General features: G+C 37.5%; 1 protein-coding gene and 1 long non-coding RNA gene across 4 annotated transcripts; both read right to left on the bottom strand.

Annotated features, from left to right (window-relative positions):
* Positions 1–15,643: 15,643 nt before the first annotated feature.
* Positions 15,644–21,244, bottom strand: LOC142181143 (uncharacterized). Of its 2 annotated transcripts, none has more exons than XR_012709487.1 (3): positions 16,969–21,244; positions 16,582–16,873; positions 15,644–16,450 (listed from the first exon to the last, which is right to left on the bottom strand). It is a non-coding gene; the product is annotated as an uncharacterized LOC142181143 (long non-coding RNA). The 2 variants fall into 2 exon arrangements; XR_012709488.1 differs by having other exon boundaries at positions 16,582–16,858.
* An 871-nt stretch (positions 21,245–22,115) lies between these two features.
* Positions 22,116–32,779, bottom strand: LOC107782916 (uncharacterized). Of its 2 annotated transcripts, none has more exons than XM_016603863.2 (13): positions 32,603–32,779; positions 30,681–31,076; positions 30,404–30,590; positions 29,513–29,747; positions 29,355–29,423; positions 28,348–28,449; positions 28,175–28,215; positions 25,528–25,661; positions 24,851–24,914; positions 24,677–24,773; positions 24,470–24,588; positions 22,711–22,733; positions 22,116–22,604 (listed from the first exon to the last, which is right to left on the bottom strand). In XM_016603863.2, exons 2-13 carry the CDS (start codon positions 31,073–31,075, stop codon positions 22,508–22,510), a joined length of 1,563 nt encoding a protein of 520 aa, XP_016459349.2. In that variant the 5' UTR covers position 31,076; positions 32,603–32,779; the 3' UTR covers positions 22,116–22,507. The 2 variants fall into 2 exon arrangements, with proteins under 2 accessions (XP_016459349.2, XP_016459350.2); XM_016603864.2 differs by having other exon boundaries at positions 32,590–32,606.
* Between the last annotated feature and the right edge of the window lie 39,310 nt (positions 32,780–72,089).

The following is a 72,089-nucleotide window of genomic DNA, read 5'->3' as shown; positions in this document are numbered from 1 at the left end:
AAGTGTCAGACATAGTGTCGGTAGAGAAAATTCCAGAAGGAAAATACCTTGCGAATCCAAAGGTATCCTCTACATCAGTCATGGTAGCTTATGAAATGCTGAAGAATGGCTTTATACCCGGCAAAGGTCTGGGCTTATCTTTGCAAGGAATTGTACAACCAGTATCTCTCCCCGAGAACTGGGGAACATTCGGTTTAGGGTTCACACCTACCGCCAATGACGTGATAAGAGCCAGGAGGTTGAAACACCAAGCATGGGTTCTTCCAAAACCAGTACCACAGCTGTTGAAGTCTTTTGTCAAGACCGGTGCTAAAAATCGCCCGATAACAACAATTCCTAAATCCCAGGTCAATCCTGAGGAGGAATTAATTGAAAGGTTCGAGAAATTGTTTAGTGATGTAAATATGCTGGAAGACGGAGAAGGGTGTAGCAACGCAGAAGTTCAATTCGTTAGACCAGAAACAAAGCTCAATAATTGGAAAGCCACTCCTCTCCCAATTCGAAAGGAGTCTTGGTAGTTTATTTTGATTTTCTTTTAGTTTGTTTGGGATGTTTCAAGGTTGTAATCCCAAAATTTATCTTACAGTTGGTTTGAAGCGTGCAAAACCTTGTTATCTTTCATTATCCAATAAAAAGCAGTTTCCTTTTTATTATCATTCCTAATAGCTTTCTTTTTTTTTCTTCTTTTCTGTACAGTTCTTTTTACGCTGGCTCTAGTGATATGGCATGCATGAGGAATCTTCAGCCCAGTCTTAAAAATCAATCTGGTTCCGAAATATTAATTCAAGAAACATATTGTGATTATGGATCAGAATATGATGAAGATGAGGTTTTTGAAGAGATTAGTAAAGAGTTAATTCACTTTGAGGAAAAAATCAAACCTAACTTGAATGATACCGAGGATGTCAATATAGGGGACACAAGTAATGTCCGGGAAACTAAAGTAAGTGTCCATCTCGAGCCAAAAATCCGAGAGGATTTAATTAAAGCACTCATAGAATTCAAAGATGTTTTTGCATGGTCGTATGACGATATGCCGGGCTTGAGCACTGATTTAGTGGTCCACAAATTGCCCACCGATCCAATGGTGCCTCCTGTCAAGCAGAGGCTGAGAAAATTCAAGCCTGATATGAGTGTGAGAATTAAAGAAGAAATCACCAAACAATTGGAAGCAAAGGTCATTCGAGTCACTCGATATCCTGTTTGGTTAGCTAATATCGTTCCTGTGCCAAAGAAAGACGACAAAATTAGAGTATGCGTCGACTATCGCAATCTCAACAAAGCAAGTCCAATGGATAATTTCCCATTACCCAATATCCATATTTTGATCGACAATTGTGCCAAGCATGATATAGGATCTTTCGTGGATTGTTATGCCGGATATCATCAAATTCTAATGGATGAAGAAGATGCAGAAAAGACGGCATTCATCACACCATGGGGAACTTATTGCTATAGGGTAATGCCATTCGGTTTGAAGAACGCCGGAGCAACCTATATGAGAGCAATGACCACAGTGTTTCATGATATGATACACAAGGAAATTGAGGTATACGTGGATGATGTAATCATAAAATCAAAGCATCAGACCAACCACGTTGAGGATTTGAGGAAGTTCTTCTTAAGACTTCGCAGGTACAACCTCAAGCTTAACCCTGCCAAGTGCGCATTCGGAGTTCCATCTGGAAAATTGCTGGGATTCATAGTCAGTCGACGAGGCATCGAGCTAGACCCATCAAAGATCAAAGCCATCCAAGAACTGCCACCCCCAAGAAACAAAACTGAAGTAATGAGTTTGTTGGGAAGGTTAAATTATATCGGCAGGTTTATTGCTCAGCTCACAACAACCTGTGAGCCAATTTTCAAATTGTTGAAAAAGGATGCTGCGGTCAAATGGACTGATGAGTGTCAAGAAGCGTTTGATAAGATAAAAGGGTACTTGTCGAAACCACCCGTGTTGGTCCCGCCAGAGCCAGGAAGACTTTTGATTCTTTACTTAACGGTTTTGGAGAATTCATTTGGTTGTGTATTGGGACAACATGATCTCACTGGCAGAAAAGAACAGGCCATCTACTACCTTAGCAAGAAGTTCACAGCTTATGAGGTTAAGTATACTCATCTGGAAAAGACATGTTGCGCCCTAACATGGGTAGCTCAAAAATTGAAACACTATTTGTCATCCTACACCACTTACCTCATTTCTCGGTTGGATCCATTGAAATACATTTTTCAAAAGCCTATGCCAACAGGAAGACTTGCAAAGTGGCAGATATTGCTCACAGAATTCGACATCGTCTATGTGACTCGAACTGCAATGAAGGCTCAAGCACTGGCCGATCATTTAGCCGAAAACCCGATCGATGAGGAATATGAGCCGCTGAAGACTTATTTTCCTGATGAGGAAACAATGCATATCGACGAGGTGGAGCAAATTGAAAAACCTGGCTGGAAACTTTTCTTTGATGGAGCTGCTAACATGAAAGGAGTCGGAATAGGAGCTGTAATCATTTCTGAAACAGGGCATCACTATCCTGTTACAGCTCAACTACGATTTTATTGCACCAATAATATGGCTGAATATGAAGCTTGCATTTTGGGGTTACGGCTAGCTGCAGACATGGGTATCCGAGAAGTCTTAGTCATGGGAGATTCAGATCTTTTGGTACATCAAATTCAAGGAGAATGGGAAACCCGAGATTTGAAGCTCATACCATACCGACAATGTCTACATGATCTTTGTCAGCGGTTTCAATCAGTGGAATTCCAACATATTCCAAGAATCCATAATGAAGTTGCCGATGCATTGGCTACCCTAGCATCAATGTTGCACCATCCAGACAAAGCTTATGTGGATCCAATACATATTCAAGTCCACAATCAGCACGCTTATTGCAATATGGTTGAAGAAGAATTTGATGGAGAACCATGGTTCCACGACATCAAGGAATATATCAGGATGGGTATATATCCCGCACAAGCCACAGGAGATCAAAAGAGGACCATTAGGCGATTAGCAAATGGATTCTTCTTAAGCGGAGGAGTTTTGTATAAAAGAACACCAGATCTCGGATTATTAAGATGCATAGATGCCAGACAAGCTACAACTGTCATGTCTGAAGTACATTCAGGAGTTTGCGGACCCCACATGAGTGGATATGTGTTGGCAAAGAAAATCCTCCGAGCTGGTTACTATTGGCTTACCATGGAGAGAGATTGTATCAATTTTGTGCGCAAGTGTCATCAATGCCAAATACACGGAGATTTGATTCATTCTCCACCATCCGAGTTGCACACAATGTCGGCACCATGGCCTTTCGTTGCTTGGGGCATGGATGTGATTGGACCAATTGAACCGGCAGCATCCAATGGGCACAGATTCATTCTGGTAGCTATTGATTATTTTACCAAATGGGTTGAGGCCAAGACATTCAAATCAGTGACCAAGAAAGTTGTGGTCGATTTTGTCCACTCAAATATCATATGTCGATTCGGAATCCCGAAGGTGATCATCACAGATAATGGTGCTAATCTTAACATCAACTTAATGAAAGAAGTATGCCAACAGTTTAAGATTACACATCGTAACTCTACCCCATATCGGCCCAAGGCGAATGGAGCAGTAGAAGCAGCCAACAAAAACATAAAGAAGATACTGCGGAAAATGGTAGAAGGTTCAAAACAATGGCATGAAAAATTACCATTTGCATTATTGGGATACCGCACTACTGTTCGCACTTCAGTAGGAGCAACTCCTTATTTGTTGGTATACGGCACTGAAGCGGTAATTCCTGCAGAAATTGAGATTCCTTCCCTTCGAATCATCGCCGAAGCAAAGATTGATGATGATGAATGGGTCAAAACCCGTTTAGAACAGTTGAACTTGATTGACGAAAAACGATTGACCGCTGTATGTCATGGTCAATTATATCAAAGAAGAATAGAAAGAGCATACAATAAAAAGGTGCGTCCCCGGAAGTTTGAAGTAGGTCAGCATGTGCTGAAACGCATTCTTCCACATCAGGCTGAAGCAAAAGGCAAATTTGCTCCGAATTGGCAAGGACCATTCATTGTGACCAGAGTATTATCGAATGGTGCACTATGTTTAACAGATATTGAAGGCAAATGCATAGATATGGCGATCAATTCTGACGCGGTAAAGAGATATTATGCATAACTTTTTGAATGTTTGTATTTAGCACTATTTCAAAGATTGAAATGACAAAGGCAATTTATTCTGCTGTCCAAACACTATACCATTTGCTTCCCCTTTGAGCCATACTTGTTTCTTTCCTAACCTCTCTTGGAATCAATAAAAAAAAAATCAAAATCTTCACTATTATGTAGTGAACTACGTTTGACCTGATTCCTCAAAGAAGGATACGTAGGCGCCTCACGGCTCGGTCATAGGGTGCACCACATGCACAATGTGCACGGAAAAGAAACATTAAGAGACCCCAATCAAGAAGCTGGGGCAGGAATTGTATTGGAAATAAGAAAAGATTCCAAGAGTTGTAATTTTTAAACCCATACCAAAGCTATTTAGCTTTTAATACCTTTTCCATTTCTAACCCCATACCAAAAAGACCTTTCGATCAATCTTAGAAAAATGCTGAGGCAAGCAAATGAAGATGGTTCATAACACTCTGGTACAAACAAGAAAAGAAAGTAAAAATGAGAGAGTCTTATAGGTGAAAACCCACACGGGCACCATAAGGCGACGGAAGTTGAGAGAAAAGTAAAATGAGAGAGTCTTATTGGTGAAAACCTTCGCAGGCACCATAAGGCGAAAAAGACGTGAAGAAGTGAAAAACGAGACAAATTTATCGGTGAAAACTCCTTAAAACAATTGAAAGGAGATTGATTAAAAGACTGGGTTGATTAATCCGAAATGCATACCCTGATCATTGGTACCAGTAATTCCAATCAGATAAGTCCTTTATTCTTTTTCCAACAGTCATCCAAAAATTGGATATTTCTTTTCATTCTATAATTGTCGAAATCAGCGTATTTCGTTACTAATAATCTTACTTTTTCCAAGCTTTGAGATAAGTTTTATTCCAAACAAATAAGAAAGAATGTCAAGGTATACTACCAAGATTCAAGGTTACAAAATACAGCCACGAAAGGTGGGAGATAAAAGTACGGGTGCAAGAAAGATGAAATCAAAAGAGGATCAGCAAAGTCAAAAGAGGCACATGATTACAGTTGAAAGATTTTGAAGGAAAACACACAGAAGGGAATCCTATAGTCAAGGATCAATTACAAAGACAAAACAGTCTTTTCAATCATTCCAAGGCAATAAAGAGAGACGAAGAGAAACATCACCATCGGCAAAAATACCACAGCCAGCCACCCTGCTTTAAACTAACGAAGTTTTCTTTGATTTAAAACAGGGGCAAATACAATATTTGTGTCAGGAAATACCTGGTAAAGAATTAAAGAAGTCAGGCGTCCACCTGGAGAATGAGGACAAAGAATTGAAGAAATCAGGCGTCCACCTAGAGAACGAGGATAAAGAAAAAGAAGAAATCAGGCGTCCACCTGGAGAATGAGGACAAAGAATTGAAGAAGTCAGGCGTCCACCTGGAGAATGAGGATGAGAAAAGAAGAAGTCAGGCGTCCACCTGGAGAATAAGGACAAAGAATTGAAGAAATCAGGCGTCCACCTGGAGAACGAGGACAAAGAAAAAGAAGAAGTCAGGCGTCCACCTGGAGAATGAGGACAAATAATTGAAGAAGTCAGGCATCCACCTGGAAAATGAGGATGAGAAAAGAAGAAGTCAGGCGTCCACCTGGAGAATGAGGACAAAGAAAAGAAGAAATCAGGCGTCCACCTGGAGAATGAGGATAAAGAAAAAGAAGAAGTCAGGCGTCCACCTGGAGAATGAGGACAAAGAAAAGAAGAAATCAGGCGTCCACCTGGAGAATGAGGATAAAGAAAAAGAAGAAATCAGGCGTCCACCTAGAGAATGAGGATGAAAATTAAAAGAAGTCAGGCGTCCACCTGGAGAATGAGGATGAGAAAAGAAAAAGTCAGGCGTGCACCTGGAAAATGAGGATGAAGAAAGAAAAGAAGCAGTCAAGGCACCCACCTGAAGAACGATGGAATGCAATTGAAGTGTTGAAACCAAAAGCCCACTCATGTGAGAAAGGAGCACACTTAGAATCGATAAAGCAGAGGAGTCCAACAGAATCCCCAGCAAGAAACAACAAAGAGTTCCAAGAGGAATACGGAATAAGCCAAATGCCCAAGATTCACCAAGATATCAAGACAACAAGAAACGCAAGGGCATGATCTAGATAAGATTTTTATAATTCTTGTACCATAATCTAGCTTAATTTTGTATTTCCTTTAAAGTAAGGTGTAATAAGGAGGTCAGTAAGCAGTAAAAACAGCACGAAACAGCAGTAACATCACAGTCCCACGGTAGTCCCAGCTACCAAAAATTCCCGAACTACATTGACCTGATTCCTTTATAGCCAAGGATATGTAGGAAACCTTTGAAGCAGAGGTTCGGTCAAATCTTTCTAAAAATGCTTCCCACGGAGTATTCGAACGGGCAAAAATCGCTCGTATCCGCTCACTTTATCTTTGCACGAAAACTCTTCGAGTTTCCGCACAAAGAGGGGCAGCTGTGAGCACGTGATTTTTGCATTACGAAAAATTGCTCCAAAATAAATCAAAATAAATTTCTTTTACTGTGTAATTTGTGAATTTGCGTGGTGTTAAATATTTGTATTATGTCCGTAAATGTTTATATTTGTCATAATAAAATAAAAATAAAATAAAATACATATTGCATGCATATAGGATTTAATTATGCATTTAAGAGATAATTTAAATAAAATCATAAAAATATGCATTTTGTTCTATTTTTAATGTTCCACTGTGTGATTAATGTTGTCTATGTGTTAATAGTTGTTAAAAAGGTAATTAATATCTTTGTAATGGTAATTTTGTTTTTATAATTTTTAATTAAGCTTTTTGTTAATTAATAATGAAATTAGAAAATAATGATAAAAAAATAAAATAGCACAAGTTATACAAAATTGGACCTGGATTAAAATCCAGGCCCAAAACGTTAAATCCCCCCCACAGCCCAATCCAAACAGCCAAGTCTGACCCAGTCCCAAGCTAATACCAAACGACGTCGTTTGGTCATCTCTAATCAAGGGCCGTTGGATTAAATACAACCAACGGCCAAGATCTCATCACCCTTACCCGCAACCCATAACCCGATCCATTAACCCGATTCAATCCGACCCCAACTTCAAATCAAACGACGTCGTTTGGTTTAATGAATTAATCCTGGCCTTTCATCTTGCTTGATCGAACGGACGATATCGATCCATCCCACCCCTATATAAATCCCAAACCCTTACCCCGGCCCCTAACTAAACACCCCCCATCCTCTCCTGTTCATCATCTTCTCAAACAGACCCCTAACCCTAGCCGCCCCTATTCCCCTTCGCCTGAAACCCGGCGGCATAAACGCCGCCGGTCACCAAAGTAACACCCCAGAACCCCCTGAGCCTCCTCTATCCGAATATGTTACCTGCTTGGTTCGAATCTCCCTGGAGGTTCTCGAATCTTCATTTGAAGATTCGAGCCAAGTTCAGACTTAAACCAATCAACCCCAAATTAACACCATGGCTTCCCCTAACAACCCTTGTTATGGATCTGAAGATAGTTTGGCTCGAATCACTTCAGAGCTTCTCGAATCTTCTTTTGAAGATTCGAGTCAAACAAAAAATTACCCAGATCTATTCCAAAGTGACACCAATCAACCCCTAGGCTTCCCTCACCCTTGTGTCGTACTCGGTTTCTCTCGAATCTAACCAGAAATGATTAGATCCCAAATCGAGCCTTCAGGAAACCTAGAAATACCAAATTTCTGGATTTTTTTGTCCAAGTTGATTAAAGGATTGAGGTTTAATCGACCTTAGTCGAAGTATTTTCAGTGGAAAATACTTCGACTAAGGTCTGTTTGATTTCAAATAAAAATCCGAAGCTGAGTTGGGATCGAGTCTGATTAAAGTTCAGAGGTATTTTTCTATTTATTTTTGTGTATTCTACGTGTATTGTTGTCCGTATTAATAGTTTGTTAATTTTTCATATTTGTTTTGATCAATTCTGTCATTTCTGTCTATTTAATCCGAATGTGAATTGTTTCTGTTGGTTGTGGTTATTTACAATGTGTGTAATCGACTCGATTAAGTTCGTCGATTAATTATATTACGAATTTTTTCATTTCTGAAAATGTTGACTAAAACAGTCTGCTTCTATTATTTTAGACTAATTATTGACAAATGTTGTAAATAGTCAATTGATTAATGCTCGTCAATTAAATCATGATTGTCTGTGAATCAGTGAATTCAAATGTATGTTGTATATGTTATGGTCTGAACATCAAAGTTTCAGGACATTGTCAGTATTGACAATGATCCTGTGTGTGTTTGATTCTAGTTCAGTGTTAAGTCCAGTCTGAATTGTTTTGATAATTTCATTAATATGTTGTTAGTTCTGAATTCAGTATAATATTGCTGTAATGTCCAGTTTGAATTCAAGTTTGCAAAAGTTGGTCAAATGCAATTGTGTTAGGAGGTTAATAGGATTGGTTATAGCTGTAAATCAGGAGATAATTAAGTTTGTACAGATTTTAGAATCTGTTTTGCTATAGGTTCTGATTTTTCAGTAATAACATCAAGATTTCAGGGGCATTTCTGGGAATGAGCAGTAAAAAACAGGGTGTTAGTACTAGTATATTATAATGTAATGTTAGTTGCTATTAGTTAATAATACTAATGGGGAACAAGGGATAATGGGCTGCTGAAAATCAGGGAAAAGGTTTTACATAATGGGATTTTCTGTTTTTAAAAAAGAAGAAGGGGGTCCAAGAAGCACTTAAATTGCCTAGGACCAGCCCTGTATAAATACAGGAGCTGGACAGACAGAATGGAGAGGAGAATTTTGAGTGAGAAAGACAGAATTTTAAGGGAGAGAAACAGAATTTTCAGAGAGCTTTTTAACAGATAGAGAAACATTTTAAGAGAGAATTTTTAAGAGATTTTGAGGGCTGAGATTTTAAAGGAAGGAAACAGAAAATAGAACATTCACATACACACTCACATACAGATACAGCAGCAAAAACAGAAAATCAGAAACAAACTGAATTTGAAACTGAAGAAAAAACTGAAATCTGAAATGTTGTTCTTTTGTTGAATCTGTTCAACTTTATGTGATTCCACTGTTCAGTTAAAATCCGAAGTGTTTCTTAAAAGTACTTTACTGTGCATCTGGGCTCTTCGAATCCTATTCCTGTTCAGATTTACTGTGTTATCAGTATATTCTACTGAATTTGTTACTGCTGTAACTGCTGAAACTTACTTCTTCTACCTCCATTTTCAGGTATATGTCTTTTAAATTTTAAGTTGGAAAGAGATTTCAGCATGACCCATCAATGAAGTTTGAATTGAAATGCTATTGCCAATTGTCCAAGTTCATTATTTTCATTTTTTTATGATTAATTAATAGTAAACTCAATTTGATAGCCATAGGTTAAATTGTCTTATTTTGAAGTTCATATAAAACTTTGTAATAATGTTATCCATGTCAAACTTCATTAGTTAAGTTATCTATGAGTTATGTAAATAAGAAGCATGGTAGAAGGTTGGTTTTATTTACACTTCATGGTGTTGTTAGATAGGTATAGCATAATATAGCATTATCAAAGAAAATATGCTATAAGTTTATCTTGTTAGTTAATTAGTTGTTGTTTAAAGCTATATGATGATTAGCTGCAATTTGCCATCTTTTGGCATAATATTGGCGGTGTTCATAATTTATAGTTGAAAGATGTATTAGTATAATCCGTATGTTCAAAAGTGTCAAATATAGTAAATAATATTGTATGCAATATCATTTTATTAAGTCAACAAGACTTATTCTCTTTCTTAGTAATAAAAGGCTTAGGAACTTATACAATGCAAAAATTAATATAGTTAGTAATAATTCACATAGATTGAGAATCAAATTGGTTTGATTATATCTATATCTATCCTAACTCAGTCATAGGCATAACTAAGTAAGTTAATTTCATCTATTAAGATTAAAACGAGTATGTGAAAATAAGTTGAGTTGTATATACACAAATGGCAACATTTTAAATCAATGGTAATTAAAAATAGAATTTGCATTAAATAATCATGAAAATTCCCGGAAAATATTTCCTTCCTTTATGAATCATTTATTTTCGGTTTCAAATGCAATTTATTCTTTGGCATATATATATGTCACATTTGTTTTAAAGTTAGTATTAATCATATTTTTATTCTGTCCTTTGACTTTGAATAATTGGAATGAATATGATTTATATTCGGAAATTATAGTCAATGGTCAATATTTAATAAATTGTGGTTTACTTTCCAAAGTTTAAAGAATATCTTAAAACAAGATTTTTCGTGATATAACAAACATTTTTTTAAAATTCCATAATATCATTACAAATATGTTGCGCAATTAGGGATACGTTCGCGTACCCTGATTATACTTTTAAAAACAAAACTTCGGATTATGCGTACGCGCAATTTCGAGCGAATATTTAATAAAAGGATTTTTCTAAAGGCGTTAAATCAATTTCATAAAAATCCGATATGTACGGTTCATTATTAAAAAAAATAATTATTCTTGATTCAACGCAATCTCGAAAAAAAATGTGCTTAATAAATATATTGTCAAAAGTAATTGTGTACACGTGCGCGTAACACAATTCCGCATTTACAACACGAATATACGTACGCGTAATTCGATTCAAAGAAGGTTTATTATTCATAATAAGTATAAGCAGTAGTAAAATCAGATAACATCAATATTTAATAAAATCAAGTTGATTAAAGCCAATAATAAAAACAGTTAAGCGACCGTGCTAGAACCACGGAATTCGGAAATGCCTAACACCTTCTTCCGGATTAACAGAATTCCTTACTCAGGATTTCTGGTTCGCAGAAAAAATAAACAGAGTCATATTCTCCTCGATTCAGGGATTATAATTGGTGACTTGGGACGCATCAAAATTCCCAGGTGGCGACTCTGAAACAAATAAACAAATCCCGTTTCGACTGTCCTTTAATTGGAGAAAACTCCCCACGCGCCCAGCGGGCGCGGGAAAAAGGAGGTGCGACAATATCTTTGGTACAATTCTAAATATAGTAAGAAATCCCATGATTAGCTAATTAATTGGCATCTTCTTAATACATGCCGAGATTTCCGCCGCGATCCTCGCCGATCACAAATATTTTGGCTTTCCGTTATTTGGCTCGGTAGGTTTCCCTCGATCTTGCTCGATCTCTATCCCGCTCGGTCTCGATCTTGGCTAATCTCGATCTCGATCAGTTCCTGAGTCACGAACTTGGCAATCAAACTACACTTTATATAGACACGACCTTTTTTTTAACAATTCTCCTAACTCATCATACCAAGAATATTTAAAATAGACTAAGCACAAAAGCGTAACAACTTAACCTCAAGATTTGACTCACAAGTTCCATGCATTATTCACAACTCACTCACTTACTCTAACATAGAGGTCAATGACATTATCTTTCCTTCATGAATCAAGTGCCCTCATACAACAAAAGAGAGTAGTTCCACACACAATACAATTTAAGAACAATTAGGAACTCAAGATGGAAAGAATTCACTCACGCTCAGAAATAACATTAATATACCACAAAAGATGAACCATAGGCTTGCCCGTAGTGTACTACTCTATTAATCGAGCTTCTTCAGTCTAGGATCAAGTAGGACTTTATTTGGTTGTAATGTAGGCTGCGGGACAGGTAAGATACATTTAGATATAAGAGTGACTACACCTCCCTAAGCACTTTAATACATACACTTCAACATTCAAGCCCATGCTTATGTCAAACCATGACTCCACCTTCACATCAATATACATCAACTCCCAAATTATTAAGCACAATTACATCAAGAGCTACCACTTGCCAATGAATATCTGCATACAATACAACTATTTTTTTCTTTTCTTTTTCAATTCAAGTGGCTTTTATTTATTTTCAATACCGTGTACCTTTCTCCTTATTTCATTAGTTCCACTCAAAAGCCAAACAAACCACCCCACACTTTAACTTTTACACAATTCGTAACAATTCAAGTGCTCATGAGAGGTGAACAGGTTCAAATAGATGGTTAATTCAAACAATTGGGTAAGACTTGTAATGTGGTTGCCAAAGAAACAAGATTACAGGCTCAAAGGGGTTAACTATGATACATAACAATTAAGCGGATAAAATATACATATCTGGCTCAACAAAGAAATACCTATATCACTTCCAAGACTGAACAAAACTACTATTTCGCTTTGCAAACACACGGGGCAAGTTTTAGGAATCATATGCAATGCACAGACTATAACAAACCTCACACGCACATGGCACATGACTCACTCAAGATTGGATCATCAAGACACTCTAGTCAAAGCATTTAAGCAAAGTTAAGAACATACAATTTAAGGTACTTATACGAGAGTCAAAAACTGAGCCTAAGCGTCACAACTAGGGGTGTTCATGGTTCGATTTGGATCGGTTTTTCCCTAAAAAGAAATCAAACCAAGTAAGTCGATTTTTCAAATATTAGATCCAAACCAAACTAATTAAGTCGGTTTTTTCTTGATTCGGTTTATGTCGGGTTTTCGGTTTTTTTCGGTTATTTGTCAGTTTTTTCTTAAATATAAGACATACACTACCAAACACATATTTCGACGACCATATTTTCAACATAACACTATCAAATCAATTACCCTTTGAGAAATTTATTATTTACCAAGATATATTGATGATAATTGAATCAAATAGTGATGAATAATTTAAGGACTCAATTAAAAATATATTATTTTTAACATGAAATAGATTCTTACACTTAACAAAAGAAAACTACCAATCAAACTAGAATGTAAAGGTAAAGACCTGTACTAAAAGTGCAAACGATTAACATTTACTATAAAAATATTAAAACTTTGTATAAAAGTAGACATATATATAGGTGTAATAATAAATTTAAAATAACTACTCCTATATTCGGTTTTTTTTAAAACCAAAATCAAACCAAATTTGATCGGTTTTTAAATTTCAAAACCAAACCAAAAAGTATCAGTTTTTTTGGTCGGTTCGGTTTGGTTTTCGGTTTGGTTCGGGTTTTTTGATTTTTACAAACACCCCTAGTAACAACCAAAGTACTCACTATTCTCAAGGCATAACAAAGTCAAGAGATATTGCTTCATTTCAAAACACAACACAATGACTCATATTCCTAAGAAAAAAAGACTAACTACACCCGGTTCAAATAAAACCCTTGGAAAAGAACCACGACACAAAGAAAAACCAAAGGGGAATTGCTACACTACCTAACAAAAAAAATCTTTTTGTTTTTTTTCTTTAGATTTAAATTCCTCAAGAAAATTGTTTAATAGATCCATCGTCGGGAAAAGTCCAATCTTTTCTATTTAAAAAAATATTCAATTAAACTAACATAACTAAAATAGCATAGAAAGTCACCTAGACAATCTCCTCACCCCACACTTTAAATTGTGCATTGTCCCCAATGCACATCCATACATACAAAAGGGTAAAAGGAACTCCCTGATAGGCCAAAGGCCGAAGCACTAGCATCTCATGAGGGCTCAGACTTCTCCCAGACCTGGTCCTTCATGCGGGTACCTCACACTTAGTTCCAACCATCTGGTTTGCTGTTGCATCCTTCCAATGGCTTTGCATTCCATGCTATTAAAAATTAAAAATCGACACAACAAGAATAATACAATAATAATAAAAAATATAAAAAATAAAAACTAAATTAAAAATAAAAAAATAAAATAAAACTGGGTTGCCTCCCAACAAGCGCTCGATTTAACGTCGCGGCATGACGTGAATCACTTTTTGCCTCCACCAATCGAACCCCAAGTTTTGATTCAAGCTTATGATTATGGTCATGGGGCGGTGGAACGAATCTAACTGGCCTAAGGAATAATGTAGTATTCTTCACTCCTTGGCCTTTGTATGAGGTATGTAATCCTGACTTTCTAGCACGAAGAATTCCAGAATATATGCACCTTTCCCCATTCCGTGACTCTTCAAGTGGCTCGGATGACTCTATTTCTATATCATCATCCAAACACAATGTGAAAAAATGCTTGGAGTGTGGACCAATGTGCTCAACTACATGAACATTGGGACTGTCTACATTCTCAATACTAATGACAATAGAGTCAACTAAATATGAATCTTCAATATACTTGGTTGACTCTAGTATCTCTTCTACAACATCGGCATCCTCAAAATCTAGTTCGATTGATTGTTGGTGTTCTACTCTGGTCTTCTCCACTAGCACCTCAATTTCTGTATCTAATTCACACTCTTCTTGGATACTATTCACAATATTGGCTTGTTGAGCATTAAAATCTTCAACCAATTGACTCACATGAACTTTCAAGTTGTGAATAGTTTCCTCTTGCCTTTCTATTTGCAGTTGTAATTTACTATGTTGTTCTAAAAGGCACTTTAACATATCTTCGATCTTCTTTAGGTTAACTTCCCTGGGTTCTTTGTTCCTATTAACTTTACTAGAAAAAAGAACCATCAAAGTAATGGGTTGGGGGAAGGTAAGAAATATAAGCACAACCGTGAAAGTGACCATCTTGAACATCACACATATCACACACATTCCACACATAAGATTGAGTTGGTGCACAAAACTCGCTCTCGAAAATATTTTGATAATTTTTCCATGGGTGGTTTCCTTCACAATATGCATAAGGAGGATTAAAAGTAGAGTTACCAACATTAAAATCCTCATAATTCCATGATGCCATGTTTCTCAAATCAAAAATAATAAAAAAATAAACAAAAAAATTAATTAAATACAAGAAAAAAAAAAGTTCAAACTTGCAACCTATAAATATGTACACCTACAGCTACACCGTTAGTTCCCCGGCAACGGCGGCAAAATTTGATCACGCCTAACTATGCCTTATAAAAAGGACTAAGCGGTTGTTGCAAATATAATCTGGTTTACAAGTCCGAAGTCGAATCCCATAGAGAACTAATGTGTAGCTACAACAGTTCACTATCACCAAGAAGACAAGCTTAAACAATTCCTAACTTATAGATATTCAGATTTTTGTGTTTAACTAATTAACTAATAAATTAAAATAGTAAATTAACAACTAAATATGCTAAGGGTTGAAGAAAAGATTAAGGAGATCTAGAGTTATGATTTCCCCTATTGTCGGAATCCTTCCCGCTATGTTTGCTATAAATTTGCCTAAGTCTTCTCTATCGATCATGAGCACTCTAACTCTCGTAACTCTCTCTCGAGTAATTACAACAATATACTAGACATATTCTCCCGAATTACGCTAGCTAGCTTTTGAGTACAACTCACTTAGATCGCACCCAAATTTTCGTTATCCCTAATTCCACTTTTAAACCCTTCGTATTGATCCCTCATATACGTTAGGAGTGATGATGTTCAACAACTACCTCAATATACACTCTCTCCCGAGTAATGTACACTAAATAGGAACAGCTAATTGATGGCCCTTCAATCAACAACAATAAGCATATAATTGAACAAATAGAGATAATACTACGGCAAATCTATATTAAAAACATAACGAGAAAATCATCCTTCAACAGGTTCCATCAAAACCCTAGACAACAAATTAGCGATTCATAATAGTATGCATAACTACAATACTAGAATGCATAACCAATAATGAAAATAGGAAGAAGGAAGTGAAAAACTCGTAGAAGAATTCTCCGCCTTGCTCCTAGTGCGTTCTTGCCTCCTTAGGTCGAATCTCCTGTCTCCACAACGGCTCTGTGCTCTTCCTAGGTCTAAAGTGTGTCCAAAGTATGTCCAACTCTTCAAAATAGCGTTTTTACATGTATTTATACCAAATAGGGTCGGGCCTAGACGAAACACCTTTTCCTGCACGAAATAGGGCTCTGGCTCTGTAAAATTTGCACTACCGTGCCACATGGGGCGGCGCACCATGCGGAGCGGCAGTGAGAAAGTTCAGATTGCTAATTCTGACAGGCTGCATGAAATTTCCACAGGCGCACCGCACTGCGCGCCACTCCACGCACCGCGGTAGTGGGAATTTGCAAAAATTCAAAACATGAAAGTTGTAGCCCTTTCAAATATCTTTCCAACGATATATAATGGAGCCCAAACGGATTTCTGCAAAAAAGGTTATGTGCATTTTACTAGACAGTGCGTCGTATACCCGCTCGATTCTCCGTTTCGTTCTTAACTATCATCCATTGATCCCCGAACACGATCCCGGCTTGATTCCTTGGGCTTTTACTCAGACTTCAAAGCTCCAAATCACTTGAATTCATTCCATAATATCTACATAGCTCGGAATCACTCCTACAAGGCATAAAATACACAATTAGTGCAAAACACTAGCTATTAAAACTCAAACTCAATTAAAATGCAGTATATTATAGTGTAATAAGCGACTAAAATACGTAATTATAGCCTATCATCAGGAGTCATACCCTTGGTACAATTCTAAATACAGTAAGAAATCCCATGATTAGCTAATTAATCGGCCTCTTCTTAATATGTGCCGAGATTTCTACCGTGATCATCGCCGATCGCAGATATCTTGGCTTTCCGTTATTTGGCTCGGTAGGCTTCCCTCGATCTTGCTCGATCTCTATCCCACTCAGTCTCGATCTTGGCTAATCTTGATCTCGATCAGTTCTTGAGTCACGAGCTTGACAATCTAACTTTGTGTCACGGTCCGGTATGACATGGGGTCGAAACCTTGGCCTGCCACACCCTGATCTTGATTAATCATACAAAAAGGGAAGCTCAATTTTGACCGTATACTATAAGCTTGTAAAATATGGATGCAGTATGGAATCCTCTAACTCACCTACCTGTTTTTTGTCACAAATGCACTTGAAGCTGAACGATCGGGAAACTTTACGACTTGTAGTTTTGTTAGCCACCAAAGTGCTGCACCTGCGCACTCTACTACTTCTTGTACGCATATTTTATTTAACGTAATATAAGTACTGTTTCTTTTGGACCCACAAAAAAAAACTTAGAAAATATACACAGTCCGTACTGGCTAAGTTTTTCCTCCATCACTTGTGTTTGGTTTCAAAATGTACTCTAAAATATAGATTTAGAAAAGTAATTCAAGTTTTGAAATGAAATTGGTATGACAGAGAAAGGCATGAACCAAATCTATCTAAGGCCATTTCCAACCCTCCCCCATTTTTTCATAATTTTGACAACTTTTGCCATGATGGAGCTCCAACTCTCCCCTATTTTTGCCCCAAAATGGGGGATGAATAGTGTTCCTCCAAATATAGAGGGACACTATTCATCTTCCCCATTACTATTCATGCATATTTTATTATTTAACTCTTTTAATTTATCTCTTTATATATACCTAATTATGTTTATGTAATATCTTTATAATATTAATTTTACATCTTAACTTTGGCGTATAATTTTGATAAATTAATTTTTGTTCATTTATTATTTTTATGTAAAATTGTAAGTTAATTTTATTATAAGTTATACTTATACAAAAAAATATATAATCATCTCAAAAAATGAATGGTGCAAATATAAAATATTAGATGTTGCTAAAATTGAAAGGTGCGAATATAAAATATTAGATATTGCTAAAATCGAAATGTGAAAATTAAAAATACATTAAAATAGGACATACATGAAAATTGAAAAAAAATTAAATTAAAATACATAAAAATTAAAACTACGGTAACTAGCATAATAATTTAGTAGGGAGGTATGTCGTTTCCACATACACCAAAATCATTATAGTATTGAGTGAATGGGGCCGAGGATTGTTGTGGTTGTGACTGTGAATATTGTTAACTTCTTTTATACATTATTCGTTGTTGTTGTCGCATAAACAATAGAATCCACATCCATCATTAAAACTTTATTTTTTTCTTTCATTTCTTTTACTTTTAGAAGAGAGAGAAGAATATAAAAAACAACATTCTCTTTTCGGGGAAAAATGGGGAAATGGTTGGAGAAAGTTATCTCTAAAATAGAAAAATCCCCATTTTGGGAACCAAAATAGGGGTAAAGGTTGAAGATGCCCTAAAGCAGATCAAATTCAAAAATGTATTCTGAAAGGAAAAGAAAATCTACACGAAATCCAAAAGTAATTCGAGACACAACACTTATCTTCAATAAACATTTTCCAAACACATCCCAAAACCAAATCAAACAACAATAATAACAAAAATTCTAGTGTAATCGTACAAGTGGAGTTTGGGGAGGGTAATGTATACGCAAACCTTATTCCTACCTTGAAAAAGGTAGAGAGGTTTCCATTAGACTCTCGACTCAGGAAAGATAAAATGGAAGAGCAACAAACCAGCAATACCAACAAACTAATCAGAAAACCGAAGCGAAAGAAACAAGTAATAACGGAAATTCAAGAATAAGAAAATACAAGACTAACACTAAGTAATGCACTAAAACAAACTGGTACGAGCAAGGACGACGCTCGACTATCTAATCTTCTATCTTAATTCTCAACCTCCACACCTTCCTATTTAGGGTCATGTCCTCGGTAAGCTGGAGAGTCACTATGTCTTGCCTAATTACCTCTCTCCAATACTTCTTCAGTCAACCTCTACCTCTCCTTGGACCCTCCAAGACCAACCTCTTACACCTCCTTGCTGGGGCATATGTACCTCTCCTCTTCATATGCCCGAACCATCTAAGTCTCGCTTCCCGCATCTTGTTCTTCATAGGAGACACGCTCACCTTGTCTGGAATATCTTCATTCCTAATTTTATTTATCCTGTTATACCTGCACATCCATCTCAACATCCTCATTTCTGCTACCTTCATCTTCTGGACATGGGAGTTCTTGACTGACCAACACTCAGCCCCGTACAACATAGTCAGTCTAACCAGCGCTCTATAGAACATACTTTTATGTTTTGCTGGCACATTCTTATTACACAAAATACAGGAAGCAAGCCTCCATTTCATCCACCCCGCTCCAATACGATGTGTGACATCCTCGTCAATCTCCCCATTCCCTTGTATAACTAACGCAAGGTACTAGAAACTTTCTCTCCTAGAGATGACTTGTGAATCAAGTTTCACGTCTTCATCCACTTCATGAGTCGCACCACTAAACTTGCACTCCAAGTATTCTTTCTTGGTCTTGCTCAACTTGAAACCTTTAGACTCTAGAGTCTGCCTCCAAACCTCTAACCTCACGTTAACACCGCCTCGCGTATCGTCAATCAGTATAATGTCATCTGTAAATAACATGCACCACAACACCTCCCCTTGAATGTGGTGCATCAGTGCGTCAGCCGCCAGGGCAAATAAAAAAGGGTTGAGGGTCAATGCGTCAGCCCCATCACAACTAGAAAGTTTCGAGTCCCCTTCGATTGTCCTCACCCGAGTCTTAGCTCCATCATAGATGTCCTTAATTGCCCTAGTGTATGCAACAGGAACACCTCTAGTCTCCAATCATCTCCGCAGAACCTCCCTCGAAACTTTATCGTAAGCCTACTCTAAGTAGATGAACACCATATGTAAATCCCTCCTCCTCTAGTTATACTGCTCTATCAATCTCCTAACAAGGTGAATAGCTTTCGTAGTCGAACGTTCCGGTATAAATCTGAACTGGTTCTCAAAAATAGACACTCTTCCTCACTCTCAACTCCACCACCCTCTCCAGACTTCCATAGTATGTCTTAGTAGCTTGATACCCCGATAGTTGCAACTTTGGATATCATCCTTGTTCTTGAACAAATGAATTGTACTCCACCTCTATTCTTCGGGCAATTTTTTCGTCCTAAAAATGACAATAAATAGCTCAGTGAGCCACTCCAAGCCCGCCCTGTCGCACCCTTCCAAAACAGAATTTTGATTAGCCCCGTCGCTCTTCCCTTACTCATCTTATGCATAACCCCCTCTACCTCCTCAACTTTTATACGCCTACAATACCCAAAGTCTCGACGACTCTCGGAGTATTCCAAGTCACCCTATTCAATGTTCCTATCCCCATCTTCGTACAAGAGTGCATGGAAGTAAGTCTGTCATCTCTGTCGAATATGTGTCTCATCCAGCAAAACTCTATCTTCCTCGTCTTTGATGCACTTCATTTGGTCCAGGTCACGGGCCTTACTTTCTCTCGCCTTGGCTGGCCTATACAACTTTTTATCCCTGCATTTGCCCTAAAGTTCTTCATACAGTTCAAACGCTACAGTCTTCGTCGTCGTCGTAACCGCTAATTTTGCTTCCTTTTTAGCCATCTTATACCGCTCCATATTCATTCTCTTCTCCTCCTCGTCCACGCTCTCCAAAAGCTTCAAATACATCGCTTTCTCGGCTTCCTCTTTACCTTCGACCTCTCCATTCCACCACCAATCCCCCTTGTGACCAATAGAGTAGCCCTTTAAGACCGCTAATACCTCTCTAGCAACCTCCAATGCAATTCGCTTTCGTGGTTCACATACCTCTCGCGTCCCCACTACTCCTCCATGCCCTATAGCCAGCGACTTATCCCCCAACTCCTGGGGTTCATCTTTAGTCAAAGCTCCCCCACTTGATAACTTAAATTAGTTATCACCAAATCAAAAGCTTTAGCAAAATCCAATAGTGAATCCAATAGCAAAGTTCCTCCTCTATTTCTAATTCCAAAAGCAAAGCCGCCATGCACATTATCATAACCCCCAGAATCGCCCCAATGTGGCCATTGAAATCTCCTCCTATGAAAAGTTTCTCAGTGTGCGGAACACCAAGCACAACCTCATCCAAATTCTCCCAAAATGCCTTTTGATTTCCTCGTCCAAGCCCACTTAGGAAGCGTACGCACTAATCACGTTTAAAGTAAATTCCCCGACAACTAGTTTAATAATCATCAATCTATTGTTCACCGTCCTAACCTCCACCACTAGCTCTTGTGATCCCTATCAACCAAAATACCTACCCCATTCTTGCCCCCCACGCGTCTAGAGTACCATAGTCTAAACCCATCTATATCTCGTGCCTTAACTCCCACCTATCTAGTCTCCTTGAGACAAGTTATATTGATCTTCCTCTTATGGAGAATCTTTGCTAACTCTATAGATTTTCCCGTCAAAGTCCTTATGTTCCAAGACCCAACTCTCAGCTTGGGGACTCCTTTACCACCCTTACTCCCCCTTGCCATCGACCCCCACCCCCCTCCCCCTCCCCGAGGACCCCCCTGAGGACATGACCTTACCCTACCATCATTCACTACAACCACTATAATCTAAGTCACACTAAGCAAGCACTATCACAAAACTAATGTACTAGAAATGGTAGTTGCAGGTAGATAAGCGAGACAAAATTCACTAATCTAAAGACGCAAGCAAATATAGTAACCACAATTAGAACACAATGACAAATAAAGAACACATTAGGAACAGAAGAAACAGATTGTAACAGAGCATATCGAAAACAGAATACAACAAAACAAGAATAGAAGAGTCTGGTTTTTTAAACAGAGGAATAATAGTTGACGAAGACAATGGAGCTCGCTGGAAATCTAACCGGAGTTGTTTGATCACGTCGGGACTTGAGATCAAATGGGACATGTCCAGTTGAGGGGGTGACCACTAGTGATGCAAAATCTAGCCGGAAACCTAACTGTATTAATGCTCACGCGCCGGTGCATGACTGAATCTCGCCGGAACTCAGTCAGCCCTGTTCACTGTACACAGGCTCGAAAACACGCACTCATACACACGCAAAGAGAGGGAGAACGAAGGGGAGAAAGAGAGGCAGAAAGAGGAGAAAGAAAGCGTCGCCGCTGATGAGGTTGGTGGCGGTGGGAGAAGTGTAAAGAGAAGACGTAAAAAGAAGGGGAAGAAAAAGAAAAGAGAGGAAAGGAGAGAGATGGGGAAAAAGGGAAGAGATGAGAGAGAGGGGACCTACCTTGCGATGTGAGAGCAGTCGGCGACGGCTTTGTTGGTCGCTGATTGTTTAGTGACCGTTAGAAAATGGTAGTTACCCTACAAATAAATTTTGCCCCTATTTCAAGAAATTTCGTACAAATATGCACAGATATAAACCATACGTTTTTTGTCGCAGTCATATTTCATAACCAGAAGGTAGTAACACAACAACAACAAAAAAAGAAAAAAGAAACATTTCCCTTCTGTCACTACCTCTCTAACTGGCAGCTCCACCATCCCACTCATCCAACACAAGTAAATTTACTTGAGAAAAGGGCAATTTTATTTTAAATCTAGCACATGGGCTGAAAACTAAATTTGAAAAGAAGATATGAAACAAAATTTGATTTATATTTTCTACAAATATTAGGCCAAATCAAATAAATCTCCGGTATGTATGAGGGTCCATGAAAACCTTATCTTGCTTTAGGCCCCTCATGACCTGCATGTCAAAGACAGCATTCTGTAAAGTTGCATCTGATCATGAACCACCAGTTCCAGAAGCACCCTCGGTTTGTTTTTTCTCCCGTTGTTTCTCCCGCTTTTTCTTGTTTTTCAATGCATTCTTGCTCAGCTCCCTATATTCATGTGAAATAGGGAATGATGTATAGCAACTTAATAGTTTGAACATCTGAAATATTAAAAAGAAAAACAAAAAAAGAGGAATAGTGCATTGAAGCTTACCCTGAAGAACTTCCTCCAAATAACTGTCAAAATGAAACAGATGCTTACTATTAGCATACTAGTGGCGCAAACTAAAGGAGAAAAATATAACTGGAAATAACGCATGGATGAACTTTCATATGACATGTATATACAAATTATGACGTTTTGAAAGTAGCTAATAAACCATCACGTTGTTACCACATTGCAAGTTTATCATCAGAATGTGTCCCGTAAAGGTAACTATATCCTAGTGCAGTAAACATATTTTTTCGAAAAGTTCTGCGTTGAGATTAACTTCTGAAGAAATGTTTCAGAGAATATCTATATTATTCTTTGTGAAATCCTATCTCTAAGTATTTTTTATCCATATCCTGAAAATAATTATGTTTGTTTTCCAGAACAAAGTCTATTCAGAAAAGCAGTATCTTTTCAGTTCAGGAAACCTTCCAAAGCTTTTTTATATTCAAATGCGGTAGAGATCAGTGAGTGAGAGAACATATTTGCAAAGTTCAGGATCCTCTTGCCCGGGCAAAAAGAAGAGGAATGATCAAGCAAGAAGTGCCAAATGTGTAATTTATTATCAGTTCTATCGCGTTCAGCCCCACCTAAGAGTGGTATCTTTTTTAGTTACATAGAGAAAATGAATTATAATAAAATTCACAACTTGTGTATTTGCTCCCTCCAAATGGTAGACTGTCTAACCTCACCTTTTTCTTCTCATTTTCTAAGGAAGAGAGTTCTAAAGGAAAATGAGTTGCCAATAAAGATTGGACAGTAATAACTGAAATATCAGATTTGGCTTTAAAATTTCAGGAAATGTTTTACAGAAAAGAAGGAAAGATAAAGATCCATGTAATTACTTATAGTATAATTAAGCTCAACACATCTAATGCATTATTACACACCTAAGTTCCTTTTATTCTCTACAGGTTGATTGCTATCGAACTAAACCATATGAAATTTATAGAGAACAAGAGCTATTCATATTCGATAAAGGACCTTAATATTCTTTTGGGATTCAGTCACCTACATGTCTTAAGGAGTCAGAAATAGAGTTCATCACAGAAAGGTAGAGAAGGGACGCTTCATTCAAGAAAATTAAACATGCATTTTGGGCTAGCCTTTTTATTTTTTCTAATTATTTACCATCATTAAATCCAATTCACAATTGACATTGCATTAACCATTATGAGGATAATGTTAAGTCCAAAGATTGGGTATATGGAGTAACCATTCTAGCCAAATTGTGGGAAGAGAATATCTTAACAATAGCAAGAGTATGAAAATCGAACACCTTTACTTTCTTGAAACTTTGTTACAATATAATATTACTGAAGAAGTTTTTTACAAGGGAACCAACTTAATAAATATTCTAGTTGCTGTATACAAGGTCAGTTAACTTCACAAAGGTAATGGCCGTGCAGAAAACCCACTAGTGAGTAATCATCATATTAAAACATACCATATCATTTATGTAATGTAGTTTATACATTGTAATATAGAAGGAAATAACATAGCATATTCATAATGTCAGTGTTCTCCATTGGGAAATTAAAAGTATTAACTCCCCAGGCATGACATTCAAAATGCTCAACAAAGTTATTTTGCTCTAAGAATGTAGTTAAATGCCAAAAAATTCATTGAAATTATTAGATTGAATACCAATTATGGTAAGGTATAAGCACTTTATACACCAGCTTGGTGTGCTATCAATGAATACCTCTGACTTATCAGAAGAAAAAAGTTATAAGTAATCAATAAAGTATCCCTTCCATACCTCTGCTTGAACCGCAGCAGCAACCTTCGCATGAGGTGGACGATAAGCAGCAGGTTTTGCTGCAGGAGGATTGGCAGGTGTAGCCTTCGGAACGGCCTGGGTAGCTTTGGATCCTTTCCCTGGAAAGACATTTTGGTTTCAGCTCCCATTATAGCAATTACATGGGCATTACATCAAACTTTGTTACAAGATTTAAACAGGAGGAACCTGGCGCTTTAGCTTCATCTATTTCCACCGAGCCAACTGCCTTCACAAGGTCTTCAATGTCACCAAATTTTTCTACTGACTCTGGCTTCCAATCAACCTGTCAGAGGAGTGAACAAAGCAGTAAGCAGGCAGAGCAAGTTGGTTCGCAGAAAAAAAATTAGCAAGGCTATTAACCTGATACAATCTGTCAAACATCTTCTTGAAGTACAATGATCCATTGTGGTGAAAAATTTTAACCCTTCAAAAACATGAAAGAATGAGCATTAGCTATCATGTATTTAATAACAAAATTGCCAAATATATCTGCTTGCATAAACCTGGCACTCCACTTTCTCTCATTCCAAACAAAGGCAACAATTTTTTGATGGTAAGACAAAATCTGGTCTTTTAGCCAATGAACCCATTGCCTCACTCTTCCCACAAAGGCAGCATTAGGCATGCTCACTAGCTTCTCATTCTTTAGAATCACCGAAGGCTTCTCAACATATTTATAAGTTCATGCAGTTGCATTAGGGCCATAATTCAACAGGTCCATTTTTAGCAAGGAAGATATATAATAATTGCTATAACAAACCTACAGGTGGATTAACATCAGCATCTGAAAAGTTGACCACTAGATTAAAGATTTAAGACATTATAAAATCAATAGATTGAAAGAAGTCAAGTGGTCCAGACAGCTATCAAGATATTCTGATATGGTATAAAATGGGGCAAAATGCACTAACTGTGATGCATTAAATTGTTTTATCATTGCAAGCTACAAATTGAAAAATTTGTACACTAGGTTCTCAAGTTACCGTTTAGCCAAAGCACATTCTTTTAAAAACAAAATCAGCAAAACATATGCATACCCATTATCAACTTGAAGGCGTGGAGCTGTTGTGGCAGTCATAAAGTACCGACCATCAGGAGACCATTCACTTGTCACTGACAATTCAGCCCTTGTAGTTCCAAGCTGCTTCTTTTCCTTGTAGTCCCAGAATGCCTGAAGTAATGACTAATCGCTTAAAAGCTAAGCTAAATAAGCAGAAGAAACTTGTAATTCAAGATCACAGGCAAGCATCACTCTATGAATCAACTAAGATTTAGTAGGAACTTTCTCAACCTCCAGGTAGACATGGCCAAATACAGTCTGTCTAAATTGTTCAGACAACTACCATAAATGAAGGTCAAGGTGCAGGCAGGCTGCACTTGCCAGAGTGGTTTATTAGCACAAATATGAGTAGAAGCTGCTGAACCAGCAACCCAAATAACAAGAATGGAGGACTAAGAGATATAGGCAATAGTTTGCCAATTTGAACAACTAAAACTACAAGCCTAAGACGATTATTTAAGTGCCATATACTAAAGGAGCTCATTTTAATGAGATAAAAGAAACCATCTGACTACACAAATTCACCATATCTTCCCTTTCTTTTATAGCAATGATGTCTAGGCCAGCTTGCGTGCACGTAAACTATTTCATCGGGTACCTATTACCTCCCACTAGCATAGGTACTGGCTAACTCTGTCTATCAAGCTTAGGTAGATGGGAAGAAATTACCTAATGCTTCTTGTCTGAGCTAGAATTTGAACCCTGATCTCTAAGGTTGCACCCACTTAAGGCCACACCCTTGGGTGCTACATAAATCACTATATCTTATTTTCTTGTGACCAAAATTATCCAATCCCTATGACATAATTGAAGGAGGCCAAAATGTCCGAGGAAATGGTTGGAAATTGATGAACAGACCAGGGGAAGGAATTGAGCTTGCTGGAAAATTAACCCGAAAAAGCTGTCAGAATGAGATCTTTGAACATCTGTTAGTCATAAAAATCACGGGATATTCTATTCATCGAGAAAATTCACCCAAAAAAAACTAGAGAACAATTGAAAATCACTGGAGATTGTCGCAGGTTATAATTGAGGCTTATGGTGCAGGATAATCCTATTGAAAGTGGGTGTACAGTAAGATCTTTGTCAGCAAAGACACAACCGTCATAAGCTAGGCAAAACCACTGGAAAAATATGAAAGATGGATGGGATGATTCGCAGGTAGTCGACCCCAGTGAGTCGGAATATTAATTAATCTTACAGGAAAAAAAGAGGAAGTAGGAACTTTTTGAGCCATGCTGAATTAGGGTTCAGGTGATCGAAATTAGTTAGGCTGGGGATGGAAATCAACTGCCATGAAAGCAAGAAATTCACTGAATTGTCTGAATAGAGTTCACGCGCTGAGCAGATGGAGTGGATCTCCTAATAAAAATCTGCAACCTAGTCAGTGCGTGACCTCCACTTAAGACATGGCTTCTCAAATTTTGTTTGCTTAAATATTCTTGGTTTCATGGTATTGTTGGTTGATGCATAACACTCGCAAGAAGCAAAGAAGACTCAAATAAACAAGACGGTTTTAGGAATAATATGCAGTGAATGACATTATCTTATCTCGAATATTACTGGTAAATGCATAGTAATTCTAATAAAAGCTTAGATGTCATATGAAATATAAGAGAAACAAGGATAAAAGGCCGAGAGAATGAGCGAAGAATAATGACTTACGCATTAATCCCTTTATAGGGACATTTTACCATGTACATGGTTGTTTTACCCACCTGATACAACATTTTTTTAAGAGTAGATGATACTACATTAATAAATATATATTTTAGATGAGTATATTATATCACTCCCTCTGTCTCAATTTATGTGATACACTTTCCTTTTTAGTCTTTCCCAAAAAGAATGATACATATTTAGAAACAATTTAACTTTAAACTTCTTATCTTACCCTTAATGAGATGATTTATAGCCACACGAATATACGACTTGTTTCAGATCACAAGTTCAAGTCTTTCTTTCTTTCTTACGCTCCACAAGCAATCAAACAACATCACATAAAATGGGACGGAGAGTGTAAATATTATTGTTTGCACTTAACTATCTAACACTAACTATACTAACTATCTGATAATTCCATTGGGTTTTGTTTTGCACAGGGAGAATCAAATGGTCATATACACCAATTATGTTGATCGCTATATGTTCTAAAGAATCTTCTCGAGCATGATTTGCTAAGCAGCAAGCTTAGAATAGTTAAAAGTTTGGCATGCCTCCAATGAAGCTGATCATTTTGTGTTCTATTTAGCACTTAAATCTAGTATTCTACTTCCTTGATCTTATTTTATATGAGATTCTTTTCTTTTTGTTCTATCTCGAAAAGATTGACTCCTTTAACATCCCTATTTTACTCTTAATCACATGAATTAGGATGCCACTTGATATCAAAGCTGATTTTAAATGAGAAAAACTACATATCAAGGGATATGTCGAACTCTTTCCATCTCTCGTTTAATTGTTGGTAATAAGGGAAATGTTGGTACTTTGATTATGTTTAGCCTATGTGTCAAAAGTTTTTATTTTTATTTTATAGGTAGTAGCAATCCATGATATTTGAAACAGATATAAGAGTTGTGGACATTTCCCACTTCTGAATATAGTAATCATCTAGATATACATACCATGTCTCCTGGTAAGTTACCAAAGCCTGCCAAGCATATAACTGTAGAACAAGGATTAAGGCAAGCAAAAGCAGTAACTGCAGATGGAAATAAACTAGCCCTTTTTTCCAATGACCAACTAGAAACAATGATGACAAATTAGAAAAAGAATGTCTTTTTGAAGACAAGGATACAGTTCCCCAGCGGATTCCATCTGATAGTGTTGTATGGGCCTGTTCCAAGCTCAAGCAGAGGATTGCACTTCTTGTCGAACACCGTGGCCATAGAAGACATAACTAAGTGATTTAAGGAATAGCAGCAGCATCCAGAAAATATATGAAACAATGGATTCAAGAAAAAATATAGGAATTCTAGCTGCATATATTTTTAATAACAGAGGTGTCGAGGCTATTTTGCACCTTCAACTAATCCACCGAGAACCTACTGCTTACGACAAGCATAGGTATCAAGTAACTCTACCAGTTAATGCTTAGGCATGGGATAAATTTACCTAGTGTCATTTCTCCTATATTTGAGCCTTGGTTCCCAAGGTTGTTGCTCTAACTCCTTGATTGCTATGGCATTGCTTTGAAGGCGGATACTAGTTGCAAATTAATCTTTGAACAAATCCACTCGAGGGAGGAAATAAAAGCTTCTTTATTAGGACTACATTAGACCCTATTAATGAACAGAGCGCATGTTCAGTGAGTATATAAAAGCAATGATCTAACGCACTTCACCTTGGACCTCCTCTGTAAGTTGAAGAGCAAAAAGAATATGTGTGCCAGATGTCCTCCACCATTTAACACTTGTCTCACATTTTTTATTGTGTATTCCTCCTCTTAAGCGAGAGAGAGAAGATTTTAAACGGAATAATTAAAGAAAAACAGTAACACCCAGAACCACGAATGAGAGAATAATGGAAGAACCAAGCTCTAAGCTTTAGCAACTAGTTATAAGTGTGCATATATTCAAACTTCTACGGAGTCTAGAAAAAAGTTGCATCCAACTTCAAACTTTGTAACATTTCTTCAAAATATTCTTGTCTTCAACTTGTATGGTTTTTCACAACAAGTGTGTAACATTTCCATAGACTCTTTTCAGTCTTCTTTTTTTCCCTTTTCTCTAAGGCTTTCTTTTCATTTTTTATAACAATTTCAGAAGCCTTGAGGGTGGGTTTTGGGGTGTTGGTAAAGGATACAACCATAAACAACTGCAAATTCTTTACCCGAATAGGACCATTGAACATCATGAATAGGGCCGTCTTTACCTGCAACATGCCCAAGGATCAGTAAGTCGCAAATTCACTCATTCAACACATAACTTTGGCTGAAGATTAAGAAGATGAAAACAACATACGGAGAGGAACAAGCCCTTCATGGGTCCCATCAGTAGTCAAGTAGTTCAACTTTGATTCTCCGTAGTAGCTTTGGTTTGTTTTATCAACATCTGATTGGACCACCACTAGAAGCCCTGTAGATCCAGAGTTCCAGCTCAGTTGCACAGTTGAGCAGCGGAAGAAGCTGCGTCGTGCAACAGCTTGACTTTGTAAGTCCTTTCCACATGCATATATCTGAACACTGGCTGGCATTCCCTGCATAAATTAATTTTCCAAAAGGTTAAATGGGAACCCTGAGAACTGGCAGCCTTAAGCACACGACACTTGAAGAATTTTATGTTGTGTTGTAATCTGGTTGCACGAAACTAAGGAAGTATTTTACTCTTCTATTACGCCTATTGGTTTTTGGATATTACTGTGCCGAAAAGAATTCCAAAATATTCGGGCAACTTTTCAGATTCACTTTGTTGACTACTCTCGAGTAGCTTCCCCTCAGCTTTCACTACAACAAACACATTGTACTGTGCTGTGCAGAAATACAACTCTTTAAAACCAACAAGACAGCTCGTGGATATCTGGATTACTATGCACCTCCCGTATAGAATACGTTATGAAAGCCTGCCATATATTCCCAAAGCCTCGAGTGTATTTTTTATTACATTAAGGAGCAGCTTGAACAACTACTGGAAAAAGCTTTTGAATTTATAGAGAAACTTTTAGGATGGAGTGCACTTCAATGAGACTTGACTGAATGTGCTCGGCATTAGTTTGTGTCAAGTTCTCTAACAACAAGCATACTATGGATTAGTTAAAAAGTCATGAGGCATATCAAAATGCACATTCATCGTCAAGAGTATAATGCATGGATGTTTCAAATTGATAATTTAATGAGTATCCAATAATTTTTAGACCTTGGATTCTGGAACAAATGCAGCCACGTAGGATCCAGGGACTTTAGAAAGCTCCAATGCAGCAATTGCAGGAACTCGCAGCCGATTAACAAATCCCTTAGAGAAATCCCTAGGATCAAAAAATTGGATCTCATTTGTTGCCAATCGACATGCAACAGTTTCGTCAGAACTGAAACGTACGGAAGGCCTGAAAAAATCAGAGTGCAAGTGAATAAAATACTCTGAAATTCTAAGCATCAATTTCCCACATAGACAGCCAAAACACAAGAAAATTTACCATGTAACTTTTGTCATATTTTTCTGGAAGAGTTGGTAAACATATTCACCATTTTCTATCTTCCACAAGACCACGTTCTTATCCTGAGGAGATGAACATTTCTGGAAGGTCTGAAGATAAGTTCCACGAGGAGAGATGACAGCTGCAAGAACGTTTGGGACATTAAAAGACCTAATCTCTTTCAATGTTTTGCAATCAAAGATGCTAATTATGGAGTCTGATTTTGTAACCATGAGTTTGGACCCATCTTCACTGAACTTTGCACTGGTACAAGGAACCCTATCAAGCTTGATACCAGGTTGACCACTTGGGAAAGGTGGTCCATTCCATATAGCAAAACCCTCTGGTTCTCTTACTAAAATATCCAACAAGGGGGAAGGCTCTACAACCGCCATCCTATAGTGTCAAATATAAAAGCAACGTTAGCCCATACCAGAATTAACATCAGTCAGATTCACGGATGTTGAAACAATTCAGAGTTTGTACTTGCTACATACAATGTCAGTTTACTATCCTCCAAAAGTTTTGGGAGTTCATCTAAATGGAAGAAAGTATTTTCCATAAAAAAAGTTTTTTCGTGAAAATATTTCACTATGAGACATCATTTTCTGAATAATTTTACAGTGTTTAGTTGGGCGTAAAAGTATGTGACATAGTAATGCAACGAGGCCTAATACTGAACTTTTTTGGTGGATTGTGTCTGCTCCTTAGTTATTCAGTAAGACATTCTTCTGTTGCATATTTTTGCCATGCATCTTCTATATGCCATTTAAAGAACTTCTCTTACTTAATCAAAAAAAAGATACGAAGATCATCTTGTAGTGACAGTATTAAATGTTCGAATAATGTCTTAAGTATTGACTGAAATAAGTGACACGTAGTAAAAGCTGGGATATCTGCAAAAGAAGATGACTTCCACCCAATAAGTAAAAGGTAATCAATTCCACCTTTCAGCTAAAAATATATTCCGTGGAAGAGAACATTTTTCACAACTCAGGTAAAGCTGTAGGAAACACAGATCTGCCCAACAACCAAATGCCAGGAAAAGCATGGGTTCTCAACTCAAGGTAATATTGAAACTAAACACGCAATAAACTACTCCCTCTGTCACAATTTATATGCCGCAATTTTCTTTTTAGTGTAAACCATAAATAATGACACCTTTCTATATTTAGAAAAAAAAAATTAACTTTAAACTTCCTCATTTTACCCTTAATGAGATGATCTATAGCCACACAAATATCTATGCCTTGTTTTAGACCACAAGTTTCAAAAGCTTATCTTACTTTCTTAAACTCTGTACCCAGTAAACCAATGCCACAAAAAATAGGGCGGATTGAGTACTAATTAAATGTCCAACCTTTTATTTATCTCAAGCACTCCTGAAACTAATAATGACATTGATGGAGAAAGTATCAACCACAATATCAAAACCTAAACTTTTAATAAGGGTGACTACCCTTGTTAAATATCAAATCCACCAGAGCAGACTTCTCTAGTGGATTAATTTAGGTATCTACGCAAGCATGATTCGGCTCTCTACCCTCCTAGATTAGGGGTAAGGTCCGCGTGCACACTACCCTCCACAAACTCCACTTGTGGGAACTCACTGGTTTTGTTGTTGTTGTTGTTTTTGCGCAAGCGTGATTCTTTGACCTACTAATAAAAAACTATACACAAAAGAAAATCTCTGAAACATATTACCTACAGGAAACAAATAGAAGCCAATTCTTTGCTGTGTATACTGAAGGAAAAATGATTTCACTTTCTTCACTTGATTTTAAAGGACCAATGAGCTCTAAAATAACTAGGTAATTAAGTGAAAATATCAACACAAATCAAATATTAGGGATGCTTTAAATGTGCATTGGGGCTTGCATAACAAAAACAAAAGATGAAATCAATTTACAGTGAAATTATACTTGAGATGATGCAGTAAAAGTTGGAGCGAGTGTATTTCGCAACACAGTATTCACTGTTGTCTGCTCACTTGAGCTATTTTCCGATTTTGTGTAGGCTAATAATGGGAGGCGACGAGACGGAGAACTGGAGTCTGCAGCCTAAGCGGGTTACTTTTGTCCTATAGAGCAATTTTAGTCATTTGTTTTCTCTTTCTTTGGAATTTTAATGAAATGTTGAGAGAGGAAGAACTCCTCTAAAAAGGGAATAGACGACAACAACAACAATAACCCAGTATAATCCCACTTAATGGGGGTCTGGGGAGGGTAGTGTGTACGCAGACCTTACCCCTACCCTGAGGTAGAGAGGCTGTTTCCAAATAGACCCCTGACATCCTTCCCTCCAAGAACTTCTCACCTTGCTCTTGGGGAGACTCGAACTCACAACCTCTTAGTTGGAAGTAGAGGTTGCTTACCATCAGAGCAACCCCTCTTGTCATAGGTTAGTAATTGGGGATTCCAAGTTTCTAATCGAAAAAGACATTGCATAGGTGCAGTAACTAATATAAAGGGAAAAGGAAAATTTGAATCATAGAAAGAGAAGTTTTTGGCCAATATTGTCCCTTATCTTTGATGGTAGGTCTATTTTGGTCACTCAAATATAATCTGAGTATTTTAGTCCCTTAAGTATGCTAAAGTGGAGCACATTTAGTCTCACTGACAGAGTCGAGGGGCTCAACTAGAGTATTAGATTCAGCATAGATCGGGAGTTAGGTATTGACATCCCATACCAGCATCGCTAGGAGATTGGAAGGTATATGGGTCTGGGAGAGAGAGAGGAGAGGGAGGCCAAGAGGCCTCAAGATTCTGGCACATATATTGGTGCCCGTGCCCCAGTTGCAGCCCGTCATGGTAGAAGCTATATGAGTCTTCCTGTTCATTCAGCACTTCCAGCTTCCGGTGGTATTCCAGCTAATCCCAAGCCTCAGGTTTTCTATTATGCATTACCATTATCTAGTACACCTCTTACACGAGGTGCTTTCAACAGTTAGTCCAGCCGACTATACCCGAGCCAATTCCATCAATCGCATCCTCCAAGAGCTTGTTTTGAATTTGGTGACACTCGCCATATAGTGAGGTATTGCCCCAGACTCAGGAGGGGTGCACCTCCACAGACTACTCAGGCCCCACGTATTCCACAGGGCCCTCAGGCTTCACAAGTCGTAGTTACCACACCAGTTGCCACTCGACCTGCACAACTAGCTAGAGGTGGCGGCCGAGCAGTTAGAGGTCGCCCTAGAGGGGGAGGCCAGGCCGGATGTTATGCTCTTCCTACTAGGACGGAGGCGATTGTATTCAACTCAGTTATCATAGGTATTGTTCCGGTTTGTCATAGAGATGCATCAGTCTTATTTGATCCATGCTCCACTTATTCCTATGTATCATCACTTTGCTCCATATTTGGGTATATCCCGTGATTCCTTATGTTCTCCTGTTTATGTGTCCATGCCAGTCGGAGACCATGTGCATCGGTCATGTTTAGTTATTCTTGGTGGTTTTGAGACCAGAGCCGATATATTATTGCTTAATATGGTAGATTTTGATGTTATTTTGAGTATGGACTGGTTGTCACTCTATCATGCTATTCTTGATTGTCACGCCAAGACGGTGATATTGGTTATGCCAGGTTTGTCGCGGTTGGAGTGGAGGGGTACTTTAGATTATGTTCCTAGCAGAGTTGTGTCCTTCCTTAAAGCACAGTGGATGGTTGGGAAGGGATGTGATGTATATCTAGACTATGTGGGGGATGTTAGTGTCAATACTCCTAGCGTTGAGTCAGTTCCGGTAGTGAGGGATTATCCAGATGTATTTCTAGCGGATCTTCTAGGCATGCCGCCCGACAGGGATATCGATTTTGGTATTGATTTGTTACCGGGCACTCTGCCCATTTATTTCCACCATATCGTATAACCTCATCGGAGCTGAAAGAGCAGTTGCAAGAGTTTCTTAATAAGGGCTTCATTTGGCCCAGTGTGTCACCTTGGGTTGCTCCGGTCTTGTTTGTAAAGAAGAAAGACGGTTCTATGCGTATGTGTATTGATTATCGTCTGTTGAACAAGGTTACAGTGAAGAACATGTATCCATTGCCACGCATTGATGACCTATTTGATCAGTTGCAGGGTGCGAAAGTGTTCTCAAAGGTTTATTTGCGGTCAAGCAATCATCAGTTGAAGATTCTGGAGCCGGATATTCTGAAGACTTCCTTCAAGACTCGGTATGGTCATTACGAGTTCCTTGTAATGTCATTTGAGCTGACAAACACCCCAACAACATTCATGTACTTGATGAATAGTGATTCCAGCCCTATCTTGACTCATTCATCATTGTGTATATTGATGACATCTTAGTGTACTCCCGAAGCTGGGAGGATCATGAGCTGCACCTGAGGACCATGCTCCAGACCTTGAGAGAAAAGAAGTTGTATGCAAAATTTTCAAAATGTGAATTCTAGATTGAGTCGATGGCATTTTTGGGTCATGCAGTATCGAGTGAGGGGATCAAGGTAGATCCGAAGAATATTGAAGCAGTGTAGAGTTAGCCCATGCCGTCTTTAGCTACTGAGATCTAGAGTTTTCTTGTTTGGCAGGGTATTACCGTTTATTCATAGAGGGTTTCTTATCTATTGCTACACTTAGGACCAGATTGACTCAAAAGGGTGATCCATTCAGGTGGACCGAGGAGTCTAAGGAGATCTTTCAAAAGCTCAAGACTACTTTGACTATAGCCCCAATATTGGTGTTTCCTATGGGTTCAGAGTCTTACATTTTGTACTATGATGTATCACATTTTATCCTCGGTACGGTGTTGATGCAAGATGGTACGGTGATTGCCGGCGTCTAGACAACTAAAGGTACATAAGAAGAATTATCATGTCCACGACCTTGAGTTAGCAACTATTGTTTATGCCTTGAAGATTTGGCGGCACTATTTTTACGGTGTCCTTTGTGAAGTCTATACCGACCACCGGAGTCTACAACATCTATTCAAATAGAAGGATCTTAACTTGCGGCAGCGGAGATGGTTAGATTTACTTAAGGACTATGATATCACCATTTTATATCATCCCGAAAAGGCCAATATGCTGGCTGATGACTTGAGTCGAAAGGCAGAAAGTTTGGGCAGTTTAGCATATCTACCGGTAGCGGAGAGGCCATTAGCATTAGATGTTCTGGACTTGGCCAACTAGTTTGTTAGATTGGATATTTCGGAGCCGAGTCGAGTTTTGGCATGTGTGGTTTCTTGGTCTTCTCTATATGATCGTATCAGAGAGCATCAGTATGACAACCGCCCTTTGCTTGTCCTCAAGGACATGGTTCAACATACCGATGCTACAAATGTCACTATTGGGTATGACAGAGTATTACAGATGTAGTGCAGGCTATGTGTGCCCAATATAGATGGTTTGAGTTAGTTGATTCTTCAAGAGGCCCATAGTTCGCGGTACTCCATTCATCCGGGTGTCGCTAAGATGTATCAGGACTTGAGGCAGCACTATTCTTGGAGGAGTCTGAAGAAGAATATAGTGGAGTATGTAACTCGGTGCCTAAATTGTCAGCAGGTGAAGTATGAGCATCAACATCCAGGTAGATTGCTTTAGAGGCTAGAGATTCCAAAGTGGAAATGAGAGCAGGTTACTATGGATTTTGTTGTTGGGTTCCCATGGACTCAGAGGAAGTTCTATGCAGTATGGGCGATTGTGGATAGGTTGACCAAGTCGGCTCATTTCATTCCAGTGGTGACTACTTATTCTTCATAGCAGATGGCTTAGGTCTATATTTGTGAGATTGTCAAACTGCTTGGCATGCCGGTATCCATCATCTCTAACTGGGATACACAATTTATATTGCGATTTTGGAGGGTCGTATACTGAGAGTTAGGCACGAGGGTTAAGAATCTTGAAACATTTTAGTAATTCTAAGAAAAATCTCAAACAAGGTATGCTGGCTAAACTCATTTCATAGAATCGAATTCCATGAATTTCTAATAAACTTCAATTATGATTTGATCAAGTTCCCATTTTCATCATTACAATCTGCTTCTATGGTTAGCTTGCCCAAGGGCTTATGATTTGATTCAAATTTCAATTTTCCTATCATGTTACTCTCTTTCGGGAAAATATTTGAAATATGGTTAATGTATCTAATGCTTACGACTTAAATTCATGTTTCAATTGTAAATCATTATGCTCTCTTTTGGGAAGAAAATTTAATTTATTTAAGACTCTTATTACTCATGTATTTAAGTCATGGTTTCCAAATGTTCTTTATGTTGATGACCTCTGATGATCCTTGAAAGTGAAAGAATGAGAGTATGAAATAATTGAAATGCGGCCATCATGCCAAGAACGATGTTTTATGTGTATGGCCAAGAGTGCCAATGAGGGATAGAAGTGATTGAGGGATAAATTAAGGGTAGGTTGAATGATCTAAACCCAAAACTACACGTACCAGTGTAGAAGTGATTGAGGGAAAAATTTCCGTGGTGATATATTGAGAGTATTCCCCTTAATTGGGATGAAATTATAGCTAGCAAAGGACCATGTCGACCCACATGACATTGTGGTAAGATGGCTTAGCCGATTGGCGGTGATCAGACACCATGCCGCGCACATGGTGGTGGTGTTGTGTTTCTATATCCACCGTACACACACTAGGGTGAGACAACTTAGCCGATTGGGCGGAGATCGATCCCATGCCATAAGCATGGTGGTGTGTCGGTACCAGAGATCTCCCAACTTAAAACATTAATATTTACTAAAAGATTTACCTTTCTCTTAACTTGGCATTTTGATATTATTTGAGTTTCTTATTGATTCCTTGCTTCTCTCCTTTCATGTTGTTACTCTATTTCATGAGAAAGTGTTTAGCTTTACATACTAGTACTATTCCATATGTACTAACATCCCTTTTATCGAGGATGCTACATCTTTAATAGATGTAGGTGGTTCCCCTACAGGTGGCATCGATCATTAATAGTAGTGCACCCTCTTCTCAGCTGACTTGGTGAGCCCCACTTCCTATCAGGGCCTTGTGTCTTTTGATCATTATACATTGTATTTTGATGTATAGCCAGTGATCTTGTCACCAACACTCGACTCTTTTGTTTCATTTAGAGGCTCCGTAGATATGATATGGATTGTATTTTGATTTGAGAGAAACAAACTAGAAATGTTGTAGCTATTAAACATGTCTCCCTTTGTAAACTATGAACGTGTAATATGTGGGAATCGTAAATGAAGTTTCAAAAAGTAATGAAACTGATGTTGTACATGTTATTTTCTCGTGTGTCTAATTCTTGATATTCATCTTCACATTATTCATGGGTAAGGTTGGGTAGAAGGCATCTAGTAGGCTTGCTTGATAAGGATATCTCGGTTGAGCGCCAGTCACGCTCCCCAAGGTCGGGGCGTGATAGATTGGCTAAATGAGTGATTGAAATTAGTGAGTTTAATATTGGATATAAACCACGGATTGCAATCAAGTCACAAATTTTGGCCGAGTTTAGTCCGGTATGAAGCCTTTAGCTGCAAAAAAGTAGTTTTGGTGTCGGGAACTGTGTCCAGAGTTTGGATCCCTTTTACGCATGGCTCATCCAATGTGAAAGGGTTTGATCTTCGAATAATATTGATTACTCATTCAGGAGAAATCTGAAGGTAGGCTATATGAGTTGTTCCTTTAACTAACAATGAAGCCGAGTATGAGGCTACGATCATAGGACACGAATTAACTAGTGGACTAGGCTCCGAGGTGATTGAAGTAAAGTGTGATTCCAACTGGCGGTCAATCAGATATATAGAACTTTTTAAGCTAAAGAAGAGCATATATAGCAATACTGAAATAAAGTCCAAGTTTTACACTCTCTAAACAAGCAACACTAAAACAAAGTCCAATTTTTACACTCCCAGTTCAGGGAGTGGGAGGTGATCTATATTCCAACGTGAAGGCTGATGCACTAGCTAACTTGGGTTCTTCAACGGAGTTGAAGGGCATTGATTCTGGTTCAGTTGTACAGTTGCTACACTTAGTCCTAGATGTGGATGGTTATTGTGAAGTTAACTCAACAAACTTAGTCTGGGATTGGTTAACTCAACAAACTTAGTCTGGAATTAGAGAAATAAATTTATTAGTTATTTAAGTCATAAAAAATTGCCTAAGGATTCTAAAGCCTCCCAGGTACCCAGAACAAAAGTTGCCTAGTATTGTCTTGTTGATGGACAACTATATTGAATATCTTTTTAGGGTCCGTTGACTCGATTCTTAGGATCAACAGAAGCTGATTATGTAATTAGGAAAGTTCATGAAGGAGTTTGTGGCAATCATTCTGGAGCATATTCATTGGTGCTAAAGTTAACGAGAGCCGGTTATTACTGGCCCCGAATGGAACAAGATTCTAAATCATTCGTGCAAAAGCTTAATAAATTTCAATGTTATGCTTAGTTAGTACACCAGTCGACTGAAATTTTGCATCTAGTTTGGTCGTCGTGGTCATTTATGAAATATGGGATGAATATAGTTGGAACTTTGCCTAAGAGGCCCTAATATGTAAATTTCTTTTGATTATCACTAATTATTTTTCTAAATGGGTTGAAGCAAGTGCTTTCAAGAAGGTTGGAGAATGAGAGGTGATAGATTTTATTTGGGATCACATTATTTATTGATTTGGAATACCACTGCCCGTGACAGTGAGCCATTATTCACAGGCTCCAAAGTTACAAAATTCTTAGAGGGATTGAATATTAAGGATTACGTCGTCTCTGTATCATCCGAAAGCTAATGTTGAACTAAAGTAAACAAATAAGATGATAATGAAAAAGCTTAAAAAGAAGTTAGAGAATGCAAAAGGCAAGTGTCCTAAGGAGTTACCAGGAGTACTATGGGTGTACCGAACGATGACAAAATCAAGCACTAAAAAAACACCATTTTCCTTGTCTATAAAGCATAAGCTCTGACTTTGGTGGAGATTGGTGAACTAACTATGAGGTCTTCCCAGATAAACGGGCAGGAAAATATTGAAGCTGTGTTGGTTAAGCTGAATTTGCTTAATGAACATCGGGATTTGGCTTATGTGAGGATGATGGCCCAGAAGGAAAGAATGGAAATATATTATAATCGTAGAGCAAATCTACGTTATTTTAAAGTTGGAGACTTGGTTCTAAGGAAAGTGATGCATAATACCCGGGAATTCAACGCCGAAAAGTTGGGATCAAATTAAGAAGGACCTTACTGTATTTCAGCTGTAACCAGAAAAGGCACGTATCAACTGAAAAATCAAGATGGAGTTAAATTACCAAGAAACTAAAACGTCATCATCTCAAAAGGTACTACTTTTGAACATTAATGATTATACTAAAAATACACGCTCCACTCTTTTTTCTTTCGACTAGTGTTTGTCCTAAACGGATTTTTTTGCAAGGTTTTTAATGAGGCAACAACGTAAAGTGTACAATGAATGTGAATTGCTAATGGTAACTAGTAATCCAGTGTTCAAACCTTCATACTTTGCATTCGAACACTGGAGGAGGAGGGGGGGAGATTGATAACTACGGATTCTAGCCTATTTTATGCTCTCTTTTGCTTAGGTTTTGGATAAAAAATGTGTAAAAGTATTCCCGAAAACTAACTTATTGTGCTTGTTTTGAAGGGTGTGGTCAAAATAAAGCAAGAAAGTCATAACCAACTCATAAAAGAGTTAAACTTGCACAAGTTCAAAGCTGAACTAAAACCGTTGACAGCGATGAAATAGTGCAACCGCGGAAGGCTCACCGCTGAGGCGACCACAATTACCCTATCACCGAAATTGAGATTCAGAGAAAGGACTTTTGGGTACAACAGATACTGCTGACCGCAATGAAATAGAGCGGCAACGGAATACTTGACGCGACTGCGGTCCAAATTCTGCTGAGGGCGAAATTGAGAATCAGAGGACTGAAAATTTGAGCTCAAATGAAGAGCACAGTCTGCGAACATATTACACGGCCGCGGTTGAAAACAATGCTGAGGCGGTTGCTTTTACACTCCCAGTGAAATCAAGTCCAGTCCCAGTCCAAAAGAGAAGAATTGCGGTTCGCGCTTGCTTTTGCACGGCCGCGAAAGTTCAAGCACTAAAGCGTCCATTATTACGTTGTAAGCGGAACCTCCGTAAGGGCATTTTTGTCCAGTAATTTTAGCTGTGTATAAATAGATCTTTTTCATATTTTTAGGGTATCTTTTGTACTGAGGAGCTCGTGAACAACCGTATTTTACTAATTAGAATAATTGTAGACCAACTTTAGCTATTAATCTTAGATTTTCTTCTTGTAATTAACTTTTATGGCTTATATTTCATCCCCATCTTTGATTTCTATCTTTATTATGAGTAGCTAAACCCATTAGCTTGGGTTGTGACCCAACCCTAGTGTAAGTATTTAATGGGTCTTCTTTTTTAGTGCTTAATTATTTATGAGTTAGTGATATTTAGCTTGTTTCATGCTTTAATTGTAGAATTGGTGACTGCAAATACTGATTCATGCCTTTATGACTTAGACTCTTCTTGAGAAAGAGGGACTAAGTCTAGAAAAATTAGGCTAACAAGGAATTGGGGTGCATTCAAGAGATTTGATAGCCCCAATTAAAGGGTTAAACCTAGAGATAGTAATACCCGACTTCAGCCAATTTTACTTGTATTGTTTGAACACCCAATTAGGCTTGAGAAAGCCAATTAGGGCAAAGTCACTCAAACTACCGAGAGGTATAGAGTGAGTAATTATGTGTAATGGTTATATCACGATCCCAATTATAACAAGCTTGTCCTAAATTTTAGATCCCATTAGATACTCGCCTAGGTGTAAGTCACTTCCCTAGTGCTTTTTATCACTTGAGAAAAGTCTTACAAAAATATTATACTTAGCTTATTTTCAGTAATCCTTAGCATTAAAATTAGAATAGAAACAACTCCAAACATGGTTAGAAGTGAAATTAAAATCAACACACATAACTAGATTAGATAGAAACCCAATTTCCAACCAATATTAACTCCCTGTGAAAATCGATCCCGACCCTTCGGGTAAAAGCTGCATCGACCACTCTTGACATTCTATAGTGGTATAAGGTTGGAGCCGATAAAGGATCCTACTGGTATCAGATCGTGATAAAAAATACTAAAAGTGTCAATGAAAGATTCAAAGAAAAAACAAGTGTAATATTTGGTAACGCAGTAATACCGGACTTCTGAAATAGGGGAACATATTTTGAACTTAGCAGTTCAGTTGTTAACTTGTTATGGATCACCTTAAGTCAAGACCGGGGACTGTACATCCAGCCCCATAAAAATAACAAGTACAAATTATCTACATATTTTGGCAGTTCATTTATTTGGCAAATATAATTTTCTTGATTGTCTAAATGTATTTTTAAAAATAGAAGGAATAAATGGAAAGTCTTTTGATTTCTATTTCTTATTTTTTGTCCAAAAGAAGTGGTGTTTCCTTTATTTAAATGTTACTAAAAATTCAAATATAAGTACCGGAATGAACATGAGACGTCCTCTTCAAGAGCACCTTAAATATAAGGTCCCTCTATTATGAAACCTATTCTAGTTAAAGGTTAAAAACTAAAAGCATAAATACCTTGTAATAAAGTCAATCGGATGCAAAAATTTCCTGAATTTATCAATTCAAATGTTACACCCCACCTTTTCATACGTGAAAGTACACCATAAGTAAATTAATGAAAGCTTGGAAATGAGATGTTACATTTCGCATTATTGTACATTAAAGTTTCGTCGTAAGTTAATCAACGTTAGTTCGAGAATGAGATGATTTTGGGATTACAAGTATTATTCTATTCCAAACAAGTGATGAGTAAATTAGTAAAGGTGAAAGGGAAGGCAAATCAAAGAAAAGTAATTTCATCGAAATTTGACATTTTGGGATAGAATACGGCCCGAGCTAAAATACCCGATATTTATGGACTAGTGTCATACAAGGTACCACATGACCATGATAACAAGGTGTATAAAGTGTGTTAAAAGTGAGTAACATTTTAAGTAATTTGAGATAATTCTTAATTACGTGGGTAATTGGTTAATTATTGAATTTGTGGATAAATATTTAAGGGATATTTGTTGGATAATTATAAGGGGGTGACAATCCATGTGGGTTTTAGAAAGTTTGCAGCAAGTTGACATCTAGACATATGCTTAAGGAGGTGGTGTCTTGTGTAGAGGATTTTGTTGCTTAATCACCACATAAGTGGGGCCCACACCCCCTAAGATTAAAAGAACCCCTCTAAATCATTTAAGGGATATACATCTATCTCTAATGTAAATAACAATGTTTCAGCAAACTCACATATGTGATAGCAACGTGATTTGCTACAAAATCCATAGAAGGCTACTCAATAACGTGAGAATTTTGATTCTAACGTAGCATGATACAATCTTTCTCAAGAATATCATGCGGATTTTCCCTACTTCGATCGGCCATTACGTGTTTTGTCACAATTGATGTGTGTCATATAAATTGTCAAGAGAATCAGCTCAGTTATTTTAAGGTTATCTCTTCTTTCTTTTAGCATGATCTATACGACAAACGAAACGAGAAAATGCACAAGTTCCATACATAACTCTATTCATAGAAATACTAAAACGCTTATGTTCTTGATTTCCCCATGTGTCATAATATTATATTATCTGTTCATGGTTCTCAGAAAAATACGTAAGTTGAAAAAAGTTTACTTTATGATATTACTCAAAGGCATAATGGTCTTATACATTCCAAGAGATTTTATTGACGTACTTTTCATGCATTGCATACATGTACATTGACCCATGACCAGATGACATTATATACGCGTATATATGTATATTATATGTATATGGGATATTGGAAAAGGTTACGGCGTTATATACGTACCACTACTTGATCAGCTGGTATACGTTGATGATTTGTCTACAGTGGCCGAGATGATATGATGGGATGCCCTTAGAGGCTTGATAGTGTTATGAACGCATATACCCATGCATGGTATGACATTTATACGCATATGCATGACATTTTAAATATTAACGAATTCATAGAGCTATTCAGACTTACATGTCGAGTCTTTTACTTCATGTTTCTCTCATGTCTATTGTTTATGTCGTGCCTCCTTTTCTCGCGAAATAGGGTTTATGACATTCAGAAGGACAACTCGTTCCCTTTCGGGAATTGAGTTTGAATTGAAGAGTCGCCACCTAATAATTTAAGTGCATTAGGACACTAAGAAAGGTTTGGTTTGAACAACCAGAGATTGGGTAAGGGCTTGAAATTATCCCAAAGGGAAGGTGTTAGACACCCCTCAAGATCCACTAGTGTGGTTCCCAGCCAAGCTATTATTGTGACTTTAAGTACGAACAACACATAGGCAAATAAAAGCTTCAAATAAGAGGGGGTCTTTCACGTAATAAACAAAACTAAGAAAACGGAACTAAAAGAGTTGATTTCCTTAAAAGAAATGGTTTAAAAAGATTTAAAAGAAACAAAGAAAACAAAGGGAAGGGGGGGGGGTAGGTTTATTGATAATATGGATCACCCCACATAACATCCGGTAATCACTCCTCAGTGAGGGGCTACACGTGATGTTATCGCGTGGTCATCATATCCATATCTACCCTTTCCCACTCCACTAAGGTATTAAAGCGCAGAATGGTCTCGTTTACTTATTGCATGCTATTACCAACCCCAATCCTATCAGCCCCGGAGGCACTTGGGACTACTAATCCTAAAGGGAGGATGTATTGCGCTCATCTGTGGTTTTAAAAGGTAAAATACTAAGGCGAAAAACAAAATACATATAGCAAGTTTGGGGAAGCATATAAACAAATAAAAAGGGCTTAAACAGACCTCCTTTAAACCAAAGAAAACACATAATGTAGCATGACTCGCACATACTATTTAGGGTCTGATTAAACTTAAAAGATCGAGGCAGTCTGTTTTATTACATAGTTCAGATAAGAAACCCGAATCAGGCCTGCCTGCTGGTTGTAGCATATAAAATCTGATTCAGTTTATAAACTTTCAACCTATGGCTTACCTAAGTGTTAGACGAAGACCCCTATAGGCATGATATCTACTAATTCCAGAAATAATGAAGTAAACATGAATACATACTGGTTTAAGAAAAAAAATCATTTGTTATTAAAGAAAGGCAAGTTTTAGCAAAAGAGCACAAGTCATTTGTGACTGGTTTTAAACTTATAAGCAAATGAAGCGGTTCAGATTCGATTAAAGCTGCTATAGGCATGCTTTCTATGTGTTGTCGATTTTGGACACTTTTACAGATATAGCAAGAGTGCAGAAATCCTATAGGCATGGCATCTAAATGTTGTACTTCGTTTAAGCCTATGAACATGATATCTAGATGCAGTTAGTTGTTTAAGACCTACGAACATGCTTGCCTGATGAGGAATGCATATGCAAGATTCAGAAAGAACCTATAGGCAGGATATCTACATGATGTGCAGAAATTCAGAAATTCTATAGGCATGGTACCTATATGAGAATGCAAGATTCTTATAGACATGGTATCTATGCATGAGAATGCATAAATTCTTATAGACATAGTACCTATATGAGAATGCAAGATTCCTATAAACATGGTATCTATGCAGAAATTCATAAACTCCTATAGGTAGATTATCTAGACACGAATGCAAGATTCCTATAGACATGGTATCTATATGAGAATGCAAAAATTCATAAACTCCTATAGGCAGGTTATCTAGACGCGAATACAAGATAGTTACCCTCCCTCTTCACTAACCATCACCGAGAGTTTTATTACAAAATTATTACAACCCAGAAAAAGTAAAGTAAAGAAAAATACATTATAAATTAAAAAGTACAACCAAGGAGAGCCTGATTTAGACTTCCTGTCTGAAGTATGAAGTAAACCAACTCCAAAGATAATGTTTCAAAGCCTTTCTCCTATTTGGGGTGTATCAGAGTTCCCTAAGAGTCTCATATGAACTCCGGGCAGTGCTTACACCCAAATGTATTACGGACTAAGCCATAGTGCAGTGCGGAAGGGCCAGCCCTCAGGTGTCCAAGTTCAGAGGGAGCTCGAGGTCCCAAGGCAAGGCTCACAAGAGGGGGGCAAAACTTAGGGACTAAGAGAGAGTGCAAGTGCAGAAGTAGGATTCTGAAAGGGAAAAAGGGAAAAGGGAAGCAGCTCAAATCATTACACATAAGGGTATAGGGGAATGGGAAGTTACAAGAGGCAACAGAAAAGCGGGCTGAAGGGCATACCCAACAATGAGAGATGCTGGCACACCCTATGGCCTGTTTGCTTAGAGGTCAAGACCCCAGTGGTTCAAACTTAATTCATGGACAACAACTCACATTGCCATGCCTTAAGTCACCACTTAAAACACATAGGGGTGATAGAGGAATGAGGGTTCATAACAAAACACACATAAGGAAATCAACATGCTAATTTAAGTGCTGAGATATACAGAAATAGCAAATGAACATGGATACAAAAGCAGTAACTACACATTGTTGTGGTGCTAAGAATTAAATCAGGACATACCAGTTTTCAGGGAAACAAGTAAATGAAAGCAGTAAGTCTTGTAAAACAGGCCACAGTGCATTCAAGAAGAGAATATTATTATGAGAGAGTATAAGTTCAGAAGGATTCTGATGTTGTAGTGTGTGAAGAGGGTCGTGCCTTTTATAGTGTAAAAATCAGGCAGAAATAAGGCAAGAAAAATAGTTAAGGAACTGATTGTCAATCAATTACATAAAGCTTCCCTTAATTAAGGGATTCAAATTCAAACGGGTGAAAACCATTTAAGGAAAGAAGTTGAGTAAGCACTTTGTGCGTAGCATGCAATTAGGGGCAAATACATAAAAAGTTATTTAAGGACAAGTTTTTGAAATACACGGTTTGTGCAAATAAGGTAAGAAAATCAATTAACAAATAGTAAATCAAAAGAGTCTGAGATTTTGCATGAATGAACCGAGTCAGAAAAGATGAAGAAGGGTTTTAACTTAGGCCGAGTAACAGGGAGAATTAGCAAACAATGGAAAGAAATCAATCAAGCCATATTCAGAAGGAAGTTTGCACTAATTGCAAATTTGAAAACCATTTTGAGAAAAATTCATCATATATAAGGAGCATGTGAGCATGAAAGAAGACTGTCGTGTAAATCAGTAGAAAAAATCAAGTGTAGAAGAGTTTTGCAAAAAGTTCAGCATTGTATGAAAACAAAGATGTCCAAACTCAGTTCAGAGACTCAAAGTCAGTCTGAAAGAGTTAAGGGTTCTAAAATAAAACCCTAGTTCAATCAAACCTCAGCAGAACCCCCAAATTCTAGAGTTTCCACCTTGAATCAAGTACAGAGATGAGAAGGCAAGTAGTCGAATCGAAACATGTTTAGAGGTTTCAGAAAAGAACTGAAACTTCTAACATGCTTCTTCTAGCAACAGAACTCATGAATAGTATGTAAATACAGTAGAGTGGTTCAAGGCAAACAGATTAAAGAAACTAATTCAAAACATGATGAGAAAAGACTGATAAGAACAGTAGAAGAAAGCACGCTTAAGAAGATCCTTTTAAAAGAAACTTAAACAAAGTTCAATAGAAGAAAAATAGTAAGAACACTTAAGAACACGGTAGAAGAATACAGTAGTCAAACATACCAGAACATAGTAGAAGAAAATAGCAGGACATAGTAGAAAAGCAAACAAGAACATAGTATAGAAAGCACAGTAGAAGAACATACAAGAACGGAACATAGAAAGCACAACAGAAGAACATACATGGTAGAACGAAAACATAGAACATAGTAGAGGCAAATACACACAAAAGAAAAGGAAAAGAAAGTCAGAGAAACACTTAAGCATTTTCAGAAAACCCTAAATCGTAAAAGAAAGACTTTGAAAAGTAATTTTTGAAAGAAAAGTTAGGGAGATCATTTGAAAACTCAAAGAGAGCACATATACACAACGGATCTAAAGAGATCGGAGAAAACATCAAAGGGTTAGGCTTTCAGAAGAACCCTAGAAATGAGAAAGGCTTTGAAAAGGTCACTGATGTGAGTCGGAGAGGTCAGAACCAGGCTCAAAACACCATGGTACACCGGAGCAAGGCCGGCGATGACTCTGGAGCCTTGAATCGGCAGAGGTCTGGGTACAAACCTTCAAGGCCAGGCCTTGAATCTTCAAAGATCAGGTGTGTAAGAGCAACATGAGGTAGGTATAAGACTCCCATAGCCCTGGAAGCTATGGATTCCGGTGGCTTTCAGGGTGGAAGCAGTGAGTGGCGGCTAGGGTTCTGAGAAGACTCGAGAGAGTTTGAGAGAGTGAAGGGTTTCGGAGGCGGCTGGGGTTGTGAAATGGTTAGGGTTAGGGGTAGGTCGGGATTAAAAAAGGAAAGGGTATTTGGTGGCCGTTGATCATAATGATCAATGACCTGGATTAATTGAGTAGGTGGGGTGGTTTAATAGGGTTGGGTTTGGGTCGGTTCAAATAGGGATTGGGTCAGGGTAATTGGGTTTAACATTGGGTTCAATTGGAAGTTCAAATAAGGCTAAAATTGAAATAAACGGGGCTAACATTTAAATAACCATTTTCCCTTATTTATTTTATAAAAAATAGTAAAATAATTTCTAGAAATAAATTAAAGGTACTAATATGATTAATAATATGTAATTATCAAATTAAAAATACTGGAGTCAATTTTATAAATATGAAAATAATTAAATCTTAAAATAGGCTAATATCGCAATTATACGCAATTTAGCTTTAAAAATACTAAACAAATTTGTAAAAATATGCAAAAATTATGCCAGCTATATTTTAATATAAATATGAGAATCCAATAAGTGAATCACCCAAAATGATAATTTTGGGGATAAGTATTGAGTTTTTCTTGATACAATAGGGCAATGAATAGATTTAAAAAACTATAAAAATTAAGAGAAAAAATAGTAAAACCTTGGGACATACTTATATATGCATATACCTGCTATTTTACTGATTTTCATTCCTTATATACTATGTACATTATTTGTACTGATGTCCCTTTTGCCTAGGGACGTTGCGTTTCATGCCCATAGGTTCCGATAGACAGGTCGAGAGTCCTCCAAGTAGGCTATCAGCTTAGCGGAAGATGTTGGTGCACTCCATTTGCTCCGGAGTTGCTTATTTGGTCAGTATGATTAGTACATACATTGATTGGTATGTCGGGGCTCTATCCCGACTTTTATGATATTATGTATTCTTAGAGGCTTGTAGACAGATGTTATGTATACGAATTCTTGTATGGCCTTGTCCGTCCATGTTTTGAGTATATAAAGGATCATGCCGGCCTTATAGGCCCGTACGTCATATGTATAAGTTTGGGTTACATGTTGGTCTATCCAATGCCGAGTATTTCCCCATGTTTTATTCTACTTATCTTATGATAGCCTCTCTGGCTCATTTACCTATGATAGTGTCACACTTCCTTTTTTTACCCATCCATAAAATATATGTGTATGTTATGTTATGGATTGTGGGTTAAAGAGTTTTTCCAATTGAAGTAACAAATTTGAGTAGGGATTATTTTATTTACAGAGTCGCCACTTAGAATTGGTTTTCGGTGTTCCAAGTCACCTTTTATTTGAATCCCTAGTCAAAGGAAGGTTTGACTCTATTTTTATCGGTTTGCGAAAACAAAGTTCGGGTAAGAAATTTTGTTGACCGGGGAGAAGGTATAAGGCATTCCCCGAGTCCCGTGGTTCTAGCACGGTCGCTTTATCGACTTAAAACTTGGCTTGAACTAATTTTGGACAAACTGAGATTTATACTATTTTCATGTTTTATCTATCCGCTTTTATCTCTTGATTATTAGAAAAATTAAAGAATACTTTGAATAATATGATACATAACCACACTACGGAAGCGTATGCATGATCGAAGAAATTTATTATTTAGTCATAACAACGCTACGCAAGCGAATCCGCGGTCATGACAAACGATTATTAGCACGTTATTTACTTTTGAAAAATTACTACAATTGTGCTTTGAGGAAAAATTAACTTTTTGGAAATTTATTAAAAGTTACTATCGCGCTACGCGAGCGAATCCGCGATTATGGGAATTAAATAAATTAAAAATTAACTAAAACTAATGAATATGATATTAGATTATTTAGTTAATTTATTCAATATTAAACATCACGCTACGCAAGCGAGTCCGTGAATAAAAAAAATCGAAGCGCGCCTATTAATTGCCTAGCGGTTAGATTAATTATTTGGATTACTTGTTCTGATTTATTATTGTAGGAACATGACACTTTAAAGTTTGGGCTAACTTGGACAAGTAGTAGATGCTAAAACTATTGGGCCTGGCCAAATTCTTTTGGTCCAATTTCTCTTTTTGAAATGTCATCCTACTGCCTAATGAAATTAACATGAAGCAGATACTAACCTACTTCGATTCTAATGTCCAGGTTATTAGACTTTCTAAAAGCTCAAAATTTCCTTCTTTAGCCAATGACCTTTTCCTTATCAAACGAACCTAGTGAATACTACACAAGGATAACCCAACATTCTTAAACATTCAACATTCTTAAACAATGAAGATTAATAGAATATTGACATGAAATGGCTAAAATACAATGTATAAGGCCAACTCCAGTTTCCAAAGGATTAATGTTTCGACTCAGTTAATGAACAAAATTCACTTTACAACTTAAAATGAATCACTGCCTCTACTTAGTTTTTAATTATTATTCTAGAACTACTTTTCATGAAGTTAACCAAAGATTCACATGTTGTACGAAAGACTAGCATACATGGTTACACTAACAGAAACTAAACTTCACAAACTAATAAGATCTAGCACTGGAAGAGATCAACATAACCAGGCACAAAACTACAAAGCAAATCTTAACGCTTATCAGTTAAACAAAGATAGGGGAGTAATGAAACTCAAACAAACTCTAAAACTGCAACCTCTTCTCATGTTTATTTAGATGTTAACCCTTTCTACTAACTGGATGTAACTTTTTTACTAATTAATCTTACTTGCAGATATAATAAAAATAAGCTATACTATCGATCTGCAAAAATTGAAGATAGAATTTTTGGTACTTGACCATTCATCTCTAGACAAGTTAGATAAAAAAACATGCTTAACAAAAAAAAGGACACATCAATAACAGTCAATACAAGCAACATTCCTTTAGAATAACATGTCATTGCCATTTATTGAAGCTGAAATTTAACGACATGATGAAAACTTACCTAATTAGCATAAACACGTGACTTAGCTAGTGATGAACTCAGGTGTTCACAACTGTTGAACTCAACACTTTCTAGCCAGCAACAACAAACAACCAGTCAGGAAAACCAGAGAAAACTTATAGAACTTTTATGAAGGGCTTTTCTAAGTAAGAAAGGGCTGCCAGAGATATCCTTTTTGAGGCTCTAGCTGCTCTCATTTACACTCAAAGTTGTATTCTTTTCTAAGTGTGTAAGATGTGTCCTCTTTTAGAGTAAAAGATCCTCTTTGGTGTTAGGGTGTTCAAGAAACTCTCTCCTTAATTGAAAGAAAGACCTCCCTTTTATAGGAGAGGGTGGCCATAAATTATTATTGCAAACCTATCAAAAGGATAGATTTTCTACCAAAATCTGTCCCAACAGTTCAATGGATAGATTTTTGGAGAAAAATCTGTCTATAGGACAATTTCTTTACCAACTGTGTATAGTGTTTGGAATAGTGTGCTCAAAATAGCTATTAAAACAGTAAAAACAACCAAACATGGGCCCTACACTCAAGTACCCTTTGACTTTATCAATAAATAGCTGAGTTCAAAACTCACACCTTCAAACTAACCAAACTATGAATTGAAACAGCAGAAACAAGACTTAAAAGATAACCGAACTAAGTATTCAAACTAAATAGATTTAAATCAATTCGATTCATACAAACTAACATGAAGCGATTGAGATAACAAACTGAAGCGCAAAACAGAAGTTAAACGAGCATCGTTAAACTAACAGAGAATGATTAACAACAACTAAACAAATAACTAATTAAACGAACGATTCGACCAATCTTGTTGGTTGATAACAATCTGATAAACAGAGATAACTAATCAACATACGCACTAATTCGACACTCTAATTAACAATAATTGACCAAAAGAGAAATCAAAGTTGCAAACTAAACCTATCACTATTAAAAATCAAAACTTAGTGAGGGAATGAAGGTTATACCCTACAAGCACGCTTGAAACTGATTCGAGCCACTAGAGGATGCCCGGTGGTGGCTGTCTGACCCCAAGGCACACGGTTCTTTTTGGAAGACGCTAAACAAAGGAATTGCAGCATCTTGCCAAGAAGAAACAAGTGCCTTTGGATCGAAAAATAGGCTAAGACGGAGAGGCAATGGTGGTTTTGGCGCGTCGCAGCAAAGGAGCAGTGGTCGCTGGAAAAAAGTTCGCCGGAAAATGAATATCAAAATTCGACTCCAATACCAATGCCAAATGTTACATCGAGTCGAGTTATAAATATCCATGTAAGTGGTACGGGGTAAAGTGGCCTAAAAATGCACGAATTTGGGAAAATATAAGGGGTTAGGGTTTCAGGTTTTTGCCTATTCATAGAGATTCGTGAAGTTTTGGGGGATTTGAGTTAAAGATATGGAAAGAGGAGAGAAAGATGAGCATATGGTGAAAATTTGATGGCATTTGGACCACTGCCCGCGGCGGCGGTGCCGTGGGGTACGGGCAGCGGCGATAGGAGGAGAAGAAGAGCAGAGAAGGGCTTCTAGGGTTTGGGTTATGGAGAAATGGCCTATTTCTGATTTTAAAGGGCTTATATACCTCTTGGGAGATCAAATGAGGGCCATTGGATCAAATACCATGGATGGATGAGATTGATCTTTGTCACTTAACTAAAACGACGTAGTTTCAATATAAAACTACGTCGTTTCAACCTCTTATGGCAGCCCCCATTTGGACCGGATCTGGGCTCTTTGGGATTCTAATTTTGGGCCAATTTTGGCTCAATTTCAATTGAAATATACTAGACCAATCCCCTAACCCCTAATTATCTTATTTAGTCCTAAAGAAAATATATAAGTAGAAAGAAAAAATCTTTTTTGGAATATATAATTTAAAGATGCAAACTAAAATATACAAATAAAAGGTTAAAATATTTTTGGTATTTTTAATAAAGGAAATGCAATATAAAAAATGCACAAATAACTAAAAATCATCCAAATACTAGTATTTCTAGGAGAATTAAAAGCATGCAAAAATTAGGTATTCACAGCTGCCCCTCTTTGCTCGAGAACATGAAGAGTTTTCGTGCAAAGAAAAGTGAATGCCATGGCTAATTTTTGCTCACATATCACTCAAATGAAAGCATTTTTTTTGAAAGAAAAAAAAAAGTGACCGAACCTTGCTTCTGAGGTTGCCTGCATATCCTTGGCTATAAAGAAATCAGGTCTGTGTAGTTCTAGGAAAATTTTGTAGTTGGGACTACCGGACACTAGAGTTAAGACTATTGCTGATGTTGCTGCTATTGTTGCTGCTGTTGCTGTTACTCGCTTCTTACTGTAAGCACGTGATTTTTGCCCTATGAGAATTACTCCCCAAACAAAATTCAAAATAAAATAATTTTTCCGTTGTTTGCAATTTTGTGGATTGTTGCGATAGTTTTGTTATTGCTTGCATTTGTCTGTGCATGTTTATTTGTTAAATTAATGAAAATACAAAAATATGTTGCGTTTTCATTTAGGATTTAATTTTACAATTACGATTAGTTAAGTAAGTTGTTTTACAAAAATGAAAAAATCACAAAAAAATAACGTACTTCGCATTTTAGCGTTTAATGTCAAAATGGTATGATTTTCTTTTAATTAGGTATTTAGTTATTTGTGATAATAACTACTTAGAATTAATTAATATTTTTTAGGATAATTTGGTCAAGGTTAAATTTAGGTTTGTATTTTTATTTTAATTAAAAAGAAAATTGAAAAGAAAAAGAAAATAAGAAGAGGAAAATCTGGTTTGGGCCAATTTAGTCAGAATCCCAGGCCCAAAACAAAAATCTACCTCAGACCTAATCCCCAGTCCAGCCTAACCCGTTCCCTACCAGAACCAAACGACGTCGTTTGGACACGCTTTGATCAGTGCAGTCGATTTCATTTGATCGAACGACCCAAAGCCTTGCCCATTACCCGACCCTGACCCGCCCCTGAACCGGTCCAACACCCATGAAACAAAATGACCCCGTTTCCCATTCACGATTTGATCAGAGCCGTTGGATTCCCATCATCCAACGGCCCTAATTAAATCAATCATTTTAATATACCAAACCTCCCTCACTCGTCTCTCTTCAGAGATCAAACACATACACCACCTCACACCACCGTCTACCGCCCGCCGGAAATCGCTCACGGCGGCGGACAACCTCCAATCACCCCCAGTTTTACACCATGGAACCCCCTTGATCTCCTCTTTCTAAATCCATAACCCATTCTCTTCAAATCCCCCTCGAATCCCTCGAATTTCAGATCGAAGTTTGATCCCCGAACCCTAGCTTACCCAATCGACCCCAAATCAACACCACATAACCCCCATAACTCCCTCATACCAAATCCATCATTGGTTTCCTTCGAATCTGACCAGAACTCGTCGAATTTTAAATCTAAGTTCGAACCTTAAAAGTTCAAAATCAGTTTCCGTTGAGCCTGATGACATGCATCGATCCAAGCCTCTAGTTTTTTGTGATTAGAAGATTGATTCACTACAAAACCGATGTTGTTCATTTGTTCTTGATAAAGAACAAATGATTAGCATCAGTTTGGGGTGAGTCAGAGTATCAAAGCCAAATCCAAGTTCGAGCATGTCCGGTGAGTTCTTTCTTAGTTTTTGTTTATTTACATTAGTGTTATTCTGACATTCGTCTTCCTCATCTCTTTTTCTTTTCCTGGTCAATTTGAATTGAAATTTGATCAGTTCTTTGGTATAAATTATTCATGTTCACTGTTGTTTCTTTAAGATTTGGTTTTGTGGATTTTTTTTGATATCAACTTGTTTTAAGACTGTGAAGTTATATCTCATTAATCACTTAGTCAAAATAGTTAGGATTAGTTCAATGGTCTGGTTTAACCTCTTGTCTAATTATGTCGATAAGAACTGATTAATATAAGTATAATTCAAGTGTTTACCTACTTAAGAAGTTTCTAGTGGATAGTAGGGTTAGGATTGCACTAATGGATTAGATAATTGAGTGGACAATTGAGTGGATGATTAAAGAAATGAAAAGTTGAATTGATAGTGGTAAATGCACTAAGATGAATGCCTATAAAAGGCTGAACATGAGAAGTGTTAAAAAATAGACAGGAGAGATTCTGAAATACTGGAAATGAAGAAGAACATGTTCTGAAAAATACTGAAAAATACAGAGATTTTGAAAAGATAAGAGTCCAGAAAAATACAAAAACAGCTAGGAATTCTCTACTGTTCCATTGCTTCAGAAGTTTTTGATTCATTTAAGTTCTGCAAACAATAGTGTTCAGCGAAGGGATTTGAATTGGTTTGATATTAGTTTTTGGAAGGTTTTTTGATCAAGCTATGTTGAAGACCATTGTTCCATTGGATTTTGAATCGATTTTCTAGTTTCATTTACTAAATTTGGGCTGTTTTGTTGCTGCTTTTGTTGCTGATCACTGACCTCACTTCCTTGGTTCATTTCATATCCAGGTACTATATTTTGAGCTTTATTAAATATGTGCAGTCAGGTTTGATGTATGAAATGAAAGAGTAAGATTCAGAATATGGCTCCAACTAGTGTTGTACTTCGTTTATTTGACATTGTGCTGTAGTTCATTTCATTTCTTAGTTAGTTTCCATGTGATTTAAGGACCATTTATCATTTGTTGTAGTAAAGGTTTATTTGAGCCATGAAAGGCATGTTTGTAAATTCTGCTGGAAATAATAGGTATTTGATCTAAGAATATTCAAGTCAAATATGGAATAGCTGAATCCATGTGATTCTGTTAAGTTATAAACTATCTAAGGCATCAGTTGTCTGTTTTCTTGTCTAAATTTTTTATTCGAATCATGATTAGCTATGATTTCCATGCTAAAACTACTAGTAAGCTCATATTGATACATTTATGATAGGCTTGTGAATGCATTTAGTGTGAGGTAAATTCAATTCTTTTTAATGTCTATCAGATTAGTTTATAGAATTGCTATTGTGTTTAGTTCTGAGTTTCTCCTGGCTGTTTTGTTGTTCGTTCTTTTTTAAGCAATTAACTTTGGAGGCTAAGTGGACGAATATGTGTGTGTCTCATGGATTTTAACTGATTTACATAGGGTCAGCTTTGGGTTAATTATTAAATGAGCATTCATGGTTGTTTTTGAGTTGAGTCTGGACCATTTCGTGTGTTGTAAGTCAATTTGGGGTGCTTCAATCTTGAGTGTGGATACTGTTTGTGTTGTTGAAGGGATTCGACCTTGAATCCCTGTTTTTTTGTCAATGCATAATAGTTGCCGAATTGGGCCTTCTTTTGGGCCTAATTCAGGCCACTTAGAAATCATTAGGCCAGTAGCATTTACAACGTGACTTGGGCTCCCTTTTGAGCCTATATTTGAGATGAAAATAGGACTCACATCAATACTATAAATCATTATGATATTATGCATTTCTATTAAGCATTCTCTCGAATTTGGCTTAAATCGTTTGTTGTGCTCAAATTGATTAAGGATACAATTGATCCATATGAAGTTAGGCACGAGATTCGAAATCGTTTGTTATGCTTAAATGGACGAAAGTCTAGAATATTCATTTGTATCCCATTGCTTGTGTTAATTTGGAGTTAGGCTATAATTACTCAAGCTCACATGACTTAGGCTAGTAATTTTTAGTCATGACTTAGCTCTTACTTGATGCAAAGCCTAATTTACCATCCGCGTCCTATCTTTACAATTGACGGTGTTAATGTAAATAATTTTGTGTTGAAGGGGTGTCATATCTTCATTTTCGGTGTGTTTGTTCTAAAAGTTAGAATTGCTCCTTCATGCTAAGAGAAGTTTATTTCTTTTGGAATAATAACAATGCGTCGAGATTTTTTTATCGTATAATCTTTACTTGTGCTAATTTGTGATGCTTGGGTATTTGAATTTGGCTATTAGTGAGGTTAATGCTAAAAGAATCTTGCTGCAATTCGTAGGTTGTTTAATTGAGCACAAATAATTTATGTCCTTCGTATTAGTTTCTTATGACTTAGATATAAAATAAACAATTGATCATAGTTTGCTTCAGGCACGCTCAATATATTATCGTGATTATGTACATGTTCACGTGACATAATTATGATTTTCAAAATAAACCAGAGTATGCGTTCGCGCAACTTCGGCAAAATTTTTAAATAATAATAGAGCATCGTTAATCGTGGACGAAATAATTATATAGTATCCCTAAGTCATAAATCGATTAAACTTTTTTTAATCATTCTTGTGAATAGACCATCAACTAATAATTTTTCTTTATAAGATTATAGTAAGTTTCTTTTACATAAAGAAAAGTTTTCCTCTCTGAGCATACAATTTTAAAACTGCTTAGCCATGAAAGTTGAAAATTTCTAAGTGTTAATGTGGTAGAAATATTTTTTTAAAAGGGAGAAGAAAGATTATGTGCTTAAGATATATAATTCATAAAGTGCGTTAGGTAGCTTGTTTGAAGTTTTGTTTTAATATCAAAAGACTATAAAGTTTCATTTTTTTATGTTTTGCTCAGTTTTCTATGTTAGCAAAATTTGTTGCTTTGTGTGATAATATTTTTGTTTTCTGTTAACTTAGTTCTTAAGAATGCAAGTATTTAATTTTGAAATTTTAATCCTAAAATACGAGAATGAGGAAGGTTCGCTGTTGAGCCATGAATCTTGCTTCCATATATTTACCTCAAAACCAAATCGATAGTATGCTTTTAGGTACGATCTTAACAAATCAATCATCGTGATTTTGTACATGTTCGCGTGGCATAATTACGATTTTAAAAATAAATCAAGGTACACGTCCGCGCGACTTTGACCAAGCTTTTTCTTAAATAAACTAAGTGTTGTGAATTGTGTACACACACGCGTGACATGACTCTTGACACGCCAAACCACACGAGTATACGTATGCATAACTCGATAATTCTTTAAGTACGAGTAAATCACGCAATTAAAACGGTAAAGATGCATGTAGGTTCTAAACACGTAATTAAATAATTTAATCCAAGTATAAATTGTTAAGCGACCGTGCTAGAACCACGGAATTCGGGAGTGCCTAACACCTTCTCCCCAGTTAACAGAATTCCTTACCTGGATTTCTGGCTCGCGGGCTGTAATACATAGTAAATATTTTTCTCGATTCGGAATTCTAACCGGTGACTTGGGACACCATAAATTATCCCAAGTGGCGACTCTGATTTTAAATAAAATAATCCCGTTTCGATTGTCACTTAAATTGGAAAAACTCCCTTATATCACCTTCGGGTGTAGGTAAAAAGGAGGTGTGACAGCTCTGGCGACTCTGCTGGGGAACGAACCCAGAATCTCTGGTTCAGGGTTCAAGAATTTGAGCTTAGAATAGTTGTTATATTTGGCTTTATTTTTTTTATCTAGTTTTGTCCACATGTTTGTGCTTAATGTGCGAAATTTTGCTTTTTACCGCTTTGATATTATCTGAACTGTATATATAAACTGTTACGAAACCCTTCTTCTTTCTGAGTCTTCTGAATTTATGGTGCACACGTGCGCGTGGCCCACCTTTCTGTTAGAAGTCATACCAAATAGAACGAAGTTGGACCAAGTAACTTGGCCGGGTAGACTTTCGTGCTCCCGGTACGTTGCCCCCCACTTCGGCTCAAGCTGTTCGCTTGGGTAAGCCAGATCTAGAACAGTATACCCCAGGTTTTACACTTAGAATAACTCAGCTTCATGCCGGATCCCTAGTAGGAACGTTTGTTTGCATCATGTGCATTTGACTTCGGAGACTCAACACAGGGGTTGGGTTTGTCTAGGACAGGTGTACCCGAAATAAAAAGACCATCATGATGCATCTTACTTGCTACTTGTGCATTCATTTGTTTCGAATTTGCATGTTGACCAACTTATAGGAAAAGTTAGAAAAGGAAAATCAATGTGAGGACCGAAAAAGAAAATTGGCTATTTTCGAAAAAAAAACAATTTCCAAAATATTTTAAAATACTACCGAAATTTTGAAAAAAAAAGAAAATTTTGTGGCCTTTTTTTACGAACTACGTAAGTTTGATTCTCGCCGGATGTGAGATACGTAGGCAACTCACATCGGGCCCAACTATTTTAAAAAAATAAATAAATAAATAAATAAAAATAATTAGATAATAAATAATTAAAATGTGGGTACATAAATGTCATTGTGTTGTCATAAGTAAGGCGATGTCATTCTTGTCCAAAATAAGCCGAATGTCCCCAAAAGGGCGCCAGAAGGCTGTTTTTGCAAGAACAGCCGCCTTTGGTCCTTTTTTTCAAAAAAAAAAATCCCGGTTAGCAAACACAACCTTTAAATCTTCTTCATCGAAGTTTCTTTTTATATATGAATTTTTTTTTAGAAATAATAATGATTTTTTCAAAATGAGTCTTGATTTTGGGTTTTTAAATTAAAATCACTCCCTGGTACAAAATGAGCACCATTCACAGATGTAGATGAGTTTCTATTTCAGCTTCAGATGTGGTGGTATGAGTTAGGAGGAGATGGTCATAAATGGGTCATTAAGTATTTGGGAACTCTCACAGATATTATGAAAGTTAAACCACGCGATGATTTGATTACGGCACTAGTGACGTTTTGGGACCCTGTTCACAATGTCTTTCGCTTTTCTGATTTCGAGCTTACTCCCACATTAGAAGAAATAACTCGATATTCCGTTTTTGACGGAGATTTGAGAAACCTGAATCTTATATTCCCAAAGGCTCCCTCAGTACACCGATTCTTTGGTCTTCTGAATATTAGTAATCAAATCAGAAAAAGCAACGTTGTCAAAGGGTGTTGTTCTTTCAACTTCCTATATTCAAGGTTCGGAAAGCAGGATGGATTTGAAATTCATAAAAAGGGCCTTACTAACAAACAAAACAAGGACACCTAGCAGATTCACCGTCGCTTCGCTTTCATGGTGGCTTTTCTAGGAATCATGGTCTTCCCAAACAAAGAGCGGACGATTGATATTCGCATAGCCAGAGTCGTACAAGTCCTCACTACCAAAGAACATCACACTCTTGCCTCGATCATTCTATAAGACATTTATCGGGCGTTGACTTTGTGTAAATTCGGGGCAAAATTCTTCGAAGGTTGCAATATTTTGTTGCAAATATGGTTGACGGAACATCTCCGACATCACCCCACGTTCATGCAGTATGGTTGTAACGACCCGAATTTTCGTTCTAAGAATTAGCATTTTTGTTCAGCGGCTTAAGACCTTAAGAAGCTTCATAATATGTATCATGAACCGCATGTATGGTTGAGTTTGGTTTTCGTAAGATTCAGAGTTAAATTGAAAGAAAAACAAAATCTTATTTTTGAAGCTCAAATGGAAAGAGTTGACCGGAGAGTTGACTTTTGAGTAAACGACCCCGAATTAGAATTTTAATGATGTCAATAGTTTCGTATGATAATTTCGGACTTAGACGTGTGTCCTAATTTGGATTCGGAAGTCCATAAGACAATTCATCGCTTTTTGGCAAAGTAAGAAAGTTGACGTGTTCTAATTATTTTATTTTATATGTGGAAGAGGTCTATTAATATGATGGATACCAATTAGATATGATAATAGGTGTACGAGGCATATTAGAAGAGATATTGGGTCTAAGGAAAGTCCTAGGTCTAAGACAAGTTGGAAAATTTCATAATAGACTAAAGTTGCAAATGAGTACGCACAAGACCTCACTTTGGACGATAATATCTACATATATATATAATGATTTGTGTAAGGCATAACCTATCAAATTAAAGCTCTATGAGTTTAGTTTCCATAACATCAAACCGTTTGTCATTTGGTGGTGTATACAGAAAGTTATGACCGTTTTACTAAAGGTAGCAGAGCAGGCCAAAATTAGAATCTGGCCAAATTGAAAGCCTCATGCGTAGGCTACGCAAGGAGGCTACGCAGAACTAGAGTTGAATTTTAAAGAGCTAAAAACGTGGGTTTAGAGAGAGAATGAGTTAGTTCTTCAACTTGGAATGAATTTTAGAGAGAAGGAGGAGCTCTTCCACCATGGATACACTTTAAGGTAAGTTATTTTGGCATAAAGATGATTATATAACATCACTAAGTGAGAATACTAACATTATTATGGATCAAATCCATAGGAAATGGGTTGAATTTTCAAGAACACCAAAAAGAGAAAAAAAAATAAGATTCCTCCACCAAAAGATAATCCCTTCACTTGAGCTTCATATATATGTAATATTGGAGTATGGATAGCATGTTTATGAGTTTTATTTGAAGTTGTAATGAGATATTGTATGAACCCTAGGGGCGAGTCTTGAAAATGCTATTTTTGGGGAATGAAGAAGATGAATAGTGAGAAATTGAATTGGGAATCACCATATAGATTGGGGTAAATGATTTTAACTCGAATTTGGTTAAATTACACGAATCTATTATTGTTTTTATCAACAAATTAGTGTTTTGGGTTAAAAAGAAAATTCTATAGACTTGAATTGAGAATTTGAAGGCCGAGTTCTGGTCGGATTTAAGTAATTTTGGTATGGTTGGACTTGTGAGGGTATGAGGATTCTGAAAATGTAAATTTTACCAGATTTCGAAATGTGGGCCTGAGGGGCATTTTGGTCATTTTACATAATTTCGCGTATTAGCTTAGAATTTAATTGTAGAATCAGTTACTTGAAGTGTTATTTATATTATGAAATTGAATTGACTAGATTTGGGCCATTTGGAGTCTGATACTCGTGGCAAAAGCAGTGTTTGAGGCTTGAGTTCGCCGTGGAAGTTCGAGGTAAGTGTTTGTTCTAACTTTGGCTTGAGGGAATAGGATTAGGATGTTATTTGCTACTTGCTAATGTGGAGTACGGTGTATAGGCATGGTGACAGTTATCTATGCACCGAAGTCTAGCATGACAGTGGGTCTTAATTGCTTTTAATTCGAATAATGTGACACAATCTTCTTGTTTACTTGATAAGTTTCATATAATGTAAACGATTGAGGTAGAATTGTCATTGGTGTACTTTTGGAGCGTTAGCCCGAACATGAATGTGTTAGTTGAGGAAGAAGTGATTTAAAAAGAGAATGTGTTGTGAGTACTCCCTTGCCGGGATGTGTAGACTGATATATACTCTCCCTTGTCGGGATATTTTGGGCTGTTAGCTGTACCCTTGTCGGGTTAAAGGTATTGAGTTGCTATCCTCCCCTGAAGGGGTCTACTATATGAAGTCAGATATTATATGATATTATGGGATCGTGTGGCACGCCGTCCACTTATATATGATATTATGGGATCGTGTGGCACGCCGTCCACTTATATATGATATTATGGGATCGTTTGGCACGCCGTCCACTTATATATGATATTATGGGATCGTGTGGCACACCGTCCACTTATATATGATATTATGGGATCGTATGGCACGCCGTCCACTTATATATGATATTATGGGATCGTGTGGCACGCCGTCCACTTATATATGATATTATGGGATCGTGTGGCACTCCGTCCACTTATATATGATATTATGGGATCGTGTGGCACGCCGTCCACTTATATATGATATTATGGGATCGTGTGGCACACCATCCACTATATATATAAATATATATATTTATATATTATGGAAACCGGAGTTTCTTCTGTTTATTTCCGATACTTCATTTTTATCTGTTACTCCCCGATAGCATGTCCCCTCCCAGCTTTACTTTGTATTATCTTATTTTTGTTTCTTGCACTTGTCCTTGACTTTTCCTAACTCTAATTGAGTTATGTTGTCCTTTACGTTTATTTACCGATTTTCTGTTGTTACTTAATTTTATTTCTATGTTATAGATTCCCTTACCCTTATTTCTTGTGATTGTTGCATGGGTGAGGAAGAGTGTAAAGCACGAAGGGTGATGCCGTGTATTATTTTGGTGAGAGAGTGTTAAAGCACGAAGGGTGATGACGTGTACTTTCTGTTTGTTGTGTTTACTTGTTATTAACAATTCAAGTGTATTAACTGTTTAGATCCCTTTACTGTTGTAATCCTTTGTGTTGGAATCCATAGTGTTTACAATACTTCGCCTTATTATTTTAATATGTTCAATACTTCAAATTTCAAGAATTGTTACATTCTTAACTCAATTGATTTCTCAACTAAAGTTTCCTTAAACCGTTTGAGGTTGTACTTTACTTAAAAAATGAATTTCTACTATGTTTTGATTTATTAATTTTTTGTATTAAAGGTAATGATTCCTTCGATATTGTACTTTAATTGAAAATGGTATTTTCTTTATCAAATGATTTCTAAAAATAACTTCATCTTTTCTTGTTGATTTCCTAATTGGGTTGGAAGTTGTACTCTACTTTATGTTAAGTGAATGAGGCTCCTTGAACATTCTTAATTGTATTGGGTTATGGAACCTACGAGCTGAGTAACATGAGAATATTGTTGTGCAATGTGAGACAGAAATATGTGGGCACAAGGTGCCGGGGGAAAATATTATGGTTTTATTTAATGGCACGTGAGTTGTCCGTGCGGTTGTGACATAAATATGGGCACGGGGTGCTGTGAAAATATGAAAGTGGGTTGAGACCTATATTATTTATGATTTTGAAATGAGGTGTCACAAGGTGACCTTTACTCGAAAGAATTATATTCGAAAGATGCTTATCTGAAAGATATTTATATTTGAAGGACTTGATTAATTGATTGCACTTGTATTTATTATTTATTGAGAAACATTTATGATGTTCTTGTTGCCTGCTATTTATCTCACTGGTTGATCATTGTTGCCATCGTTGTTATCTGCTTCCTATTATTTTTGTACGCTATATGGCACAGGTTTATTTGGCAGTCTGGTCCTAGCCTCGTCACTACTTCGCCGAGGTTAGGTTAGGCACTTACCAGCACATGGGGTCGGTTGTGCTGATACTACACTTCTGTACATTTTTGTGTACAGATCCAAGTATTTGATCGATAGTAGATGTTCGTTGCAGTGGAGACTCGAGGTAAACCTGCTGCAGCCTTCGCGGGTCCTCAGAGTCACCTTCAATTGTACTTATTTCCATATGTTCCTTTTGTTCGGAATAGTGATGTATTTATTTTGTATAACTCTTAGAAAAGCTTATGACTTGTACTACCGGTTTTGGGAATTGTATTTTGTTCAGAGTAATTTAATTTAAAGTTAGTAAATACCCATATTATTATAGTAAATGTTAGGCTTACCTAGTTTAGAAACTAGGTTCCATCACGACTTCTTTGGAGGGATTTTTGGGTCGTGACAAGTTGGTATCAGAGCTCTAGGTTCATAGGTGCTACAAGTCATAAGCGAGTTTAGTAGAGTCTTGCGGATCGGTACGGAGACGTCTGTACTTATCTTCGAGAGGCTACAGAACTAGCAGGAAAAGAAAATTCACTTCATTCATTCCTTATCGTGCGACATTTATTCAGCTTGAAGCATATATCTTATGTCCTTTTTGCATCCACTCATGTATGGAATTTGCGCAATACGCCAATGGTTTGTGATACCAAAAAAAAAGTTATAAGAGAGCCAGGGTTGCTCAACCGTTGTTACCACGTGTCGTTCAGAATCGTGGTTATGGAAGTGTAGAGAGATCTTTCAGTTGTGCGCATGGGAGTGCATCAAATTTTGACATCTGGTTGATAAGTACAATCTTAAGAAGGTTTAATTGGTTACGTAATCATCACAAGTGGATGTAGATCTAAACATAGTTAGTGGTATTAGAGACTATGTGGTTCGTATGGGATTTCTAATTAGCGAAGAATACATACTAGCAGCCAAGACACTGGAGGAAGTGAGTTTAATTGTCATGAGGATAACAATCACCAAGTAAATGGCTTGAGGCGTCTTATGACTGGTGTCATACGAGCGGTGAAGGTTAGTATTGTGGGTCGTCGGGAATGTTTCTTATGATTTCTCACCAAGTAAGGGGAGTCCACTAACAACGATCAGATTGTTGGGTCATGTGTTATATTAGTTTTGGCTTGAGCTATATATATGTGATATTGAAAGATTTGTCGAAACTTGTATATGATCAAGAGCTGAGATTGAATGGGATGATGATGAGACTTGAGATATTCCCGCGTCCTTAATAATTCTATATTTCAGTATCAGTGGGGTCATGAAAACATATTCAGTATACTCGTAGTACTTAAGTTAATCACAACACTCGCGTGGGGCAGTCATCTTTAAATGTACCAGTGGCATGGAATTTCCTGCAATGGTTATTTAAGTTATCCTGTACAGACTTAGTATGAGCAGTCGAACTGCGGATGGGTTGTTATGAAAATGGTAATACTAGGAACATCCTAAGAAATTATCCTAGACTTGGGAGAGACATATTTCGTCAAAGCACTCAAGTTACGTGCCCCATTGCAGTTACTACTCCACTTACATGACCAACCCTAGGTAGGGGTCAGGATATTAGAGGTAGAGGTGAGACTCCTAGAGGTGGAGACCTAGTCCGCTGATATATTTTCTATGGTATGATCGAGGTTGCTACACCAGACGGTATCGTTATAAGTACGGTCTCGAATTATTATAAAGTCAAAATTTCCTTAACTTGATTCGGTTTTGAGTATCGAGGAAAGTTCTCCTATTGTGCTCCACTTATGAGTGAGCTTCGTAATTCTTAAATCTACATATGTGAATACTCCTGTTAGGAGATTATATGGAGATAGCCATGTCTATCATTATGTGTTGGTCACTAAAAATAGTTGTGAGGCTAAAAGTGACTTTTGTGAATCAATTCGATGAGTTTGATGTAATTTCTAAATAATTGATTTTAGTTGTAAATTATATGCCCTACCGGTATGAGGGATCATCGTATGTTGTGATTTTGTTTAACCAAAATTATTTGAAAGAAGGAAGAAAGGAAATGGAAAATTTTAGTTGGCACAATGTGCAAAATACTTGTGATTCAGTGTTGAGGATGAGATCCTCACATTTTTATATGATATGAAATATTTAAACCGAGCTACAAGCTGAGGTGGATGTTATATAAGGACAAGGTCCTGGTGGTGAAAAATATATGTGTTTAAATTCTCTTTTTGTGAAATTAAAATTTGTGCTATAGCACTTGTAGGGAGTCATGCCTATTAGGCTTATTTGAAAATCCTTGTATGAATATTTCTGTGCATAATTTGCCAAATTTGTATTGTAACTATTGAGTTTTAGCCTACAAGGTGAGAGCCCAGGTGGCGTTAAATTGTGACTCGTTACTTCGGCTAAGTAATTATAAGATCTTCATGCCTTGTTGTTAGTAAACTGGATGTTTGAAACAAAATTTTGTTAAGATGGGGTTAATTGGCGATGTTGTAATCTATTATGAACAACCATTAAGACCAGAAATGTGGTTATGGTCATACATATGATGTGTTTCATGTCCAGATATCTTTATGCGGAAAAGACAGCATTTATTACGCCGTAGGGGGACTTATTGCTACCGGGTAATACCATTTGGTTTGAAGAATGCCGGAGCAACGTACATGAGAGCAATAACTAATGTGTTTCATGACATGATCCACAAAAAGATTGAGGTGTACGCGGACGATGTGATCATAACGTCCAAGCGTCAGGAAGACCACGTAGCAGACCTAAGGAAGTTTTTTCAAAGACTTCGAAGGTTTGATATTAAGCTCAACCCGGCCAAATGTGCATTTGGTGTTCCATCTGGGAAGCTTTTGGGATTCATCATCAGTCGGCGAGGTATTGAGTTGGACCCGTCAAAGATCAAATCTATCCAAGATTTGCCACCGCCGAAGAACAAGACAGAAGTAATGAGTCTATTGGGAAGGTTGAATTACATCAGTAGATTTATTGCTCAACTCACAGCGACTTGTGAACCCATCTTTCGGTTACTGAAGAAAGATGCCGTGATAGAATGGACGGAAGAATGTCAGGAGGCATTTGACCAGATCAAAGGATATTTATCAAATCCACCTGTGTTGGTTCCACCTGAGCCGAAGAGACCGTTAATTCTTTATCTAACGGTCCTGGAGAATTCGTTTGGCTGCGTGTTGGGGCAATACGACATTACAGGAAGGAAGGAGCAAGCCATCTATTATCTCAACAAGAAGTTTACAGTGTATGAGGTTAAGTACATTCAACTCGAGAAGACATGTTGCGCCCTAACTTGGGTGGCCCAGAAATTGAAGCATTATCTGTCATCATATACTACTTATCTCATTTTGCGCTTGGATCCACTAAAGTATATTTTCCAGAAGCCTATGCCCACAGGGAGGTTAGCGAGATGGCAAATATTACTCACAGAGTTTGACATCGTCTATGTGACGAGGACGGCCATGAAAGCCCAAGCACTGGCCAATCACTTGGTTGAGAATCATGTTTATGAGGAATACGAGCCGTTGAGGACGTATTTTCCTAACGAAGAAGTGATGCATATAGATGAGTTGGAATTACCTGAGGAACCAGGTTGGAAGCTCTTCTTTGATGGAGCCGCAAATGCGAAGGGAGTAGGAATAGGAGCGGTACTTATTTCTAAAACAGGACGTCATTATCCTGTTATGGCTCAGTTGTGTTTCTATTGTACCAACAACATGGCTGAGTATGAGGCATGCATTTTGGGTTTGCGGCTAGCTGCAGACATGGATGTCCAGGACGTCTTGGTCCTGGGGGATTCGGACCTCCTGGTGCATTAGATTCAGGGTGAATGGGAAACACGGGATCTGAAGCTCATACCATATCGACAATGTTTGCACGATCTGAGCAAGCGATTTCGATCAGTGTAGTTCAGACACATCCCAAGAGTTAACAATGAGGTTGCCGATGCTTTGGCCACTTTAGCATCAATGTTGCATCACCCAGACAAAATTCATGTTGACCCGTTGCATATCCAGGTTCGTGATCAGCATGCTTATTGCAACATGATAGAGGAAGAAAGGGATGGCGAGCCATGGTTTTATGATGTCAAGGAGTACCTCAGTATGGGGATATACCCGGAGCAGGCCACCGGAGATCAAAAGAGTGCCATTCGGTGATTGGCCAATGGATTTTTCCTCAGTGGAGGAGTATTGTACAAAAGAACCCCAGATTTGGGATTGCTGAGATGTATAGATGCCAGTCAAGCCACGACAGTTATGACAGAGGTACATGCTGGAGTTTGTGGGCCACATATGAGCGGATATGTATTGGCAAAGAAGATTCTTCGAGCAGGGTACTATTGGCTCACTATGGAGCGTGATTGTATCAATTTTGTGCGGAAATGCCATCAATGTCAGATATACGGAGATTTGATTCATTCTCCGCCGATAGAATTGCATACAATGTCAGCGCCATGGCCATTTGTTGCCTGGGGCATGGATGTCATTGGACCTATTGAGCCTGTAACTACCAACGGTCATAGGTTCCTTCTAGTGGCCATCGACTATTTTACTAAGTGGGTTGAAGCTAAAACTTTCAAGTCAGTCACCAAGAAGGCAGTGGTGGATTTTGTTCACTCCCATATCATCTGTAGATTTGGGGTCCCAAAAGTGATCATCACGGATAATGGTGCTAATCTTAATAGCAATTTGATGAAAGAAGTATGTCAACAGTTTAAGATTACATACCGTAATTCCACACCATATCGTCCCAAGGCGAATGCAGCAGTTGAAGCAGCCAACAAGAACATCAAGAAGATATTGAGGAAGATGGTAGAAGGATCCAGACAATGGCATGAAAAATTACCATTTGCATTGTTGGGTTATCGCACCACTGTCCGTACTTCAGTAGGGGCAACTCCTTATTTGTTGGTATATGGAACCAAAGCAGTAATACCAGTGGAAGTTGAAATTACATCCCTTCGAATTGTCGCTGAGGCTGAAATTGATGATGACGAATGGGTCAAAACCCGTTTGGAGCAGTTGAACTTGATTGATGAAAAGAGATTGGCAGCTGTGTGTCATGGCCAGTTATATCAAAAGAGAATGACAAGGGCCTACAACAAGAAGGTGCGCCCCAGAAAATTTGAGGTGGGGCAGCAGGTGTTGAAACGAATCCTGCCACATCAGGTCGAAGCAAAAGGCAAGTTCGCCCCGAATTGGCAAGGACCGTTCATTATAACCAGAGTGTTGTCCAATGGCACTTATGTTTAACAGATATCGACGGGAAATGCGTCGACATGGCTATCAATTCTGAGGCAGTTAAGAGATATTATGTATGATTTCTTTTGATTGTAATTGTTGTTTGTTTGTGGTTGGCATTTATCGGAGAATGAAATGACGGAGACAATTCTTTCTTCTATCCAAACACTTTATCCTTTGCTTCCCCTTTTGAGCCTTATTTATTCTTTCATATCCCTCTTTTGGAATCAGTAATTAAAATAAAAGAAAAAGAAAAAGAGAAAAATAATGATAATAAAGACAAAAGAAAAGTCACAAGAAAAACAAAGGAATTGGGAACTACGTTTGACCTGATTCCTTAAAGAAGGATATGTAGGCGCCCCACGGCTCGGTCATAGTGTAACATAGTGTGCATAATGTAACATAGTGTAATAACAAAATAAAAATCCCCCAAGCAAGAAGAACTGGGGCAGAAGTTGCGTTTATAATTTTGGGAAGAAAGTTTGATTCCAAGAGTTGTACTGTTTCACCCCTCCAAATTATTTTGAACTTTTGATACCCCTTTTCCTTTTAGCCATACACAAAACCCATATTGATGTCCAAAAAAGACCTCCCGATCAGCCTCGGAGAAGTGCCAAGTCAAGCAAATGAAAGTCGGGAATAACACTCTGATCCCCAACAAAGAAGAAGATCATAAGCTAGAAATGAATTGATAGCCGAAAGAATCCCCAGCAAAGAGCGTCATATAGACAACACTCCAATCCCCAACTGAGAAATAAAATAAAAAGAGAGAGTCTTATTGGAGAAAACCTTCACAGGCACCGTAAGACGACAGGAGTTGAGAGAAACGAGAGAGTCTTATCGGTGAAAACCTTCACAAGGCACCGTCAGACGACGGGAGTTGAGAGAAACGAGAGAGTCTTATTAGTGAAAACCCCTCGAAGGGCACTATGAGGCGACAAGACAAGATTGGCGGAAAGGATCCGCATTTGGCAAAGAGTTGAATGCCTGTTTATCCCTAGCAAAATGAGGCCATCCGAAAGATTGATACGAATAGACTGGGTTGATCAATCCGGAATGCACGACATCATCATTGGGATCAGTTATATCTCAGATAAGTTCTTTTCTTTCTTTTTCCCCAGCATTTGTTTAGAAAGACTTCTTCTTTTTCTATTTTTGAAATCATCACTTTATCATTTCTTGGTTTAAAGACTTTACCTCCTTAGCAGTTGTCTTTGGAAAAGGATGTTCAGAGCTTACTACTAGTTGCCAAAATGGTGCAAAACAAAATACAAATAGGATAGGCCAAGGATAAGGCGACAAACCGAAAAGAGAAGACCAAATAATGAATGGGTCTAGAGCCCAAGAGGACCAAATTTCCAGGGGAAGTTGGAGAAAAACGGAAAAGCAACAGTTAAAAGGTTATGGGGATCCCCAGCAAATTTACGAGATACAGGAACAACTCTGACAGATTCTCGACCAAGTTCCGCAATGGTCGGACAACACAGAGCGGGGAAGGAAGAGAAAAGAAAAACCATCCCCAGCAGGAGTATCATTCTCAGCAAATAATATCATCCCCAGCAAGTCTTGTAGCAACAGGGAAAGGAAAAAGGGAAAACCATCCCCAGCAGAAGTGGCACGACCACTCACCACATTTTAAACTAACAAATTTCTCTTTGATTTTAAGCAGGGAAAGGAAATATTATTGACAGCAGGAGGACAGGGTCACAAAGAAGATTATCAAACTAGGGCAGAAAATTTTCTCTCATTACGAAAATTTTCTTGAAATCAGATAGCCATTTGGGAAAGAGAGAAGATAACACAAGTTTTGAAGGAAGTAAAATCCCCAGCAATATACGAGAAGGGAGATACAAGTTTTAAAAGAAAAGCAATCTTGGAAGAAGCAAGATAACCCAAAGGTGTAAAAGCAATGACTTTTGAATCAATATCATCCCCACCATTGTTAAAAGGAGGAAGATAATTCCCCAACAGTGTTATTCCCGGCAGGTTTCAGGGAAGTGAAAGCACCAACTTTAAAGGAAATAGTCTTTGAAAAAGGAAAATGACATATTGGTGAAATAAAATATCGGTGTTATCCCCAACAGTTTTCAGAGGAATAAAAAACCAGTTTTGAAGGAAGCAGTTGAAGAAGTCAGGAGCTCGCCTGGAGAATGGAGGTGTTACATTTAAGTTGTTGTTGAAGTCAGGAGCCCGCCTGGAGAATGGAGGTGTTACATTTAAGTTGTTGTTGAAGTTAAGAGCCCGCCTGGAGAATGGAGGCTGATTTATTTTCAAAGTTGCTATGGAAGTCAGGAGCCCTCCTGGAGAATGGAGGCTGACATTTTTAAGAAGTTGTTGAAATCAGGAGCCCGCCTGGAGAATGGAGGTGTTACATTTAAAAAGTTGGAAAAGTCAGGAGCCCGCCTAGAGAATGGAGGCTGAATTATTTTGAGAAAGTTGTTGAAGTCAGGAGCCCGCCTGTAGAACGGAGGTTGTTAAATTTTAAGTTGAAGTCAGGAGCCCGCCTGGAGAATGGAGGCTGACATTTTTAAGAAGTTGTTGAAATCAGGAGCCTGCCTGGAGAATGGAGGTGTTACATTTAAAAAGTTGGAAAAGTCAGGAGCCCGCCTAGAGAATGGAGGCTGAATTATTTTGAGAAAGTTGTTGAAGTCAGGAGCCCGCCTGTAGAACGGAGGTTGTTAAATTTTAAGTTGAAGTCAGGAGCCCGCCTGTAGAACGGAGGTTGTTAAATTTTAAGGTGGAGAAGTCAGGAGCCCGCCTGTAGAACAGATGTTGTTAAATTTTAAGTTGAAGAAGTCAGGAGCCCGCCTGTAGAACGGAGGTTGTTAAATTTTAAGTTGAAGTCAGGAGCCCGCATGTAGAATGGAGGTTGTTAAATTTTAAGTTGGAGAAGTCAGGAGCCCGCCTGTAGAACGGAGGTTGTTATATTTTTAAGTTGAAGAAGTCAGGAGCCCGCTTGTAGAATGGAGGTTGTTAAAATTTTAAGTTGAAGAAGTCAGGAGCCCGCCTGTAGAACGAAGGTTGTTTATTTTAAGTTGGAGAAGTCAGGAGCCCGCCTGTAGAACGGAGGTTGTTATATTTAAAAGAAGTCAGGAGCCCGCCTGCAGAACAGAGGAATACGTTTCAAGATCAAAAAGAAGCCAGTAAT

Source organism: Nicotiana tabacum, chromosome 5 (assembly GCF_000715075.1).
Source record: "Nicotiana tabacum cultivar K326 chromosome 5, ASM71507v2, whole genome shotgun sequence".
NCBI classification, from domain to species: domain Eukaryota; kingdom Viridiplantae; phylum Streptophyta; class Magnoliopsida; order Solanales; family Solanaceae; genus Nicotiana; species Nicotiana tabacum.
The sequence above is the reverse complement of the archived record's forward strand: the minus strand, read 5'-3'. Positions and strand labels throughout refer to the sequence as shown.

What these genes read in the sequence shown, in the direction of transcription:
- LOC107782916 (XM_016603863.2), bottom strand. Translation starts at nt 31,075, where the DNA reads ATGGCGGTTGTAGAGCCTTCCCCCTTGTTGGATATTTTAGTAAGAGAA. An exon ending in CGCCTTCAAGTTGATAATGG is followed by an intron (nt 24,915 to 25,527) that starts GTATGCATATGT and finishes ATGTTTTTGAAG; the next exon opens with GGTTAAAATTTTTCACCACA. An exon ending in TTTGGAGGAAGTTCTTCAGG is followed by an intron (nt 22,605 to 22,710) that starts GTAAGCTTCAAT and finishes ACATGAATATAG; the next exon opens with GGAGCTGAGCAAGAATGCAT.